Here is a 72,089-nt window from a genome sequence, read left to right as displayed (position 1 = left end):
GGAGGCAAACAACAAGAGGCATTTGATGCTTTAAAACAAAATATTAGTACAGCTCTAGTACTTGATTTTCGAGACTTGAGACATTCATTTAAGCCTTAGGTTGTTGTATGTGACTATTCCATGGGTGTAGTCTTTTTGCAATGTGGTAAGCCCGTTTCTTTTCATTCAGAAATTTTCAATCATAAATTTGTTAAGCTGCAACGACAAAGACATTTCCATTGGATGGGTTTTCTTCTGCTATTCCACTCGGTCAAAAGGTATAAGAAAGGTATAAGTGACAAGTTTTTTGATGTACTTTCTAGGCCTATAGTTTATATAACTACTTTCCTCAAGCATCATTTTGTTTTACGTGAACGTTATGTACATAAAAATACATACTTTCAAGATGTATATTCAAGCTTGAGTCAAAGGAATCAAGTGGAGGAATTTGTTTACCATTTGTATCATAATGTATTGTATCATCTTGGTAAGAAGGATGTTGCTACTGATAGTAACATGGACAAGGCCAAAGAGTTCATTGAACAACTCCAAATGGTACATCAAACAATGAAAGAATAGCTTGAAAGTGTTAAAGGCAAGTACACAGAAAGGCACAACAAGAATCGTGGAGATCACAAGTTCCAATTCAGTGATCAATGGATCGAGATTGGAAAGGTGAGGGAACTATACCCTCACCTGTTGGTCAATTGAAAGTAATCTTTTGGGGTCCAAAAGGCTTCCAGTGGGGAGGAGTGATCAGGTGATCAAAATTAGGCTCAAAAATCAAAGTGTTAGAATCTTGTTAAACTTAGATTCATATTGAAGATCTCGTCATTCTGATTCCAACGGTGCGAACAACACTCAAATCCGAGCTCATATGTAGAAGTTAGAGCAAGTCAAAGTTCCAGTTTGACTTGGACACATGGCAATATTGGATGATGTGGCAGGTTTCATCAGCGAATCAGGAAGCACCAAATGGCAAGTCTCCATTGGTCTTCGCATTTTTAAAATTTCATATTGGAGATGTGTTGGCATTAAAAATTGGCCCCAGAGCAAGCCAGGGTGCGATGCGAGAATCGAAATCGCACATCGGCGAAGGGAGGTGTTACAGAATTGGCCTCGACAGGTTCAGGTTGTGATGCGATATCGCAACTGCATATTGTAATAAGACAGGTCTTGCATATGTATAGGACCATTGTTTTCCCGCCGATTGCGATATCCCGAATGCGATAAGGTTAGGCTGCAGTTTAATGTCTTGTCGGGTCCGTCATATCGCAATCGCACATCGCTTGTCGCTTTCATAGACCATAAGACCCGCCAGACTTTGCCGATTGTGATTTGCGATGGATAGTTAGTGCCAACAAATTATGGTCTGCCACACGGAAAAATTCTCACTCGGTTAGCGGATTTTCGGAGCTAATTTGTAGGATCATGTTGGGTTTGGAGCAATTTGTGGAGCGAATAATGGGAAAACAAGGGGAAGTCATAAATTCTTCAATTTTTCACCAAATTGGATGCAAAAAGAGGCTAGATAGCCATTTTTGAACATGTTGGACTGATTGGAGTAGGTTTCAGAAGCATTTGAGCATTGTAAACACAAAGTTTTACACTTTTGAGCATAATAGAGAGGCCCAAGCCATTGGAAGTTGGACCAAGGAGACGTAGCCCAGGAGGGGTGAACTCCTTTATCATGTGCTTGTTGTAATGTTCTTTTGATGATTTTCTGTACATGTTTATGTTTTTGTTTAGTTTCTGATATATGTTAAATTTCTCATAAAATTAACATAAAAACTCTTCATTTCACTTGCAAAAATTGATGAATCCTTAAGCACAATGAAAGCATTTTGTTAATAATCTGAGGAAGATCTTAGCACTGCAAACTAATATTATAAATCAGATCATTGATGCTTATGTATTTCAATGTCATGTTGAATCGTTGATTAGAGATATTGGATTATGATATGTGGATATTGTAGTTCCCTTGCTTCTTTTAATCTTTATTGTAAGTTCCATTTATAGCGTGAGGAGCCAGAGTTGGATCTTACAAGCAAGGAGAAGAGGAGGACTTACTATAGATTCTAGGTAGGTCTCTTTTCCATATTCTAAAATCTCTAAGGAAAACATAAATATTTTTTCCCTTTGTTTTTCTAGATCAGAACTCTAGATCTAGGGAGTTCATTTTTGTCCGCAGAAGTGAATTTTCCATATAACAGTGTTAGTTGTTCAACAATGTTTGATGTGTCCAACAATGGTGGAAAGTATGGACGAAGGTGGTCCACATTGAACATTGGGTGCATGCCAAGGAATGGGGGAATGTTGAACTTGAAAGCATTGTCTCCCACAACCTTCGTGATGGTGTAAGGCCCATATCAGAGTGGTCAGAGATTTTGATGGGCTCTGGCAAGGCGTTCTTTCTGTAAATACAACCAAACTTTATCGCCCACCTAAATATTATGTGGCACTCGATGTTGATGATGTCGTTGTTTATACTTAGCATTGGATTTATCCAAGATGTCATGAACCTGCTAGTAGATGTGTTGGATGCGTTCAATAAAATTGGTTGCTTTATTAGCCTCATAGTGTACATGTGTGGATTATGCCTGTGTATTCACATGAGGCATGGCAAAACCAATCAGACACAATGGTTGAAATCCCATACCCACTTGAAAGGGGTTGCCACCAATCGAGCTATCGAGAGCTTTGTTACAACTGTGTTGCACATAGGGAAGGCTCTCATCCCATGTTTGTGGATGCTTGGATTTGTACATGCGTAGTATGTGCACAATCATCTTGTTGATGACCTATGTTTGACCATCAGTCTGAGGATGGAATATAGTCGACTTGGTGAGCTTGATGTCCAATAATGACCAGAGGCTCAACCAGAATGTGCTCATGAACCTACCACACTCATTCAAAGAAGAGTTTGGAAGTGTCCTTTTTTGTGATACTCTTCTTGCAAGCCGCCCATATAGCCATCTTAGAAAATTTGTCCATGACCACAAATACAGTCATTACCATGCTTGGTAGAAGGGAGGCTAGACATATAGTCCATGGAGATGGATTCCCAAGGCTGGCTGGGAGTAGCCATAGAAGTGTACATGCCTTGCTTCTTGATGGTTGGCTTGGGGATAGCATGGGCAGTGAAGGATCTAATATATTTTTCAACATTTTTTCAGAGTTTTGGCCAATAAAAAAAAATTGTAGTACTGCTACAGTTTTCTCCACACCAAAATGTCTTGTGACCCAACTGTAGTGCGCCTCCCAAATCAGCTTGGCACACTCACTTGAAGGAACAAAAAGGTGACCCGGGTAACATAATAATGTGTCTTGGAGTTGGAAGTTTAGAACTTGCTTGCCATCCACTAGCATATGGTATGTGATGGCGAACTCTAGATAAGTTTTGTACAGTCATGGCCATCTAGATATATCGTGGCCACAAGAGTTTAGAATAGTGGTTAGTGCTACAACTAGGGGTCAACTGATGCAATCTGCAACATGATTGGTGCTTCACTTCTTGTATTTAATGTTCAAATGGAATTTTTGCAAATATGTGGACCACTTCTGATGGAGATTGTTGTGAAACTTCCCTTGTGTTTGTATAAACTGAAGAGGTCGGTGATCTGTGTGGATGATCGTCTCCTTCCCTAGAATGTAATGTTTCCATTGTCAGCAAGTCTACATGAGGGAATACATTTCTTTATTGTAGGTGGGGTATTTCTGAATTGTATTGAAAAGTTTCTCACTATGATAGGCCACCAGATGGCCTTGTTGAGTGAGAAATGCACCAATAGCATTGTCGGAGGCGTATGTAGCAATTTCAAATGGTTGTTGCAGGTCTGGCAATGTGAGTATTGGTGCAGAGCAAAGGCGATGCTTCAACTCAACGAACATCTTCTGTTAGGACTTAGACTAGAATAACTTTGCTTTCACTCCACCCTTGATAACTTGACTAAAAGGCCAAGTGATGTGAGAGAATCCCAACATGAACCTCCAATCAAAATTGGCAAGGCCCAAAAAAGTGCGAAGCTCTGTTAGAGTGGTCAGGGCTAGCCAATCCCGAATGACTTGGATCTTAGCCCGATCCACATGCCCTCCTTGAACATCAATGATGTAACCCATATATTGGACCTGGCTCATGTCAAAGATGCATTTCTCCAAGTTGGCACATATTTTGCTACAAGGTTTGAAGGACCTATCGAATGTGTTGCGAGTGCTTTTCCCAATTCTTGTTAAAGATGAGGATGTCATCCAAATATAAAACCACAAATGAGTTGATGAAGGGTCACAAGATGTCATCCATTAGCCTCATAAAAGTTGTAGGGGAATTTGTCAACTCGAAAGGCATGACCAACCACTCAAAAAGGCCCTCCTTGGATTTGAAGGTGGTCTTCCATACATCTATGGGTTCTATTGGAACCTAGTGATATCCAGACTTCAAATTGATCTTGTTGAAGTACTTGGACCCCTTGAGTTGGTCAAGAAGGTCATAAATTTATGGGATTGGATACCTATTCTTGAAAAGGATTTTATTTAGTGCCCAATAATCAATGTAGATTTTCCAAGTCCCATCCTTCTTCTGTACAAGTATAAGCAGGCTCCCACAAGGTGAGGAACTTGGTCGGATGTGCCCTTTTTGCAACAACTCCTGGATCTGCCACTTGATTTCTTCAATTTTCAGAATAGAGCATTCACATATCGACCCATTGGCTATAGGTGCTCCGAGAGTTATATTGATTGAATGCTTAACCTGACAATACATAGGTACCCCTGTGGGAGAGGAGAAGATGTCCCTGTATTTTTCCATGACCTTATCCACCTACTTCTGTTGTGTGGTGGAACCCCTCTCAGGGGATATTGATGTGGCCATGATCTTCCCCTTACTTTGAGAGTGAATCAGAAATAAAACAAATTTCTCGGTCTAGGAAATGATCTTACTGCATTGCTTAGTAGAGATCAAAGAGATGGAGGTAGGCAAGACTACCTTAGGTATCATGTATAACTTATTACCCAAAGTAATAATAACAATGTGAGGCCTGGACTCATACATAACATGTCACTTCCACAAGTATGGTAGCCTAACAACAAATCACAAACTTCAAGAGGAGCAACATCACCCAGTACCTCATCCGTAAAGGGTTTGATGTTGTAAGGAAGGCGACACTGCTGGCTAATAGGGAGATATCGTCCTTCGTGGAGCCACCTCATAGTGTATGGTTGCAAGTGTGGCGTGGTCAATAGGCCCAAACACTTAACAACCTCTGCTAATATGAGGTTCTTTTGGCTCCCGCTGTCAACAATGAACTGCAGCAAAGACCCCTTCTCCCACATTTGTGAGTGGAAGAGACACTCCCCTTCATCTGGATCCTCGAGCTCAATCTTCTGGACCTTTGGGTGCAACAGTCGCATTGGGCTCTGCTTCGATAATATACTTCCCTTTTTCATTCCCCTTGTCATGTTCTAACCCATATTTCACAACATGCATCTGAATTTGAAGCTTTCGTCTCAAATACCAGTGACAACATGGCACAACACTCATTTATGTTGTGATTGGGATTCTTGTGGAATTCACACCACTTTCCTGTGTCTTTGTTTATCTTTGTGGTGTTGTTCTTTTCTTGCAGCTTCGAAAGTTTGTCCTAGGTCACCCCACCATGGATATTCCCTTTGTTTTGTGGTTTGTGGGTGCATTTCCCTTGCTTCGGATTCGTAGATCTAAAGTATCACTTCCTCTGTTTGAATTTTTGCTCGATATTGATAGCATATCAGTATGCGTCACCAAGCGAGGCGATGTCCAGGAACTCTATTTCATCCTATATGTATTTATGTAGATAGTTATGGTACTTGAGTACTAAATTCCACTCATAATCCTTGATACTTTAATTCATGCAAAGGGTATAAAAAATATTTATGAACTCTGGCACGTCTTGGTCCCTTCCCTACCATAGTATGGTCCATTTTATGTACTTATATTCATAGCTCTTGACAGGGTAATATTGTTCATTGACGACATTTTAGAAAGAATTCTAATTTGGTGCAACTGAAAATAGTGAGGGTTTCTTCTCATCCCTCTGCTGACAGTAGGTTTCCCACCAATCCCTGACTTGGGGGCTGACCTTGAAGAGTGAAAAAGTAATATTTTCCCTATTGGAAAAATTATGGACAAAAAAATATTCTTCCAACTGATTTAACCATTTATCTATAGGATCTGCATCTATCTGACCTTCAAATATAAGAATGTCAAAGTTAACTAGTACCTTGAAGGGGGTGGCGCCTTTGAGATGCATGCCGAATGAAGATGCTTCACCCATTGATACCCACTGACATTAGAGAAATTTTGAGGTATAAAATGGGCCTCAAAACAAAAATGTACAACCAAAATCAACTTTATAAGAACCAGTAGGATTCAAGATGATGATGTTAACCATGGGGGATGATTCGCCATTTTTGGAGTAAAAAAGTAAAAAGATTAAAATATAAAAAAATAAAACTATTTTTCAACCTATATTTTCAACTTATATCCTTACTAATTTACTCAAATTTCGATCAGGAGTACTTGTTGGATGCATAATTTAATTCCTCATCCAAGGAGTACCCATATTGCATACTTTCGATGGATGTTTCTACACGAAAAATGATAAATACAAGAAAAACATGATTACAATCACGTTTTTACATGTATTTCTCATTTTTCATGTCGCAAGGTCTGTTGAAAGTATGCAACATGGATACTCATTAGATAAGTAATTAAATTATGCATCTATCGAGTGCTCTTGCTCGAAATTTGAGTAAAACCGTAGGGAGATAAGTTGAAAATACGAGTTGAAAAAGTAGTTTTTTCTTTGTTCCCTCTAAACTTTGATGATGTAATATAATCTTATTTTATTATTTCCACTATTATTTTATAATATTCCTTAGAAGGACCATTTTTTACTTCAAAATTTCTCTAATGAGGATGCGGGAAAAGTTATCCATCAACTCATTACTTTGTCACTCAAGGGCTTCTTCGAGCAAAATTTTGAAAGGATCTCCTGCTCCCTCGTCTTTATTTTCTTGCACCATGGGAAACTCTCAAGGTTAGTGATGCCGATATTGCAAGGGTTCAACCCATTCAAGTCCTAACTCCTTATACCCCGACCTTGTTGGGGACATACATAGAAAAATAGAGAAAGAACAGATTGCTCTGATACCACTGATCCAAATTTATGCAAGAACGAAATGATATACAAATTTAAAAGAGAAACATGGAACTACAATGAAAACTAAACTTCAATTAATTAATAACAAAATCTGAAAAATTGTTTACTTGCAGAATGGAAACAATCTCGCTCTGGCGATGGTAGCTTATCTCTGAGAAGATATGTGATGGCTACATGTCTTTTGAACTTTGTTACAATGAGGCTCAAAGGCCTTTTTTATTATTGAGAAACAATGGAAAACCATAAACATCCAAAAACCTAACCCTAGGAGATGAAGCGCCAAAATTTTGTGGGCCCCATTGGGGTTAGTTGGTACATCAACTTCTCATGGTTGTAAATTTGGCATACGATATTTGTTTGATGTGTACAATACGTCATTAAAAATATCTCTCATAGAAAAATAACTTTCAACTATGGATTCGCAAAATCTGTGGGGCTGCCCATTTTCCAAAAAAATGTCGTTTAGGGCCTCAAAACAGCTCCGGAAATTTAGGACCCGAAAAAACTGCCAAAACTGGTAAATTGTGCTACAATTAAGGAAACTGAAAGAAACAATGTTTGGGGTCCAAGTGGAATAGGTGGGTCTCCACCAATATCCACCTAGATCATGAAGCGAGTGATAGGAAACAAAGATAGTAACCTATATCTATTGAGAGTATAGCTAGTGAAGGTCCTTGTATATGACAGTGACAACCAGAGTGAGCTTTGGCATAAGAGGGTTGGGCATCTAAACTATAGGGATCTACCACTATTACGAGAGATGGTCACTGGTTTTTTGGAGTTCATTGTGGAGTGGGATGGTGTGTGTAAAGCATGTGCTCTTGGAAAGTATGTCAAAGAAACATTTCATGATAGTGAGACCATTTCCAAGGGAGTGTTGGATTTAGTGCATTTCGATATTTTTTGTCCTATGTTAGTGCAATATATCTTTGGGGGTGATTATTTTGTGACCTTTATAGATGACTATGTCAGGAGGTAATGAATTTAATTCTTGAGGGTAAATATGAGGTCTTCGATCGGTTTTAGGAATTTAAAGCTCTTATGGAGAACCAAATACAAAAGAAGATCAAAGTCTTAAGATTGGACAATGGAAGAAAGTTCACCTCAAATGAGTATAAGGGTTTTTATAGGGAGGAAACAATCAATAAAGAAATTACAATGCCCTATAATATACAATAGAATGGAGTGGCAAAGAGGAAAAAGGAAATGATCCATGATCGAGACTTATTTGTTGGAAATACTGAGAGGGGGGGTGAATGAGTATCTCTTTTCAATTGTCACTTTTACCAGTTAAATCAATTATATTTAGAAAACAAAATGAACAATAGGAATAAATACTTTTATTAATATAATATTTACAATAAATTAGATACAATATATATAGGGCTCCAACCCATTGCCAAGCACCAACGTGGTATTTTGTGAGGATCCAACCTCTAGGGCACCAACCCTATCTTCTCAAGGCACCAACCTTGGATTTAGGAGCACCAACTCCAAGGACACCAATCCTTCCAATTCTGAGGAACCAACCCCAAGGGCTCTGACACTATCTTTCAAGGCACCTACCTTGTTTGTTTGAGGCTCCAACCTTTAGGGCACCAACCCTCTAGGCTCCAACCCACTGCTATATTTTGTCTAGATATGTTTGATAGTAATTCTCTACTCCCAAAATCTTCTTCACTGAATTCTGTCAATCTACAGTTTCATTGTAGTCTCCATGCTATATAATCAATGACAACCTTGTCTCATAGAAGGTGTCACCGTTGCTCTTCATTACACCCAAGCAAAATCTTCAAGTCACATCATGATGACTAACACATCATGGTCTTCAATAGTCTCTTCACGACTTCAATGTATCTTCAATGAATTGTACTAAGCTCTGCACACACACAACTTTCTGTTTCAATCCTCTGTTCTAACTGTCATGGTAACTATTTCAGGAGTACGCTTCAGGAGTAACTGCTTCAGAAGAATGATTGTCACGGCTTCAGGTTGTGCACACAATTATAAAACAACCTTGTCTTATGCAGTCTCTTTAACAGATCGCGGGTTGTGCTTCTACGGATTCATTATAAGTCTAAACTTTTAATGATTAACCCAGTCAACAAAATGCTTTGACCTTCATCTTCTGCTGGACCTTCAGCTTCTTCTTCGCTCACTCAACCTTTGGCTTTCTTTCTATTGTTCCTTCATGTTCATGAGTTGTGAATTGTTGTTCTATTCTATAATAGATGCACAAGATCAATGGTCAGAAATGAGGTGTCTTAACTTATATTTATATGGGTTTCACCAATGACCAGAAAGACACGTTTATTGGAGGGAGGCCGACTTGTATATTAAAATATATCGAAGAGTCTTTCATCCACAAACTTAATTATTCACAGAAACCATATAAGAGAGGCTATACCCACAGGGAGGTCCCACATGCCACATCACTACCTAAATCGCAATCGCAATTTTACAAGTCATGCCCATAACATAGTCGATGGTCGATTGCCCCTACTGGATGCGATATTATATTAAACTGTTTTGGTATACCTGTTGGGTCCACCACTTTATCGCAATCATAATTTCATAAGACTCTCACAATTGCCACTTTATGAAAATCCACATTAATAGAGGTCCCCACATGCCACGTCATGGCTTTAATCCCATAATTGCAACTTCACGAGAATCCCACAATCGCAACATTCAATATCACCGATATTCACATATCACCCCGTAGTGGATGCAATATTTAATAAACTAGTTTTAATAAGTCTTTCGGGTCCACGACTCTATCTTAATCGGTATTTTGACATCCCTTTAAACTTTGTGATTACTGCGGATGCAATATTTAATTAAGTCATGCTATAATGATGTAGTGGGTTCTTAATGTTATCGCAATCGAGAGTTTTGAGTGGTGGCAAGACTTTTAAAGTTCGGGACGGAATGGATGCGATATATTCCAAACAACAGTTAATAAATATGTCGAGTCCACAGCTTCAAATCGCAATCGTAGGTTTTGTGCAGTGGCATATAATAAAGTTGCCCATAAATTGTCGATATAAAGTTGTTGATGTGTTTGTGGTCTTTACTCTTAACTCCTCTGTTATGGCTCCTCTTTTGATAACTCTACTCCTTTGACGTAACATTCCTCTTTGTTCTTCTGATAGCACTTACTCTTGGGCATATACGATAACCTGCTTTGTCTTGGCTTGTCACTCCTATGGCTCCTGATAAATTTCCTCCTTGGGTCTACTGCTTTTATTCTATCTGTATATATGTATTTAATCCACTTGGATCTTCCATATCATCATATATCAAACATTCATCACCATGAGCATTATGATCAATGGGCATAAATAGGCAACATTGTTGATCTAAGGATGATTTGAGGTTGTCATTGATGTCAACCCAAGCAGCACCAAGGGCTATCCTGATCTTGAAAGGGAATTTTGACTTGAAAACTTACTCTATTTTTAGTCAAGGATCTTCTAGATAGATTCTACTCGTCGAGATGTTTCCGTTGATATATGGCATGCCAAGTAATTCTTCATGTAGTGGATTTGAGACTTCTGCGATTTGCATTCTGTGTGGTTGTATCTTCCAGATCCATCGCATTTTATTATTTTTATGCATCGACGTTTCGAACCATCCTCTGTGGTTCATCATCAGGATTTGAATTTATGAAGAAGTCATAGAGGAATGAGGATGAATAAATAAATGTTAAGATAGGTGGTGAGGTCTGACTTCTTCATTGCAATTTTTACCCTGTATCGTTCTAGTGAACGGACTTCTTGTAATTTCTCCCTTCTGTATAGGTCCAAAATAGTGGATTTGAGACTTCTGCGATTTGCATTCTGTGTGGTTGTATCTTCCGAATCCATCACATTTTATTATTTTTATGCATCGACGTTTCGAACCATCCTCTGTGGTTCATCATCAGGATTTGAATTTATGAAAAATTCATGGTTTGAGAGATATGCATGTTTAAAGTTAGTAACCCCAGTTAGTGGGCTAAAACCCTATGGGGTTGCGGCATGGCACTCATAATTGGTTTTGGTCATTAAATAGTCATTAATTAATAATTTTTTAAGCTCCTAAAATCCCTCCAACATTCTCTATAGAAGCCCCTCTCAACTCTATAAAAAGAAATCTCATATATCCTCCAAATGGAGTGATCGTGAAATTTTCGCTATAAATTCATTTATGCAAACTCTTAGATTCTGAAATTAAAAGCCATTTGATTTGCAATCCTGATTAACATCGTGACCTAATTTCAGACCTTGGTTCACTATATTTTCGGAGATATGATCTGTGGAAGTTATGGATTTTGCAGGCTGGCAAATTTCATCTCAAAGAAATGACCTTGAGAAAATCGTCATAACTATCTCTTTGAGAAGAGGATTGGAATTCTGTAAAAAGTGGTGGATAGTGCACGAACTTTAGTTTTTTGTGTATCAATTTCAAATCTGAAGGAGGAAACAATGACATGTGGCACGTCGTACAAGTTCGCTATACTGAACTAGTCCATAATTAGGTCATTGTCAAAGATTGGGCATAACTTTGTCTTGAAGAGTCCAAATCGGGTCAAACCTATGGCATTGGAAAGAAGTCTCAGAGGGATTCTACAGAACCAAATATCACATGTTGGGGATCTAAAATTGTAGAGATACATCAGATTAAATATTGTGCTCCTAGAAGGAAAGAAAAACTAGATCAAGTGTTGTCAAGGGGAGCAAAGGACCAGTCTTTCTAGGGCAACAAAGAGCAAGGTGTGGAAAAATGATGCAGCAGAGGTAAGATACAGGTAAGTATCTTCTGTATATGCATTTTCATCTCTTAAGTATCTTCTGTATATGCATGTTCATCTCTTAATTGCACTAGGTTCTTTGTATTCTAATTTGTTGTTTTTTCTTAACACTGACATATGCTCTACAGGATGAGGTAAGTTTTGTTATTATCATGTCATGGGTATTTCCTTGAATACTTTTTGCAGGTATTATATATTCATCAAGAGAAGACTCAATGCATAATATGATGTTCTAAAGAATGAGAAAGGGGTAGCATGAAAAGAGAAGCAATCAAGGTGCAAAACAAAAGCAAGAAGTTCACCACATGAAGTCTTCAAGTGGGCAACACTACATACAGACATTGTAAAAGTATCATTGTACAAAGTCATTGTAAAAGAATCTTTGTGTAAGTTGTACAAGTTTCTATCTGCCAAGAGTTGAAGAGACAGTGTCAGGAGGTCTAATATCATCATTAGGTGGTTGTGTCATAGTTGGGGTTATGGTCTAGCGTGTCTTCTTCTTCTACATCATTCTATATCATTGTAAAGTGGAGCATTTTCCCTAGTACGGGAGTCCATTCTTATTTTATTCTTCTATAGGGTGGTAGGGTGGTGCTAGGCTGGTGCATGAAGTCACCAACAGGTTCAAGCTTGTGAAAACTTCAGGGTGGTAAAGTGTTGCTAGGGTGAGTTGTAGCTCATTGGGTGTTGGGGCATCCATTCAGTTGACTACTGAAGAATATCGGGCGTTGGAGCGGCCATCCAGTGGGAGCTGGATAAGAATGCTTTTCTAGATTCTAGGAAGTTGGAGCTTTCTTTTCAATTGGAGTTGAAGATTAAAGAATTATTAGAAAAGCGTTCAGTGGTTTTTGACCCGAAGGGGGTTTTCCACCTAAAATTTTTGTGCCTCCTGTGTTCTTTTATTTACTATTGTTACTGCATAAACATTGATAATAATTGAAGACTAACTAATGCTATAAACATATTTAAAAGTGCTAATTGATAAGGAATATTGATTCACCTGCCCCTCTCTCTATATTTTCCAACAATTGGTATCAGAGCTTGGTTCCTTCAATAGCATTCTAACAACTGGAAGGAGATCATGGAGCATACCAATAATGGTGTACCTCTGCTCAATGAAAATAATTATGCACTCTAGAAAGGAAGAATGGAGGTCTATCTCTTGGCGCAAGGTTACGAAGTATGGGACACTGTTCAAAATGGATTTACACCAACCGTGGATGAGCAAGGTAAGAAGAATTTGGTAAATGATGCAAAAGCAAAGAATATTATTATCAATGGACTTATTGAATCTGCTTATCATAAGGTGTTGGGTTGTAAAACCGCTAAAAATGTATGGGACAAGCTTGAGAATATATATGAAGGTGACTCAAATGTCAAAGAAGCAAAGCTTCAAATCTACAGAGAAAAATTTGAGAAACTCAGAATGAAAGAAGATGACAACTTTGCTGCATACTTGCAACAAATTAATGAAATAACCAACACTCTGGAAGGATTGGGAGAGCTTGTTGACGAGAAGACTATTATACGAAAGATTCTTAGAATGTTACCAGGAAGATTTAACCCAAAGGTATCGGTCTTAGAATACATTTCAAATCTGGACAAACTCAGCAAAGAGGAATTACATGGAGTTCTCATAGCATATGAAATGAGACTTGATGAAGACGAGGGTACTTCGCATCTAGAAACTGCGTTCACTGCATCTAAGAAAACCAATAAGAACAAACAACCTTCAAAGGTAAGGACCTGCACCTACACCTGCAAGTGTGAAGAAAAGGAAGATGATGAAGAAGGTTTTTCAAATGGAGAATATGCTTACTTTACGAGAAAACTAAAAATTGGTAAGGGAAAATTCAAAGGTAAACTTCCATTGATATGTTTCGGTTGTGGTGAGGTTGGGCATTTCACAGCAAAATGTCCGAACAGAAGTGATGGAAACTCAAAAGGAAAGAAAGGCTTTAAGAAATTCAACAAGCAAGGCAAGAAGAAAGGATTCAAAAGGAACTTTCTCTCTAAAGAAGATAGCTCATCATCCGATGAAGACAGTGACAGTGAAGAAGAAGCCAATGAGAGAGTATTGTTTATGGCCAAGCACAATAAACAAGAGGTATCAAACAACGAAGAAGAAGGGTTGACCATAGAAGAATTTTCTAAGGAGGCAATCAAGCTTATAAAAGAGCTCAAGGCTGAGAAGATCCATTCCAATACTCTTGAAGAACAAGTTCAAGGTCTCAAAATTGAAGTTGAAGAACACAAATGTATTGAAGAGTCACTTCAAAAGAAGTTGGAAGAAAGAAACCGAGAAAGGGAAGCATTAGAAGCTGAAGTAGTCTCGCTGCGTAAGGAAGTGAAGAAGGGAAAAATTGTCCAAAACTATGCCAACAGCTCAAGGGCGTTGGAAGAACTCATCAACAATCAATGATCTTACAACGACAGAACAAGTCTCAGTTACAAAGAAGAAGAAGAAGTAGGACCTTCTACAACAAAATACAATGAACTTATGAGATTTAAAAGGCATGTAGACTTCATTGGACAAGATTCGCAAGAACAGCCTTGGAAGACAATTCCCCGATGAATATTTCCATCCAGGTACCAACATATTTTTCATGGCTATTGTTATTCATGTGGAAAATTTGGTCATAAAGCTGTAGAATGTCGCACGTACCCTAGGAACCAATACAATTCCAGGAGATCTATCAAATATGAACCTCTTAGGGCTCAACGAAACATCAAAATATTTGAACATTTAAGAAGTAATATTGAATTTTATAAATGTCGAAACTTTGGACACATAGCCAGAGACTGCAAACTTGAAAATCCTCCAGAAGAATCTTCAAAGCCACAGAATGAACGAACATGGAAGAAGAAGAACACTGATAATTGTGCTCTCGCTCTCAAGGCTCAAAACAACAAAGATGTGTGGTATGTTGATAGTGGTTTCTCAATGCATATGACTGGAGATAGAAAGAAATTTGTATCTCTGAAAGAGAAGAAGGATGGAACCGTGTCATTTGGAAATGATGGATCTTCAAATGTTATAGGATCAGCTACCGTCAGTCTCGGAAGCAAAGATACTATAGCCAAGAATGTTCTATTGGTTGAAAACATCGATCACAATCTACTCAGTGTTGGACAAATGTGTGATCAAGGACACACAATGCTATTCAACTCCACAAAATGTGAATTCAGGAAAGGCAGGAATGGTAAAATTTCGGCTACAACAAGTCGAACTCCAAACAACATATATGTTCTGAATGAAGCAACTAAAGCATGTCTACTAGCTAAAGAAGATAAAAGCTAATTATGACACAAACGAATGGGTCACTTAAACTTTGACAATCTTGTCAGGATAAGCAAAAAGGAAGCAGTACGAGAAATGTCGAAAATCTCAAAACCTTCCAACACACTATGTGAGGCCTGTCGGCACGGCAAGCAGACAAAATGCGGATTTAAAACAAAAGAACACTTTGCATCACATCCATTGGAATTGATACATACTGATCTATGTGGTCCTATGGGAACAAAAGGCTTAGATGGAGAATTATATTTCATGTTAATGATAGATGACTATACCAGGATGACAGTCGTCAGTTTCCTAAAGAAAAAATCTGAAGCATTTGAGTGCTTTAAGATCTACAAGGAGTTGGTCGAAAATGAAACTGATTTAAAAATAAAGTGTCTAAGATCAGATAATGGCGAAGAATTCACTTCCAAATTATTTCAGCAATACTATGACGAAAATGGAATAAAAAGACAATTTTCAACAGCACGAACACCTCAACAAAATGGACTTGTTGAAAGAAAGAACATAACCGTATAGGAAATGGGTAGAACAATGTTGAAGGACGCAAAATTGGATGAAAAAATCTAAGTTCAAGCAATTGATACGATGGTCTTCATTATCACCAAAAATATTCTAAGAAATAATTGCAATAAGACCCCATATGAATTATGGAAAGGAAAACCAGCTAATGTAAAATATTTCAGAATCTTCGGAAGAAAATGTTATATCAAAAGAGAAGATCAAAAGCTGGGTAAGTTTGAATCACGTGTTGATGAAGGTATCTTTGTTGGTTACTCACGCAAAAGAAAGGCCTATAAATGCTATAATCTGAGATGAAAATAGATAGTGGAGAGCATAAATGTTACATTTGACGAAGATACTGTTCTAATGAATAATGATGTGGATCTAGAATCTTTGAAACCTGAGACAGAGGCTGAAAAGGGTGCAGAGAAAATTCTATAACAAGAAGCAACTGTCAACCAGGAAGAAGTAAATAATGATCAACAAGATATACAAGAACAACAATAAGAAGCTCCTCCAAAGAGAAAAAAATAATGGATTCAAAAGAACCATCCATCAAATCAAATCATTGGTGACATAAATGAAGGAATTGGAACAAGAAAAGGTCAACAACTTCGTTCATCACAACAAGATCACATTGATTTTCTAGCAACCTTTGAGCCTAGTAGTTTTGAGGAAGCCAACCAAAATGAACATTACGTAGCAGCTATGAATGAAGAATTGGATCAAATCGAGAAGAATAACACCTGGGAATTAGTTCCATGACCAAAAGATAAAAATTTTATTATAAATGGGTGTTTAGGAACAAATTGAATGAACATAGACAGGTTACCAGAAATAAATCATGATTGCTTTGCAAAGGCTATACACAAGTGGAAGGAATTGATTTTGATGAAACATTTGTGCCAGTTGCCAGAATGGAAGCCATCCGAATGTTTCTCGCCTATGCATGTTCAAGAAAAGTAAAAGTCTACCAAATGGATGTTAAGTCAACATTTCTGAATGGAGAATTAGAAGAAGGTTTTCTACTATTAGAAAAAGAAGACTATGTTTGTAGGTTAAATAAGACTTTGTATTGTCTCAAGCAGGCTCCAAGAGCATGGTATGCTCGTCTTGATGAATATCTAAGTCAACAAGGGTTCAAGAAAAGTATTGTTGATAGTAATCTTTACGTACAAATAGATAAGGATAATTTAACAATCGTTGAGGTATATGTGGATGATATAATCTTTGGTAGCAATGATGATCAACTAAGTAAGAACTTTGCTACAAAGATGCAAAGTGAGTTCGAGATTCTTTACTTGGTGAGTTGACATACTTCCTAGGGCTTCAAATATCTCATCAAAAGAAAGGAATATTTATATGTCAAGCCAAGTACATCAAGGAAATGCTCAAGAAATTCAAAATGGAAGATTGCAAACACGTCCTTACTCTGATGGTAACAGGTTGCAAATTGAGCATAGACGACTCATCTAAGGATGTGGATGAAAGGTTGTACATATCTATGATTGGTAATCTTCTATATGTAACAGCCTCCCAACTAGATGTTATGCAAGCAATTGGACAAGTAGCAAGATTCCAAGCAGCACCAAAAGAATCACATATTATTGACGTCAAAAGAGTTCTTTGATATCTAAAGGGCAGAACAGAATATGGATTCTGGTATCCCAAGGGAAACAATCTCATTATTCAAGCCTTTACAGATGCGGATTGGGCAGGAAGCATTGATGATTGTAAGAGTACTAGTGGAGCAACATTCTATCTAGGTGGTTGTCTCGTATCATGATTGAGCAAAAAGAAAACCTCAATATCGTTATCTACAATGGAAGCAAAATACATTGCAGCGGTAGCTTTTTGTACTCAAATCCTTTGGATGAAACAAACTTTGCAAGATCTTCAAGTACAATTCAATTAGCCTATTCCCATATTCTGTGATAACATTAGTGCCATCAGCATCTCCAAGAATCATGTCATGCATTCAAAAATAAAACACATTCCGATAAAATATCATTTTGTTAGAGAACAGGTCGTTGAAAAGAATATCAAACTTGAATATGTTGGTACAAAATAACAAATTGTTTAGATCTTCACTAAACCTTTACCTCATGAAGCATTTTAATATCTTCGCCGGAAGCTTGGGATTCTCCCAAGTTCTCATTAGATTTTCCTTATTCAAAAAATAAAGGAGGAGTGGAAGTGTGTACAAGTCCGCAGGATGGTTATGTGTCAGGGGGAGTTACCCTTTTCCATTGATATCAAAGGGGGAGAGAAGGTAGTAGGAAGAGGTGCTTTGATCGCAGGGGGAGTACTTATGTTGCCATCAATGCCAAAGGGGGAGATTGTTGATCTAAAGATGATCTGAGGTTGTCATTGATGTCAACCCAAGTAGCACCAGGGGCTACCCTGATCTTGCAAGGGAATTTTGACTTGAAAACTTATCCTATTTTGATTCAAGGACCTTCTATATAGATTCTACTCATCGAGATGTTTCCGTTGATATATGGCACACCAAGTAATTCTTCACGGTTTGAGAGGTATTCATGTTTGAAGTTAGTAACCCCAGTTAGTGGGCTAAAACCCTATGGGGTTGTGTCATGGCACTCATAATTGGTTTTGGTCATTGAATAGCCGTTAATTAATAATTTTTTAAACTCCTAAAATCCCTCCAACATTCTCTATAGAAGCCCCTCTCAACTCTATAAAAAGAAATCTCATATATCCTCCAAATGGAGTGATCATGGAATTTTCGCTATAACTTCATTTCTGCGAAGTGTTAAATTCTGAAATTAAAACCCATTTGATCATAATCCTAATGAACGTCGTGACCGAATTTCAGATCTCGTTTCGCTATATTTTTGGAGATATGATCTATGGAAGTTAGGGTTTGTGCAGGCTTCCGAATTTCATCTCAAAGAAGTGACCTTGGGAAAATTGTCATAATTCTCTCTCTCTAAGAAGATGACTGGAATTATGTAAAAAGTTGCGGATAGTGCACAAACTGTAGTTTTTTGTGCATCAATTTCAGAGCCGGAGGAGGAAATAGTGACACGTGGCACATCGTACAAGTTTTCTCTACTGAAATAGTCCATAATTAGGTCAGTGTGAGAGATTGGGCATAACTTTGCCTTGAAGAGTCCAAATAGGGTCAGACCTGTGGCATTAGAAAGAAGATGCGGAGGGATTCTACAGGACCAAAGATCACATGTTTGGGATATAAAATCATAGAGATACATCAGATTAAATATCATGCTCCTAGAAGGCAAGAAAAACTAGATCAAGTGTTGTCAAGGGGTGCAAAGGACCAAACTTTCTAGGGCAGCAAAGAGAAAGGTGCAGAAAAATGATGCAGTAGAGGTAAGATACAGGTAAGTATCTTCTGTATATGCATGTTCATCTCTTAATTTCATTAGGTTCTTTGTATTCTAATTTGTTTTTTTTGTTTAGCACTGACATATGCTCTACAAGATGAGGTAAGTTTTGCTATTATCATGTCATGGGTATTTCCTTGAAGACTTTTTGCAGGTATTATATATTCATCAAGAGAAGACTCAATGCATAATCTAATGTTCTAAAGAATGAGAAAGGATATCATGACAAGAGCAACAATCAAGGTGCAGAACAGCAGCAAGAAGTTCACCACATGAAGTCTTCAAGTGGGCAGCACTGCATACAAACATTGTAAAAGTATCATTCTACAGAGTCATTGTAAAAGAATCTTTGTAAAAGTTGTACAAGTGTCTATCTGCCAAGAGTTGAAGAGGTAGTTTCGGGAGGTCTAGGATCATCATTAGGTGGTTGTGTCATAGTTGAGGTTATGGTCTAGTGTGTCTTCTTCTTCTACACCATTCTATATCATTGTAAAGTGGAGCATTTTCCGTAGTATGGGAGTCCATTCTTCTTTTATTCTTCTATAGGGTGGTAGGGTGGTGCTAGGCTAGTGCATGAAGTCACCAACAGGTTCAATCCTGTGAAAACTTTAGGGCAGTAGGGTGGCGCTAGGGTGAGTTGTATCTCATTGGGTGTTGGGGCATCCATTTAGCTGACTACTGAAGAATCTCGGGCGTTGGAGCGTCCATCTAGTGGGAGCTGGAGAAGAATGCTTTTTTAGATTCTAGGAAGTTGGAGCTTTCTTTTCAATTGAGTTGAAGATTAAAGAATTATTAGAAAAGCTTTCGGTGGTTTTTGATCAGAAGGGGGTTTTCCAGCTAAAATTTGTGTGCCTCCTGTGTTCTTTTATTTACTGTTGTTACTCCATAAACATTGATAATAATTGAAGATTAACTAATGCTCTAAAAATATTTAAAAGTGCTAATTGCTAAGGAATACTAATTCAGCTTCCCCTCTCAGTATTTTCCAACAAACATCATGTATCAAAGAATTTTCCATCACAAACACTGCTATATTGACATAAATGACAACCTAGATTAACATTGTTGATGTTCTTATGGGTGGAAGCTTATAACACAACAATGTACCTAAAAAACAAGATTCCTCAAAGGGAAGTAGAGGAAAAGACTATTGAGGAGGCATTTACAGGAGTGAGACCATAGATGATCCATCATTGCATCTTCAATAGCCCAGTGTATGTCCACATTGCATCAAAGAAGAGGACTAAGCTTAAGCCCTCATCTGAGAGAGAGAGATTTTTGTATAAATAAACATTATAGTGGCTTCTTTCATTTGGAAATATAAATAATATAGTTGAAATAGTGGTTTCAAGGAAAACACTCAACCAAACATTGTAGAGATTTGACTCCGTAGAAATAAAGGAAAGTTGAATTGTATCCCATCTTATGAAGGCATTAGAACCCCTATTTTTCTATTAAAAAACATGGACTTCTCACATGGAATGAATATACATATTTTAATCTCACAATCTTTTGAGGGTTTTTTCTTGGCATATGACTTCCCATTTGCAATGTGTGAGGTTTAATGAGATTTAGAGAAAAAATAATTTATAAAATGTAAAACTTTATAAAATTGATTCCTTTTTAACGCATGAAATGTAGGTTATATGGATCTTCGAAGGGTGTGGATCTTCAAAGGATATTTATTATAAGCATGTTTTGAAAATATATATTGAGTATGTTTGTCATTATTCAACCATCGACGTCTATGACAGTTTGGTCTTTTGATAATTTTGTATCTTTTGACAACTTTGTATCCATGAAGAGATCTTGGTTTGGTATTAAACAATGAACCCCTCTTAGTTGTATATATTTGAAAATTCTTTCATAAATTTAATTCATTCAATAAGTTTTAAAAAATGTATTGCATTTCAACCCATGGGGTAGAATAGACAATGATAGGTTGTTATGTTAAGGCATTCTGTGGTGGAAAGGTCACTAGTTCAAAGCCCTGTGGGGAAAAATTCATCCATGCTAAGGGCTAGTATGGCACAGGTCAGGTGCAATCCTCATGTGATTTTGATGACTTAGATGCCCTTGGGTCGCGGTTACTCAAACCACAAGTTAGAAATCAAAGTCATCTAAGGACTCACATTACCTAAAAGAAAATATTATATTTCAAATTGAATTTTAATAACAAAAATTATAATACATGCAATTGGGTTGTCCTATTCTCAAATGCATTCATGCAATTGGATTGACCTATTGTTGAATTATATTTTAAGGAAAAAGAAGGTAAAATGAGAACAAATCCTATTTCTCCTTTTGGGATAATTTGGTGTGACAAAAAAGATTAAGAAGATATGTACTATTAGAGGAGGATAATTAAACGAAAAGTTCCCCTTGGAGGCAAGGGGCTAGAAAATATGAAATTTGTTCTCATGTATTTTTTTCAAGCTAAATGAAAATACAAAGCTAGTGACTATTTTGAAACAAGGCACTCATTGTTTCACATATGAGAGTTTTCTCTTATATTTATTGAATGAAGTGATTTAAAATGACTTTTGCTATTCAAAATAAATTAATTTCCCTCGTTGCAAATTCAATACTATTCTTTTAAATTGGTCGCTAATTAGGTGCAAGAATGTGTTTGGTGTCCTCCAAATAATTCTTTACTTAATAATGTTACATGAATTTGTGTTTGAATTTTTGTTGAATTTACAAATTATTTCTTTTTATTTGGTAATTTATCCATGTATTTTATTTTTTTAGTTTATGCTCTGTGCTAGGATAGGTAACTTTTATTATTATTATTATTATTATTAATCTATATGAACACACATAGAAACACACTTTTTATTTATTTTTTTATGAGAAATACCTTTATATTCCATGTTAAGAATATAGATGATCCAATCCTCAAGGAACTACTAATATTCAATAATAAGGCTCGAAGCCGTTATGACAAAGCTCATTATGTCACTTGTGGGAATTGAACCTGGGTGGGGAGGATAATAATCATTCCTCCCAACCACCTGAGATAAACATAGTTGTTAAAAACACACGCACACACAACTTTCTCGAGTCAATTACTTAAAATATGTGAATATTAACTTCATCAAAACTATATTAGTACCTACTTGAGCCCACATTTTAGTTGGAGGTTGTTATACCAAATGAAAGTAGGTCTGATTGGGAGCTACGATCTAGAAATCTTCCCTATTTTTGGTAAGGGAATTTCACTGGTATCAACAATAGTCGTGTGAAAAAACTAATGTAAGAAGGATTACTAGAAGGTTCCACCTTATAGAATGTTCCTAGGAGGTAGATAGTATAATAAATAAAGCAAAATAAATGTAATAGAGGTATAGTGAAGAATATCATAATTGTATCAAACATCGTTTGAGTTCATTACTTCCTTATATATGGTGTTATCATACCTCAAATTTTTTCTCTATAGTTCTAATGTGTATTCACTTTTATCTGAATTATTTCTTGTTGAAGTTAAAAATTTATTTTAGATTATAGTTTTAAATTTATTGAGGTAAATAAAATTTGGCATGAGAGCGATTTTCTTGAATAGACAAGGAGCATTTTTTTTCTATTTTTCATTTTTTCCTAGGGACAAAAGAGAGTGGTGTGTGTTGGGAAATTTAATTGTTCTTAAATTACTTCATTAATTGTCAACCAAGATTCATGTACTTTTTTTTACATAAAAAAGTAGTATTATATTAATTTGTGGCCAGTCGCGGCAAAAAATGGGCGATTACACTTTGAAAAGAGTGTCATCCTTGGGAAAATTTATTTTCAGACTGTCAAGTTGAACCCAAATACTATGCAAAATTTCAAAATTCAACCAAGCTATTACAAAAGCATTCGGATAGGCCTTACAGAACTGACGAAGTAGCAATAAACATTTATAGTTTAGCATAAAACACTAGAGAAGATTAGTCATTTGGAATAGCCAGCCTGTTGAGATCCCGGTCGATTCCTCCTCAAAATGAAAATTCTTCTTAGCCAGTTGAATCTTCAATTCTTTGATTTGGTTGCATAGTGCAAACATCTCGTCTTCTAGTTGATGAATCTTTTGGTTCTTCTCTGTGCTTCTCTCAAACATTTCACAAACTTCTTCTTCTTTCTAGAAGAAATTTCGGAGTTTAGCCAAACTTTCCCTTAATTCGAAATTCTTTCGGTCACAAGGGGTACAAACATGAGGGGAGACAAAAGCCAAAGGGGTGTACTTCTCCCAATTCTGGTCGATGCGACTCACCACCCTGCCTGAAAATCGTTGACGATATCCCCAAGAATCCATGATATCTGGCTGAGGGATAAATTTTGAAGGGAAGACCAAGTCCCAATAGCCACAAAGAGACAAAGTTCGTGACCCTAGATTCCTCGAGGAGAAGCAGAAATTCCATAGCACCCAGGAGTCCTTAAGGAGAGAACCAGACCAAATTACCCAAATTACAAACCCAGGAGTCTCCACAACACTCCAGATTCTTCCATAAATTGAATTCCCAATAATACTCTTGAGATCTATCCAATTCTCCACACCAGACAGAAATATTCTAGGAGACAAAGGCCCTAAATCCACCGTCAAGGAATTATTACCCAGATAATCCCACAGGGACCTAAACAAAGGCTCAATTGACAAAGGTCCTACTCTCGATCTCATACTCATTATAATTTTTTTTCAACATCAAGGATCTCATGTAGAGGCTCTCCAAAGCTAAGATCGACCTAGAGGCAGAATTCAACTTCCCAAATTTACGGCAGACAACCCAAACTATGCTTATGCAACCTATCCCTCTCAGCCTTCTGGAAATAGCCCTCTCTACTGCAACGATTCTAATCATTGTTTCCAAATTTATAGAAATCCCTGAACCACGAGAATGAAAGCATACCTCTAGGGTCCCAATTACCATCCATGAATGCCTTGCAGCCTAAAACTATGTTCGCCTGGTACTTATTAATTGTCCCTCATGCGAGCAATCATATCTTACCCTAGAGAATTAAATGAGGCTCGATCTGAAAGATTTATCGCATGGCTCTAGTTTGCTAGTTAATGCGTTGGGCTTGATTATTGAGCATAGTCAACTGATTACCCAAACTTATGTCAATCCCATCACAAAGTGTCCAAGACAATAGAATAATGCAGTCACACGTCGAGGTGATTAAATTGCACGGCTTATTCCAAGTGTTGAGGACGAGAGGTTTCCACCTCATATTCCTAATGTGATGCTTAAAGCAAGGGTATATGGAGATGAGGGGGGAGGTGAGATGAGAGGGCGGGGGAGGAGGATGTCAACAAAATGGGGAGGGGGAAAGGTGAAGCGAGGAGAGGAGAGGGAGATGAAGGGGAAGCCTAGGGGATGAGGAGAGATGAGCGAGAGGGGGAGGTGGATACTAGTAAAGTGAAGAGGGGGAAGTGTGAAGAGAGGAGAGGAGGAGGAGATGAAGGGGAATTTTAGGGAAAACAAAAGGGGATATATAGACATAAACCTCAGCAGAGCAAGGATTAGTGAATGATTTTACACACTTAAGCTCCAAACTCTAAAACAAATTATTTCTATGTTTCAAATAATATAAAAGATTTGCCTCCAGATGCATTCTACTCATGGTCAGGATTAGGGGATGGGGAGGTATCCTTCAATTCCATTTACTTGACTACAACTTTCTTTCATTTGGCAAGCTATATTTGCCTGCAAGTCCACCTCATGATTTAGACTTTTCAAGATGTGAAAGAATTGAAGGTTCTCAAAGAGAGAACATAAACCCTGGGTTCTTTTCAGAACTTGTTTCAACTTGATGTTTTGGGTTGTCGTGCTTGTGTTCATATGTTTTATAATCAGGAGAGAGTCCCCCAATATGTTCATGTCCTTGATTCATTTTTTGTTTCTCTAAGGTGAGGCCATAGAATAACCCATAGGTTTTTTCTTGATTATCTGTCTTATTTCCCAAACCTCAAGCATACTGATCCACAATTATTCCATCGGGATTAATGAGAACCCCTCCCCCTCCTGCCACCCCAACTATGATTTGTGTACTTATGAAATGTATGTGCACTATATATGCTAGGATTCTTTTTATGAATTGATTTATTCTAGAAATGAAATTAATCCCAGGTATGGACAAATTTTTTAATGCAATTTAGAGAATGATTACGCATATGTTATTTCAATTTAAAGTTATATCAAATCCTAATTAACCAAATTGAAATTCACTATTTTGTAGAAATTGAAAATCTATCTAAATTGTGGAATTCAAACTTCTATTTGCATGAAAGGAAATCCTAGAAACCCAATTTCAAGAAAAACAATATAGTTTTGTTTTGCAGAATTGAAAACATTCTACACTATCTTGCAGAAAGGAAATTCTACACTTAATTGCAGTAAGTAAATTCTATACTAAATTGCAATAATTAAATTCTATACTAATTGCATGAAAGAAAAATGACAATAAAATGGATCGAATTCCTACTTGTAGAAATGGAAAACTTATAACTTTAGAGTGATTACTTGTGTGTGAATTTAACCTCTAAAGAGTGTTTCACCATTATTAAAGAAATTGAATTAAGATACGAAATATTTAAGTGCTGGAAAAAAGATGCATTCAAGAATAAAAAAAATTTAGTGTTTTCCCATTTATGAGTACTCTGCAATCAAAATGGAAAATATCAAGAATGTAATTATGATGAAAACAAATTCTTAAAAGAAATTACATGGCTATAAACAAGTCAGAAATGCAAAACAAAACTATAATCAAAACCTCACATCTCGAGAGGGGACCCTCCCGTGTGCAAGTCATCTATCAATCACAAGATCTCTCACGCACGCATTGAGAACATAGTAATTATATTAACCTAGAATAGAGTATCACCGGTCTCCACAATAAAACAATTATAAACTTAATATTCAAACTCGTGTGTCATGTTTGGACTTACAACCTTTATACAAACTTCATAAAATGATTTTTAAGACTTTTAAGCTTACACGAAATGAGCTAACTTGACATCTACGAAATAAATTCACTTTGAAACTCAATCTCTTCATGAATTTCTACTGAAAGAGAAAGTCATATGAGATTCATCTCGATCCATATTGTAACAACTGAAAAAAATCTTCAACACACTTGCTTGATGTCGCTCTATTACTTTGTTGCCTTTACTTGATTGCTACACGTTATTCTCAGAGTTTGACTCTGAATTTGACTTTTAGATTTCTCAATCCTCGTAGCTTTCCAAGTCATGCTGATAGGTGGTCATCCATATGGTGGACATTTGTCATCTCCAGGTAGTCTTCATCCTTTTATTGAAGTGCTGCAACTTGTCTAACCATGAATATTGCTGTGGAAACCAACATTAGCTGCAGAATGTTTATGATTTTGTCACTGTAAGAATGTTTTCATTATAATTCATTAAGAAACAAAGATTCTAATTATGGATGATAAATACATTTTTAAGAGTTGAACTTGACCTTGAGCATGCTGAGATTGCTATCAAATGATGAAAACTTGACTAAAATTGGGGGTGGGGGGGTGCATCCGTTTAGGATATTCATGGACATTAATTATTTTCCTTAATTTCTTTCACTGAAACATTACATGAGGAGCTTAACAAATAATGAACAACATATTGAATGTGTGAACAACAAGTGTTGGCATTATGATACAAGTGTTTTCCTTGATGGAAACTCACTCACAGGCCAGTTCAAATTTGATAAAGGACAACTCATATTGTAACAGGTCAATTCAGAGGTAACAAGGCATTGGTATAGAAGAACATGAAGTTGGAACAAAGGTCTACTGATCAGAATCAAGAATTTGAAGGAAAAGGATGTTGTAAGGTAGTTTAACAGGTCAATTCAGAGGTAACAGGGCATTGGTATAGAAGAACATGAAGTTGGAACAAAGGTCTACTGATCAGAATCAAGAAGTTGAAGGAAAATGATGTTGTAAGGTAGTTTAAGCTGTATACGCAGGTTCACCTTGTCAAAGAAGTGTATACACGTAGGTTAATAGAACAAAAAGAGCATATACGTATGCACGCACTTTCATAAGAGGAAAAGCGCTTATGGGTTGGAAAATCAAGGAAATATAAGATTAAAGAATACCAAGGGTCAATACCATGGTATTAGCCCACAATATTGAGCAGAGTAATGACTATTTGATCTCGTCCAAGAATACCATAGGTTCTAAGTGTTGTTTTGGTCTGAGGTATTGAAAAAGGTGAAAAACTATATAAGGAGGAGAAGATCAAAGGGACAAGTGTGCAAGTGAAAGGGTTTCTCTAGAATACTTCTATCTGAAGTATATTTTATGTTGTAGGGGCTATAATTATGATATAATCTGAAACATTTTGTGCACCATGAATTCAATGTTGGATTGGGATCATGAGACCTGAAATGACTTATCATTGAATGATCTAATATTGGTTGGGTAGATTTGATTGCTTACACATGTTTTATTCTTTAAATGTCATGATCTGGGTATGTCTGAAGTCTAGAATATCAATGAAGTTGCAAGTTTGTATTTACAGATCTATACGTTGGTTCACCTTGGTAAAGGCATGTATACACGTTGGTTCGAAGCATCCAAGTAGCGTATGCAAAAGAAAAGCATGTTATTCAAAAATGACTGATCTATCTGATCAGTGCTGCTGGTTTACTTTTATCTGTCAATGATGTCTTCTTAGATCTGAAAGTAGAACTGAATTCATACGGAGATTAAGTCTAATTGATTGATTGATTAAGTGAGAAGGGTGATCTTTGTTGCTGACTATCTAGATCTCTATAATTTGATAGTAGATGTTCATAATATTATTGGTTGGTACATATTTGATTCAGAAGTTTTTATGATTTAGTAGTTTTGGAGGTATATGCAGGTTTGGTTAAAGGAAGTAGCATATACATGCAGTTTGGGTTCATTAAAGTAGTGTATGCATTCTGATGTACGATTGTTAAGGTTGCAGCTGGTTATGAATGATGATGCAGTTTTTCTAGGTTCAGCACAGTGTTCTGGTGACAGTGATCTGACTGTTCAGATTGACTCATTATTGGTTGATGCAGTTATTATTATAGAGTTTGAGCTTCAAAGTTTCTAATGGGTCTAGTATGAAAAATTGATGAAACGAGGCCTTCATATTGTGTTGTTGTGCACTAGGAGAATCTAGTTTGAAAATTTATGAAACGTGGTCCCTGGAGGAAGAGAGAAGGTCATAGCCTTTTGTATGTCAGCGCCTACGTACTAGTAAACATATCGGCTAGTACAAGAGATAGGGGGTTATAGCTTCCTTTCAGTAGAAGCTGGAGAATGAGAGAAGGTTGTAGCCTTCTGCAAGTGGGTGCCTGCGTACTGGTATGAGTATGCACTAGTACAAAATTGTAAACAAATTTTCTTTATATTAAAAAGAAGAAAAAGACAACAGTAGCAAGTGGTTTTTCTCCTGCATTGGGTTTCCACCTTAAATCTTGGTTTTCATGTGTGTTTCTTATGTGTGATGGTTTATTATGTTATTAATGCACATAGTTACTGTATAATAAAATATTGATGCACTGATTAAAGATCAACACATGATGAATTAACTAAATCATAAGTTCTCTGTGTATATGTTGGTTTCTTTAATCACAGTTGCGTGCACACGCAAGTTCACTTCACTGAAGTAGCATATATAAATCTGATTGTGAAATGAAAATTTATTGAATTGTAAATACTGATTCACCCCCCTCTTAGTATTATTTCCAACAATTGGTATCAGAGCAAGTCCTTCAGAAGAAGATTGATCGCTTGAAGGGAGATCTCTCAAGATGAACAATCATGAAGGCATGGGATCTATCAGACCACCAATATTCAATGGAAACAACTTAGTATATTGGAAGATAAGAACCAAAGCCTATCTTCAGTCGCTTGGAGCTGATGTTTGGGAAATTGTGGAAGGAGGATACCAATTTCCAGCAGCAATACCTACAAATATAGCAGGTAAGAAGTTATACGAAACCAATGCCAAAGCAGTGAATACTTTATTGGGAAGTCTGTCAGAATCAGAATTTGTCAAATTCGTGCAGCTCGAGACAACCAAAGGGATATGGGACAAAATCATTCAGAGCTACGGGGGAGGCTCACAGGTAAATTGTGTTAAGCTCCAAACTCTCAAAATACAGTATGAAACTCTCAAAATTCATAGTGATGAAAGTATTGCTAGTTACTTTTTACGAGTAGATGAGATTGTAAACTGTATGAATAATTTGGGTGAAGAAATAAAGGAGGCTACTTTAGTAGAGAATAAAAGCAGGATCTTCAATCTATTATTATTGTTCAACTTCATGGAATTTTAACTGCCTTTGAAATGAGGAAAGGAGGTCCATCAGATATTAGGGAAGTCGTTTTCAAAGCTTCAACAAAGGGAAAAGAAAAGGAAGATCTATATGAATCAAGATATATTTCAGAAGAAGAAGAAGAGGTAAACTTTGTCAAGAAGCTTCAATGGGGTTCTGGAAGATTCAGAGGTAAGATACCATTCAAATGATTTGTTTGTGGTAGAGTTGGCCATTATGCTGCAAAATGTCCTCATAAAGATAATCATGAAAAAGGAAAGGAGTCTACAAAAGACAATAGGAAACAGGTTGTTAATAGAAGAAGTTATTATACTCATGAATATAGTAATGGATTATCTAAAAGTGATGAAGATGAAACTGAACAAGATTATAAACTACTCATAGCTTATGACAATGATGATTTTTTGGATGCCTTAGAAGAGGAAGACTTTCTTGAAGAAATCGCTAAACTCAAAATCTGTTTGGAAGAAAAGAATATGATCATAGACACTTTGACACATCAACTCACTGAAAGAGAAAAGCACAATGAAAAACTAGAATGTGAATTTGTGGGTCTAAGAAAAGAACTTGAGAAGACAAAATCTCTTAATCTTATATTTTCTAAAGGATCATAAACTTTAAAAGAAATCATCAAGGTTTAGCATTCTCCTCTTATAAATATCGGTCTTGGATATACTAAAGAATCATCCCAATCACAAAAGTCGTTAGCGACCACTAGAAGCTATCTTGATGTAGCAAAGACAAGTGAACAATATGTCAATCGTCAGCAAAAGCCCAAAAGTGATCATCAGGTAAATCATGCTCAATTTACTCCAAGGATGAACATCAATAGAAGCATCAACCAAAAGGTGAACAATACCAAAAGATTCTATGATCACAGAAAACTATTTAATGGACAATAATCTTCATGCCATAACTTTGCGCATAAGGTTGCTCAATGTGTTGCTTACAAAACTATCATGACTAGAGAAACACAAAATCAAAGAAGCATAACAGGAATCAAGAAAAGTTCTTATAATAACTTTTCTCCTCTTGAAGATGAAATTGAATGTTCGTTTTTGCAATACCTTTGGTCATGAAGAATCTGAATGCAGGAGAAAATCTCGGCCAATAATTCAAAAGGATAAAACACCATCAAATCCAAAGGTATGGAGAAAGAAGGAATATCAATCAGAAAGATGTGGCATAATTGTGTTTGTAGAAGGATAAGAAAATCAGTGGTACATTGACAGCAGAGGTTCTAAACACAACAGGCGATAAAGATAAACTTTATTCATATAATTCTTTAGAAAAGGAAAAGAATGTCTCATTTGGAAATGACACACCACCTGTCATTAAAGGTAAAGGTTCTGTTTATTTAAAAGAAAAGGTTAAAGCTGGAAATGTCGTGTATGTTGATGGTTTAAAACATAACTTGTTGAGTGTCAGTCAAATGTGTGATCAAGGAAATGAAGTTGTGTTTCAATCAAACGGATGTGTGGTTCGTGAGCTTCATACAGGAAATACCATAATCAAAGGTACAAGAACTCCAAAAAATCTATATATACTAAAAGGAGGACAAAAACAATGTTATCTAAGCAAAAAAGATGAAAATTTCTTATGGCGTAGAAGATTGGGGCATCTAAGCTTTTCTCAAATAAGAAAAGCATGCAGGTTCAAGGCATTTCGTGATCTTCTAGATATTAGCATCCCAGAAAATACCATTTCCAAACCATGTCAAGTCGGTAAGCAAACCAGAGTTCATTTCAATGAGAAAGAAGGATCAACAAGTAAGCCTCTTGAACTCATCCATACTGGTTTGTGTGGGACAAGAAGGAAAAAGTCACCTTGTAGAGAAGAATACTTCATTTTATCCATTGATGCTTTTTTCTATAATGTGTTGGATTTGTTTACTAAAGCATAAATATGAAGCATTTGAAAAGTTTAAAGCCTTCAAAGCTTTAGTCGAAAATGAATCAGATCAAAAAATCGTCTCAGATCTGATCGAGGGGGGAATTCATATCAGAAGTTTTTTTTTTTTTTGAACAACATGGAATAAAAAGGCAGTTCTTTGTTGTCATAACTCCTCAATAAAATGGCGTAGTGGAAAGAATGAACATAACAGTCCAACAAATGGCTCGAGATATGCTTGATGAATGTGGAACTCCTTCCACCTTCTAGGGTGAAGTTGCTTTTATTACTGTGACTCTTATCAACAAAGCTAATGTTTGGGTAAATAGTGATCAAACTCCATATGAGCTTTGGTATGGTAAGCCTCCTACTGTAAAACACTTTAGAGTTTTTGGAAGAAAATATTTCATCAAAAATACTGATGAAAAACTTGGTAAGTTTGAACCCAAAGCAGACGAAGGAATTCTCCTTGGTTATTCATCTAGAAGTAAAGGATACAAATGTTATAATAAGAGACTTCAGAAAATTGTTGAATGCATTGATGTAGTAATTGATGAAGCATGCAGAAATCTGGAATAGATGAAATCAAAAAAGAAGATTACAATGACGAAGACAGTGAATTCTTTCTCATATCAAATCAAAATGGTATAGAGGAAGAAACCAATGAAGCATCAGAAGAAGATACAACTAACAGGGAAAGAACTTCATCCAGGTATGTTCAAAAGAATCATCTAGAATCACTTCTTAGAACTGAGAGAGCAGGCTAGAGATGATTCGCACGCACAGCAGCAGCCCCTGGTACAGTACTCCCTCCAATGCCATGGCCCCGGGAGGGGGCCCTGAGGCCTCTCCTCCTCCACCAGATATCCTTGCATTCAGGAAACTGATCGTCGACAGTAGTAAACGCCCAACAAGGGAAACTCAGCAAAAGTTTGTAAAGAAACTCGACAGCGTCCCCACAATCGCCCTGCCCGTTGAAGGTTCTTGCAGATCTGCTTTGAACTTAGCTGAAAGAGGGTTCATCGGTCAATTTACAGGGCTATGGCCTTCCCCCAAGGCTGTCGAGGCGTGGGTATAGAGGAATTGGAGATCACTAGTAAAGGAAGGCATCGGAAGCTTCTTGGTTGGTAAGGGCTTTTTTGTCTTTATTTTTGATTCAGTAGAAGACAAAAATCTCATCATTAGGAATGGACCATATTTCATGGGACCTCAGGGTCTGTATCTAAACTCATGGTCACCAAACTTCGATCCGACACAAGATATGCCGTCAGCAATTCCATTGTGGGTACGCCTCCCTCATCTTCTACTGCACTGCTAGAACCCGAAGTCATTAGAAACGATTGGTAACACCTTGGTAAAATACATAGAAAGAGTAGAGAGAAGGGATCAGTATTCATGTGCAAGAATATGTGTCGAAGTTGACTTGGAAATAGGGTTACCTGAAGCCATAAAGTTAACAATAGCAGACTAGTCTTATATCCAAGAGTTACACTATGAGCAGCTACCATTCAAATGCAGAAATTGCCATGAATATGGGCATTTCATAAGATACTGCAAAAAAAAAATAAGGAGGAATATCTAGAGAAGTCGAAAGGAGAAAAATGGATCTAGGTGCAGAAATCAATCCAGGCCAAGGTGAGTAGCAGGAATAAAGGGAAAGAGATAACAACAGAGTCTGGAACTCCCTTAATAGGAATGGTTCAAACAGAAGGAAGAGGAGAATAGCCAAAGACAACGGCCTCAATAAACCCATTCGAAACCCTCAGCACTTCAATCAAAATTCCAGAAACAGAGACAGAGGAGATTGAACAACAAGTCCCCTCACTTGAAGCAGAAAAGAAGAACATAGAAGTAACCCAGCTTGACTCCCCAGCAGGAACCTCCTCCTCACCCACATATGCAGAAATGACAAGGAAAAAACCTCGAAAACCTCTAGGTCATCGGAAGATGAGACATTCAAGAGACCCTCTAAAACAGTTGGAAGGAAATATCATAAGGAAGCCAGGGAAGAAGAGGCAGAGAGGCAAAAAATGCAAGGCAGCCAATCCACCATTGAAATGTCTATCGGGAGAAACACCAAAACAAGGCCCTCTAAGGGGGGATCAACTCACTCCAATTCCGTTAAATAATGAAACTAGTCTCTTGGAATTGCAGAGGCTTGGGGAACCCTTCGAAAGTTGAAGCAGTCAAAGATCTTCTAAAAATATAAACTCCTGAGATCCTCAAGCTCCAAGAGACTAAGATTAAAGGGGAAACCCTTCTTGAGATCAACAAATTAAAATGGGGAAAAAATGTAGGAAAGGCCATTAGTGCAAGAGGTACCTCTGGTGGCCTAGCAACATTGTGGTCAGAGGACAAGTATCAACTAGAAAGCTCCTTTGAGACCCAACATTGGATATTCACCGAACTTCGACACCTCTCTAGTAAGCTCTCCATCTCACTCTTCAACCTTTATGTTCCAGTCCACCTTACAGAGAAGAAAGAATGCTGGTAGACCTTGTCTGATTTCTTAGACATTTACTCCCCTCAGAATATAATAGTGGTTGGAGATCTCAACCTCGTCATTGATCCAAAAGAAAAGAGAGGTGGAAATAGTGGCAGGGACCAAATGCTTCCATTAGTAGAGGAGCTGATACTTCATTGGGATCTTCTTGACTTCAAACCGAAGAAATCTCTTTACACTTGGACAAACAATAGAGTTGGGGAAGAACACATCTCTGCTTGCATAAATCACTTCCTAGCGCAGATCTTTTTGTTGCTAGGAAAAAGACTGATCTCCCCAAAAATTCTCCCAAAGCTGGCCTCATATCACAAACCTATTCTCTTACAGCTGGAAGAGGAAGAAAATTTGGGCCCTATCCCCTTTAGATTCAACCCTCTTTGGTCAGGGAACGAAGGGTTCATGGAAACTATTTTGGAGGCATGGTTCATACCTCTGACAGGATCTCCCAGCTTTGTGTGGGAGCAGAAACTAAAAATAACCAAGAGAGCCCTGAAAAATGGATTAAAGAACCCTCACATTCTCCTACTAGGAACAGAAAGGAGACAGATCAGTTTTTATCAGATCTACAAATGGATTTGGAAAGTAAGGAGATCTCTACTTCATATTTAGAAAAAGAACAAGCTGCCCAAGTCAAATCATTTCACGCTTTTTGCCATGAAGAAGAGACTTGGAGGCTTAAGTCTCGTAGCCTATGGCTTAAAGTTGGAGATTGAAATACCTCTTTCTTCCATAGGTAATATAGAGCTCGGCTATCTCGAAACCATATCTTTGAAATCACTTGCTCAAATGGGACTGTGCTCAAAGGACAAGAACAACTAAAAAAGGCAGCAAAAGATCATTTCCAGAATCTGTATAAAGAGGAAGGGAATGGGATTGAAGAAGTCACCTCTGAATTTCTCTCCCACATTCTGTCTTTGGTAAGCAAGGAGGACAACACTAGTCTTACGAAACCTTTCTCCGAGGAAGAAATCTGTAAAGTAATATGGTCCATGGAACCAGACAAGGCACCAAGACCTGATGGATTCTCAATTCATTTTTACAGAATCTACTGGGAAATAATAAAAACTGATCTTCTGAGGATGATTAAAGATTTTCATCAAAAAGCTAAAGTGGGAGGTAGTACTAACTCTACCTTCCTTACATTAATTCCAAAAGAAGTGAATCCAGGCACTTTTGACAGGTTTAGGCCAATCTCGCTCTGCAATGCATCATACAAAATCTTGAAAAAACTACTGGCAAACAAAATCAAGCCACTTCTTGGGAAACTCATTTCTCCCACCCAAGGTGGTTTTGTCAAAGGGAGACATATATTGGACAATGTAATACAGGTACAAGAAGTCATACATTCTAGTTATCTTTGGCAGGAGCAAGGTATGCTCATAAAGTTAGAGCAAACACATTCGACCGGGTAAATCTTTCTTTCTTATACAAATTCCTCCTTTCCTTTGGTTTCAGCTCTAACTTTTTCAATCTGATTAAAGCTTGTACTGAAAAGCCATGGATAGCTCCTTTAGTTAATGGCAGACCAACAAACTATTTCCAAGCCTCGAGGGGAATAAGGCAAGGCTACCCCCTCTCCCCTTTCTTGTTCATTCTAATGGCAGACTCGCTAAGTAGAAAACTGACAGCTGAAAAGAAAGCAGGGACAACTCCAGGAGTCAGGTTGGCGAAAGGGCTACAGCCTCTCAATCACGCACTATTTGCAGATGACACTCTTCTTTTGGGTGGAGCCTCCATCAAGATAGCCAAAGTTTACAATGGAATTCTTCGAAAATTCTGCAGCATATCAGGAGCTCTTATAAATAAAAGGAAAAGTGAAATATACAGGTGGAATGTGGATCAACAAGCAATTCATAGAATGGCCCTCTCCTTAGGATTTTTGGGATTCGCTTCTTGGGTAAAATAAAATATCTCGGGTTACCAATAACCCTGGGCCCTAACAAATTTTCGTTGTGGAAAGAGCTAATAAGAAAATTTAAGTCCAAGATTACAGCTTGGGGAGGTCAATGGCTCACCAATGCTGGAAAACTCATCCTTATAAAATTTGTACTGTCCTCCCTGCCTATTTATCAGGCTTCCTTTCTTCTAGCTCCAAAGAAGATCACAGAACAAATCTCCAGACTTATCAGGGATTTTCTGTGGAGAGGAGGAAGAGGAAACCAAAGAAAATTCCATCTACTGAATTAGGATACAGTTAAATGCCCCATCTCTGAAGGAGGCCTGCAAATAAGAGACCCAGACCTTGCCAATCTAGCTCTTGGAAGTAAAACACTTTGGACCCTCTTCTTAAACAGCAAACACCCTGTCAGTCAGGTCATAAAGAAAAAATATATAAAAGGCTCATCGCTAAGGAACATACAAATATATAACAGCATCAAAGGGACATGGGATAGAGTTCTTCCAAAAGCACTTGCATCGCATTCCTGGCAATGGAAAAAACACGATGCTCTAGAAAGACAACATAATGGGACAGTCGCCTTTGAGCAAAAATGAAGCAATCAAAGAAATCAGGAACTAGCTCATTCAGCAAGGAGTCCTCACCCTGGCAGATATCTCGACATGGGACGACTCTGGAAAATGGTGAACTTGGGAAATCCCTCGAGTTCCAAATCAAATGCGCAGTCAAAAGACCCTCCTGGAAGAAGCATTAACGAGACTGGCACTGGTTCACATGCGTTTGATGGACAAATGGGGATGGGGAAAGACTGGAATCTACAACGCAAGGCATGGATTTGTCTCTCTTCAACCACAAAAAGCTTCAAGCCATACTGCATCTGTGTGGAAACAAGTATGGGACCCTCTCAGTCTCCCCAAAATAAATTTCTTCACCTGGGTATTAATGCATGGGAAAGTGCTAACTAGCGACAATCTGACTAAAAGAGGTATTCATGGGCCACATCGGTGTTCTCTTTGCTTAAAGCCCAAGAAACCATGGAGCATGTTTTTGTGGACTGCTCTTTTGCTCAAGAAGTCTAGGACTGCATTCTTCAAGGCCTCAATGTCTCTGCCCCATCGCAAGTCAAAGTAGCTAACCTTTTTAGCACTTGGAGAATATGTTATCCCCACATGACCCAAAGAAAGACAACATGGAATAGAATCTAGAAAGCAATACCTAAATATGTCTGCAGGAAAATATGGGTCGCTAGAAATGACCAGATCTTCAACAGCATTCTGAACTCCCCTTTGAAGGTGGCAGCAAAAGAAAAATCATTACTCCTCAAGACTGTGGCCAATCGTCCCCTTAAAAATGATAACGTGCTTCTCCCAGAAGAAAAAAAATGGATGGTAACTTATATATTTTGAGACAGGATAAACAACACCACTTGCCCCAGTAAACCTCTTGTATGGAGACTACGAGAAACAGACGCAAATCTTCAATCTTGGTGGAGGAAATAGGGTAAAACAACAATCTTTTTTTATGGTGCCTCCAAAGGCAATCCAGGGGCAGCAGGAGCAGGCAAAGTGATCTACTCCACGGAGGGTATTCGTGAAGATAGCTTTAGATGGGGACTTGGACAAAGAACCAACAACCAGGCAGCAATTCTTGGGTTGCTAAAATCATGTCAGATAGCACGTGAAAAAGGCATTAAGGAAATATAAGTCTTCGGGGACTCAGAAATTTTGATAAAGATATTAAATTCGGAGGACCACTTCAGCAATCCGGTGCTCAACAAGACACTTCCAAGGCTGAGATATGTGCTCCAAGACTTATCTTCCTATCTCCTTTTCCATATTCTACGTGGCTCAAATAAGGAAGCAGAAACAAAATCAAACCTAGTGTTAGTGTCAGTGTCTTCACACTGCCACTAGTGATCAAAATCTGCTCTTTTGCATTTCATAGTAGAAGTCCCATTCTTATGAGGTTGCATTCCTTTAGGTCATGGATCTACTAATGGTAGGGTTTATTTCAGTTTTTCCCTCATGATATGTACTTTCTGACCTCCTTTCATACCTTTCAGTCATGATTCATGCTCATTTTCAGTTCATTTCATCAATTACATAGGGTTTCAGTCTCATTACGTCTTAGGGTTTCCACCATGGTCAAAATTTAGTGATTACTAATAATAATGGTCAGCAAAGACATGAGGAGGTCAATAATGATCAGAAAGTCATGATTTGTTAATTTGTAAGCTTAATGAAGTTCTCACCTCAAAACTGGTTTTGAGGTGAAAAAAGAGCATTTGTATTTTATCTTTAAATTTGATGTAATTTTAATGTTCTCATATGTAATAATGGTTCCATGCTGCTCCTGGACATCTGGTGATATGTCAAAGTACTGCCACTGCAAAAAAAGTCAAAATAATTTGAGCATCAGTCCACCTATCAAAGCAAAGAAACCAAGCAATAAAAAACAAAGTATTGGAAAAAACAGATAAACATTATAAAAGTGGGTTTTCACCAACAAAAAATCAAAAAGTGAAAGCTATTTAAATCCATCCTTCTATTTATCATTTCATTATGATAGTGTTGAAGTTCAAAGTGCCAAAAGGAGAGCTAAGGATTGATTTCAAGCATTATTGGGCAAATACAAGTGAGTCACTGCATTTTTTGGAAAAATTTGAGCGGCGCTGCGCTTTTGAGGAGGGCACTACATTTTTGAGTTGGCGTTGCGCATTTGGTAGCATTTCCCTGTGCAATTTTACACAGGTGCTGCGCTTTCAAAGTGGCATTGTGCACCTGTGTGAGGCATTGCGTTTCTGCCCAGCCAAGCCCCAAATCGCCCAAATCATTTCAAAACTGCCAATTCACCTCAAAACCTTCAATTTCTCTCTCTTACAGGTAAGTACATTTATCATATCTTATGTTTTAGGGTTTTGTTTGCCAAGTTTGGTGTTTCACATTCTTAAATCTAAAACCCTAGCTTCTTGGGTGAAACCCTAGTTTTCCTCATTTCACTAGTGTTTTATTTACCCTATCTACTTACCATTATTCACTAAACCCCATTCCCACATACCATATTTCCTAAATCCCATTCCCCTCATACATCTTCCCTAAATTCCTAACCCTACAAACCCTACCCACTCTCCCTAAAACCCTACTCATCCCTAAACCTGTTCACACATAATACTCTCACATATTACTTCATCTTCACTTTGTTCATTTCATTCCTCCACCCTATCCCATCATTGTCCATATAAAACCATAAGTGTTCACAGTCACAGAAAAACAATGGAAAGAGATAGTGAATATGACTATGAGGAAGAGACACTCAGTGATAGTTCCATGGAGAGACATAAGCAGTAGAGGAAACCTCATAAAGGAGGAAGAATTATCAGAGAAGAGCCTAATAGTTTGAGGAGTTACAAGCCTGTCCACTTGCCATTTCTTGCTTTAAACACCATTTCTTGCTTTAAACACCAGGCATGCTTTGATTTTTGTGAAATGATAGAAAGAGTCAGATTTCATCATGACTTGGCTAGGCTATTTGTAACTCATTTGCACAGTAATGAAGTAACCCTTGCTGGAATAACCTTCACCATATCACCAGCTGTCATCTCAGAGGCTACAAGAATTCTAGATGTGGGTGAAAATTGGTACAAAGGTCAGGATATTGATGAGGAGTACTATAAGCCTTACATCAAGGCTAGATACAAAGACAAAATGAAGAGAGTATTCCCCTTCAAGATTTTGGAAGACAGGTATGCCCCATTGATGAAAATCATTATCAAATACTTCACTTGTGAAGCTAGGTTCTCCCGATTGTATGCCTATCACATTAGACTTCTCATGCATTTCACTAGAGTAAAGATGATGAATCTCCCTTACTTCATGTTTAGAAACATTGAGAAGATGGCACATATTGTACAGAGAAAGCCATACCCTCAGTAGTTTAATATTATTTACCATTACTCTTTGATCAAAATCATTGTCCTTCACCACCTGAGCCTCCTTAACATGCCATGGGAGACTTTCATTTCTGATGAGATGTTCAAAGGCCCACAAATCTTTTCATCAGTACATCATGAAGAAGGTGGAAATTCAAGCCATGAAAAAGTCAAAGGGACTGAAACTGTTGGAGTGCTAGTGTTTGTGACATACAAGAGGGGTGCTAGGAAACTTTTTGCAGCTGCTAGGTAAGTATTATCTCCACAAGGTGTGGAAGGGGTCTTGCCTTCGTCATCAGGCCACAGGCAAATGCTATCTAAACAAAGTATGGAAGGGGCTTTGCTTCTTCTTCAGCAAAACAGGTACAGGTTGAGAAACAATGCAAGGGCAAGGGAAAGGTACAAGAAGAGGATCTTAGTGATGAGAAGGAAAGAGATTTCAATCTTGTTGAGCATGAAGAGCCACAACAGCACTTTACCCATCATGGAGTTGACATTATTGATTTGGAAGCTCGGGATCTGAAGACTGTCAAAGACTTTATCATAAAGGAACAAGAAGATGAAATACAATCCTTGGCAGATAAATTAGAGAGAGCTAAGTTCATCATCAAATATTTAGAGCAGGAAAACAAACAATTAAGCGACAAGCAAATCCTCATGGAGCTGCAAATGATCAAAGAAAACAGGTAAAAGGCCAAGGAGGCTCATGTAAAGTTGACTTCAATTGAGAAAGAGATTGAAAATGATAGGGAAACTTGGCTTGAGACGGTCAACATACATCTCGAAGGGCTGATTGATAAGGCAAACAAGGATAAGAAGATGCTTCGCCACATGGCCTACCATTACTTGACCCGCAACAAAATTTGTAACATAAGGATCAAGAAACTTAAAGCTAGGTTGAGGAAGGCTTTAAAGAGAAAAAAGGAGCAAGATAAGTTGAATATATTAGCTAAAGCCTCACTATCCCATCAAAGCAACTAATGGTGGTGTCCCGTGCAAAAATTGGGCAAGTTTTGATGATTTTTTTCCATTTTTCAAATTTTGCAATTTTCAAAACAGAAAACCGACCGTGTTGCGCTTTTCCCTGGAGCACTTTTTGGAGGAAAATTTTATATATTTGGATTCAGCATGATGAAAGCATTCATCCCAAAAAATTTCAGAAGTTTTGGAGCAAAACTAGGTCACCAAAAGGTCCAAAAACTACCAAAATATGACCTCTTTGCCTCTTTTTGGACACACAGAAGCAACCTTGCGAGATTTCAGTTTTGATGGAGCAAATGACCTCTAAATGCAAAAATTCAAGTTGTTCGAGAAAATAGACTGGAATACCTTTCCAATGAGTCATCTTGGGCTAAGTTTAGCTAAGTGGAAGGCCTCCAAAAGTGGGTGGAAATCGGAACTACGCTTTTGGCTAATGGCGCTGCGCTTTTGACCAGTTTGCCAGAAAATCAAATTTTCACCTGCTTTCAGTGCAAGTTGACTTTCTACCTTTTCATGGATGATTTTATGATTTTAATTAATGACTTGGCATGTAAATGTAATAGAGAAATTATCTTAAAGGGTAGATTCATCATTTTGAGGTCGTTTTGGGGTCAATGAATCATTTTCCATGCTTATAGAGGCAAGTTGTTCGACTGCCTATATTCCTGGTCCCTGTTTGGAAATGGTTGTAACAGCTTCTTTTCTCTCGGTTTCGACCCCTGATGGCTAGCATAGGTGGTTTGATGTCTATATTATGTATTATTTCTGTCATTAGCAAAGGTTGGACTCTCTTGGATGCTCTGAGCTACATTGTACACCATTATCAGTAGTTTGGCAAGGAAATAAACCAGGATTTGCAGCTATTTTTATGTGATACTTGTGGTATGGTGTTTTTTCATAGTTTCTTCTTCTGTTATCAGTTTTTTACATGTTTTATGTATGCCACAATCTAATTCATTGCTTGTAGCTGAATGATATCAAGATATATAGGTAGAATTCATTATTTATAGTGCTTTGCCTTGGGAAGCCATTCAGTTTTCTATGTTTTCTACTGTTTGAGAATGATACATGATCTTTTCATGCCCTCCTCAGCTCCTCACCAATATTAGACCTATCATCTCACTCAATTTCAAGTGCCAAAGCACCTACCTACCTCACCCCATAGAACACCCTACATCCTAACTTAATTTCCCGGACCCAAAACTGCCTGGCTCCATTTGATCTAGCAAAAAACCCAACAAAATCAATCAAAAACCCTAGATCTACTATACCTAGCCTAAAATCCATATCTGATCCAGTGATCTTGATTGAGATTCACAAGGAGAGAGCCCTCTCCCGACCTGGTAGGCTAGCTACCAGGTCAAGCTTGGTTTGTGGTTATCCTAGGATTGCCTTCCTTCAGCCTGAGGTCAGTCTAGGCTCTAACATAGTGGCGACCATACTGGGGACTATAGTTTTATGTTCCTCAGTAAAATGTATCAAATTTAGATCTGATTGTTGATGGTGGACAACGATTAGACACCGGAAGGCTTAAATCATTCACCTAGCGACTCTAAATCAGTTTCGAGATCAGATCCAAGGACTCCACTGGAGGATGAACCTAACCAACAGAAACATGAAAGGACAATATGGAAAGATCAGGTATTCAAGTTGGAATTTCATCCTAGACATTATGTTCTTTGTTATAAATCATTTCTTCTCTTTTCCCGAGAATGTCAAGAAGGCTTTATAAAGTATACTGTATTCGAGAAAAGATCCTAGACCTACATTTGATTCTTTCCCTTTGAAGATTGTGAATACCTCTAATTTTACCTCCTATATCCCATGCTTTCCCTAAAAATCATTACCTATATCTACCAAGATTTGATGGTGAATATGACAACATCACTGCTGAGAGACATGTACTGAATTTTGAGTATTTTCTTGACCTTTTTGAAGTTGATGAAGAGGATGTCAATATTAGGCTTTTTGCTCTTTCTTTACAAGGAAAAGTCAAGAGTTGGTTCAAAACCCTACCTAATGCTAGCATCTCAGATTTCCAGCAGTTCGTCAAAGTTTTCCTCGAAAAGTGGGTGGTCAGACAAAACCATTTCTTGATTTTAGAAGAGTATAACCAGCTAAAAAGATAGCCAAGGGAGACAGTACAACAGTTTTCTGCCAAGTTTAACCAAGTCTATTTTTCGATGCCTGTTAATATAAGGCCTCCTCCTGGATCCGCTCTCTTACACTACCCAGAAGCCTTTGATCCGCAAATGGAGTTTCAGCTGATGGAAAGAAACCTTGCAACACTTGAAGAGATGCAAAATAGTGCAGTAGATGTAGAGGCTAATTTGTTGATTAGAAGAGCAAAGTTGAAGGAAGAAAAGATGAAGAACATAGATCCAGAGGAATCGATATCTTTAGAGGTAAAGCTCGATATTTTGGTAAGTGCAGTGGAAGAGATGATGCAAAAGATCACCACAAGGAATGAGTATGATGTTCAAGACCATGGCTCACTGATTAAAGAAAAACAAGTGGTTGATCCAAAACATTTTCTTCCTTATCCCAGTTGTCATAGATCTGATAGTGATTGTTTTATAGATCATCTTGGAGAAGAGAGATCTGTTGATATGACATGTATTCTTGATGATGTGTTTTATACTGATGATTTGCCTCAATTTGATCAGCATGATGATTTATGTTCTCCAAATAGAAGCTAGTCTTGCAGACAAATCAGGAGCTGGTTTGTGGAAGGAGGAAGTTCACTTTCAGCAGCTCGAATACAGTGATCAGCCATTGCATATCAGCTATGGAAGTGAGGAGGAAAGTGCAGCAAATGTTGAAGTAAGTGAAGGATCTTTGCCTTTTTGTTTTACTTCGTTTTAGTTCATCAGAGACAACTTTCGTGCAATCAAAAATCAACCGTCAATAAGTTTGGATCTGGACCATCTTGAGGGAAATGAAATCCTTGTTCAAGACTTCTCATATCCAGATTTGCAGCCTCTGAATGCCATTGAATGTCAGGTTGCAGATGAAGACTTGGAAGCTGGAACATATGATCAAATGATGCAAGATGATTCCGTACCATTCTGTTTTGAATCATTTCAATTTTTGAAGGGAATTTCGCATAGTATATCTTCAAATGAGAAGCCTGTAGAAAATCATGCAATCTCATTAGAACCAATGGACAATGGGTTGCAACAGTCTTTTCAAATTTTTCACGATCCAATAGCTGGTGTGTTGGATGATGTCTACAGTCAAAGTCCTTCTCCATTAGCTAACTTTGAGCTTGAAAAAAGTATTGATACAAACTTGATCTGGCAGTCGGTTTCTTTGTCATTATCAGCAGGAGTCTCGTCACAAAGCTCAGATGAAAGTTTGCATTCATGGTACGAGGAGAAGAAAAGTAATCCATTGGATGAGTTAAGCCCCAGTGCACATGAATTTCAAGATCCTTATGCAGTATTTTTGGAGTCGGATAGAGAATCCATATTATTCAACGGATCTATTTACAAGTTTTCATAAGAGTTGCATTTCAGTGGTTCTCTCTTCTTGCTCGTAAAAAAGAACTTAAGGAGAATTCAAACAACATCCAGAATGCTTACTTGGTTGCATTGTTTGTTTCATTTCACTTGATCAGGTGATGAATGAAACAGTTAGAGTAGGCTTTATTGAGTAAGCTCCATTTTGAGTATCTTTTCCAGTTTGTCAGTTTCATTTTAGTATCGAGTTAGTTTTTAGTTGAGTAAAAGTCAGTTTGTGTCGTCAAGTCGCCAATTTTCAGTCATGTAGTTCAAATTGAGTGTTTTGACCCCATTGCCCAATGGATAAGGCTACTGGGTCTACGGTGTTCTTGGCACCTCCAAGGAGCTATCATCCCCATTGGAGCCAATGTTAGTGTCAGTGTCTTCACACTGCCATCAGTGATCAAAATCTGCTATTTTGCATTTCATAGTAGGAGTCCCATTCTTAAGTGGTTGTATTCCTTTAGGTCATGGATCTACTAATGGTAGGGTTTATTTCAGTTTTTCCATCATGATATGTACTTTCTTACCTCCTTTCATACCTTTCAGTCATGATTCATGCTTATTTTCAGTTCATTTCATCAATTATATAGGGTTTCAGTCTCATTAGATCTTAGGGTTTCCACCATGGTCAAAATTCAGTGATTATTGCTAATAATGGTCAGCAAAGACATGAGGAGGTCAATAATGATCAGAAAGTCATAATTTGTTAATTTGTAAGCTTAATGAAGTTCTCAGAGCATTTGTATTTTATCTTTAAATTTGATGTAATTTTAATGTTATCATATGTAATAATGGTTCCATGCTACTCCTGGACATCTGGTGATGTTCCCAAAGTACTGCCACTATAAAAAAAGTCAAAATAATTTGAGCATTAGTCCACCTATCAAAGCAAAGAAACCAAGCATCAAAAAACAGAGTATTGGAAAAAACAGATAGACGTTATAAAAGTGGGTTTTCACCAACAAAAATTCAAAAAGTGAAAGCTATTTAAAGCCATCCTTCTATTTATCATTTCATTATGATAGTGTTGAAGTTGAAAGTCCCAAAAGGAGAGCTAAGGATCGATTTCAAGCATTATTGGGAAAATACAAGTGAGTCGTTGCGTTTTTTGGAAAAAATTGACCGGCACTGCGCTTTTGAGGAGGGCGCTGCGTTCTTGAGTTGGCGTTGCGCACTTGGCAACATTTCCCTGTGCAATTTTACACGGGCGCTGCACTTTCAAAGTGGCACTGCGCACCTGTGTGAGGCACTGCGTTTCTGCCCAGCCAAGCCCCAAATCGCCCAAATCATTTCAAAACTGCCAATTCACCTCAAAACCTTCAATTCTCTCTCTTACAAGTAAGTACATTTATCATATGTTATGTTTTATGGTTTTGTTTGCCAAGTTTGGTGTTTCACATTCTTAAATCTAAAACCATAGCTTCTAGGGTGAAACCCTAGTTTTCCTCATTTCACTAGTGTTTTATTTACCCTATCTACTTTCCATTATTCACTAAACCCCATTCCCACATACCATATTTCGTAAATCCCATTCCCCTCATACATTTTCCCTAAATTCCTAACCCTACAGACCCTACCCACTCTCCCTAAAACCCTACTCATCCCTAAACCTGTTCACACATCATACTCTCACATATTCCTTCATCTTCACTTTGTTCATTTCATTCCTCCACCCTATCCCATCATTGTCCATATAAAACCATAAGTGTTCACAGTCACATAAAAACAATGGAAAGAGATAGTGAATATGACTATGAGGAAGAGACACTCAGTGATAGTTCCATGGAGAGACATAAGCAGCAGAGGAAACCTCATAAAGGAGGAAGAATTACAAGATGAGAGCCTAATAGTTTGAGGGAGTTACAAGCCTGTCCACTTGTCATTTCTTGCTTTAAACACCAGGCATGCTTTGATTTTTGTGAAATGATAGAAAGACTTAGATTTCATCATGAGTTGGCTAGGCTATTTGTGACTCATTTGCACAATAATGAAGTAACCCTTGCTGAAATAACCTTCACCATATCACCAGCTGTCATCTCGGAGGCTACAGAAATTCTAGATGTGGGTGAAAATTGGTACAAAGGTCAGGATATTGATGAGGAGTACTATGAGCCTTACATCAAGGCTAGATACAAAGACAAAATGAAGAGAGTATTCCCCTTCAAGATTTTGGAAGACAGGTATGCCCCATTGATGAAAATCATTATCAAATACTTCACTTGTGAAGCTAGGTTCTCCCGATTGTATGCCTATCACATTAGACTTCTCATGCATTTCACTAAAGTAAAGATGATGAATCTCCCTTACTTCATGTTTAGAAACATTGAGAAGATGGCACATATTGTACAGAGAAATCCATACTCCGAGCAGTTGAATAGCATTTACCATTACTCTTTGATCAAAATCATTGTCCTTCACCACCTGAGCCTCCTTAACATGCCATGGGAGACTTTCATTTCTGATGAGATGTTCAAAGGCCCACAAATCTTTTCATCGGTACATCATGAAGAAGGTGGACATTCAAGCCATGAAAAAGTCAAAGGGACTGAAACTATTGGAGTGCCAGTGTTTGTGACATATAAGAGGGGTGCTAGAAAATCCATATATGATCCAGTCATCTTGACTGAGATTCACAAGGAGAGAGCCCTCTCCCGACCTGGTAGGGCTAGCTACCAGGTTAAGCTTGGTTTGTGGTTATCCTAGGATTGCCTTCCTTCAGCCTGAGGTCAATCTAGGCTCTAACACCTGGCATGCCTCCTGCCACAAGGAACCTTAAGCAAGAATGATGAAGAACCTACATGGAACCCAACCCGTAATCTAGAGTAAATCTACACCTATGTAAGAAAAAGGAGCGTTGCAACTAAAAGGAATCCTGAATATTGTATTGATGGTTGTTTTGGTTTCGACCCAACCGATTTTAAATAATTAATATAACCGTTTAAAAAAAAAATCATCCAGAATCTCAAATTCTAGGAGAAAAAGGGTCTGGAGTACAAACAAGGAGAACCTTACAAGAACTTCCAGTTATCTAGCATTACTATCCTCCATAGAACCACATAATGTTAATGAAGCTAGCGAAGATGAATGTTGGGTTAAGGCCATGTTTGAAGAACTTGACCAAATTGAAAAGAATGATACTTGGGAATTAGTTCCTAGACATCATGATAAAAATGTTATAGGAACAAAATGGATATTTAAGAATAAGTTGAATGAAAATGGAGAGGTTATTAGAAACAAAGCAAGACTTTTTTGTAAAGGATATTCTCAACAAGAAGGTATAGAATTTGAAGAAACCTTTGCACCTGTTGCCAGACTTGAAGCCATAAGAATGTTTCTTGCTCTTTCAAGTTTTCGAAAATTCAAAGTATATCAAATGGATGTAAAATCAACTTTTCTTAATGGAGATTTAGAAGAAGTTTATATTGAACAACCAGAAGGATTCATTCTAGGAAATGATGCAAAACTTGTATGCAAGCTCAAAAAGGCTCTATATGGTCTGAAACAAGCTCCAAGGGCCTGGTATTATCGTCTTGACAAATATCTACAACAACAAGGTTTCACAAAAGGATCTGCAGACAACAACTTATACACAAAGATTGAGAATGATAAACTGCTAATTATTGTTGTCTATGTTGATGATATCATCTTTGGTAGCAATGAAGAATCTATGAGTCAAAACTTTGCTTCGGTTATGCAGCAAGAATTTGAAATGTCCTTACTTGGTGAACTTACTTATTTTCTTAGTCTACAAGTACAGCAAACAAAAGATGGTATTTTTCTTTCACAAACTAAATATCTCAAGCAGATTCTGAAGAAGTACAGAATGGAAGATTCTAAACCAGTATGTACTCCAATGGTAATAGGATGCAATCTCAGTTCTAACGATGAATCACCTACAGTGAATCAACCAGCATACATATCTATGATTGGAAGTCTGCTTTATCTAATAGGTACCATACCTAATACCATGCATGTAGTAGGAATTGTTGGAAGATTCCAAGCAAATCAAAAGGAATCACATCTTCAAGCTGTAAAAAGAATATTCAAATATCTTCGAAGAACTCAAGGCTTTGGTCTATGGTATCCTAAATATATAGATCTTACTCTTACTGCATATACATATGCATATTGGGTAGGAAATGTTGATGGTCAAAAAAGCACTAGTGGAGGTGCATTCTATATGGGATCACGGTTAGTATCTTGGTTCAGCAAGAAACAAAGTTCAATTGCCTTATCTACACCTAAAGCAGAATATGTGGTTGTTGCATCTTACCGCACATAACTACTCTGGATGATGCAAACATTGCAATACATTCAAATCACATGTTCTCCACCCATCTCCATTCTATGTGATAATACAGGTGCCATCAGTGTTTTGAAAAAGCCATTCATGCACTACAAGACCAATCACATACCCACTAAGTACCATTTTCTACGAGAACAAGTGCTTGTACAAAAGAACAGGAAGTTGGAACAAAAGTCTACTGATCAGAATCAAGAAGTTGAGGGAAAAGGATGTTGTCAGGTAGTTTAAGCTATATACGCAGGTTCACCTTGTCAAAGCAGCATATACATGCAGGTTAACAAAACAAAAAGAGTGTATACGTATGCACACACTTTCACAAGAGGAAAAGCGTGTATGGGTTAGAAAATCAAATAATACCAAGGGTCAATACCATGGTATTATCCCACAATATTGAGCAGAGTAACAACTATTTGATCCTGTCCAAGAATACCACAGGTTCTAAGTGTTGTTTTGGTCTGAGGTATTGAGAAAGGCCAAAAAATATATAAGAGGGAGAAGATCAAAGGGCCAAGTGTGCAAGTGAAAGGGTTTCTCTATAATACTTCTATCTGAAGTATATTTTATGTTGCAGGGGCTATGATTATGATATAATCTGAAATATTTTGTGCACCTTGAATTCAATGTTGGATCAAAATCATGAGACCTGAAATGACTTATCATTGAATAATCTGATATTGGTTGGGCTAGATCTCACTGCTTACACATGTTTTATTCTTTAAATGTCATGATTTGGGTATGTTTGAAGTCTGTAATAACAATGAAGTTGTAAGTTTGTATTTACAGATCTATACGACGGTTCGCCTTAGTAAAGGCGCATATACACGCTGGTTCGAAGAATCCAAGTAGCATATGCAAAAGAAAACCCCGTTATTCATAAATGACTGATATATCTTATCAGTCTTGCTGGTTTACTGTTCTCTGTCAATGATGTCTTCTTAGATCTGAAAGTAGAATTGAATGCATAAGGAGATTAAGTCTGATTGATTGATTGATTAAGTGAGAAGGGTGATCTTTGCTGCTGACTGTCTAGATCTCTGTAATTTGATAGTAGATGTTCAGAATATTACTAGTTGGTACATATTTGATTTAGAAGTTTTTATGATTCAGTAGTTTTGGAGGTATACACAGGTTTGGTTAAAGGAAGTAGTGTATACACGCAATTTGGGTTCATTAAAGTAGCGTATGCATTCTGATGTATGATTGTTAAGGTTGCAGCTGGTTCTGAATGATGATGCAATTTTTCTGGGTTCAGCACAGTGTTCTGGTGACAGTGATCTGACTGTTCAGATTGACTGATTATTGGTTGATGTAGTTATTATTATAGAGTTTGAGCTTCAAAGTTTCTGATGGGTCCAATATGAAAATTTGATGAAACGAGGCCTTCATATTGTGTTGTTGTGTATCAGGAGCATCTAGTCTGAAAATTTATGAAATGTGGTCCTTGGAGGAAGAGAGAAGGTCGTAGCTTTCTGTAGGTCGGTGCCTATGTACTAGTAAGCATATCGACTAGTACAAGAGCCAAGGGGTTGTGGCTTCCTTCCAGTAGAAGCTGGAGAACGAGAGAAGGTTGTAGCCTTCTGCAGGTGGGTTCCCTGTGTATTGGTATGAGTCTGCACCAGTGAAAGATTGTAAACAAATTTTATTTATATTAAAAAGAAGACAGTGACGACAGCAGCAGGTGGTTTTTCTTCCACATTGGGTTTCCACATTAAATCTTGGTGTTCATGTGTGTTGCTTATGTGTGATGGTTTATTATGTTATTACTGCATATAGTTATTGTATAATAAAGTACTGATGCACTAATTAAATATCAACACATGATGAGTTAACTAAATCATAAGTTCTCTGGGTATACGATGGTTTCTTTAATCTCAGTTGCGTGCACACGCAAGTTCACTTCACTGAAGTAGCGTATATAAATCTGATTGTGAAATGAAAATTTATTGAATTGTAAATATTGATTCACCCCCCCCTATTAGTTTATTTCCAACAAAAAGTAATAAGATAATCAAAACATCACATCACCACATAATAACAACACATATTGACACCAGATATATGTGGAAACCCATAAAGGGAGAAAACCATGATTTTATTATTGTTGTGATGAAAAGGCAAGCTCCTACTCCTTATTACATCTAATTTTCCATAGACTCCAAACTACAAGAAGTTGCTGCCTCAATTTTTTACAAGTTGCAACTGCAAGGAAGCTCTAACTCCCATATGTTTTCAAAGGCTCTTACCTCAATAGGCCCCAACCTGATGTTTATCAAGCCACTACTTGAAAGGAGACTACCATCTCCTGATGTAAACAAGAAATATCAATGTGTTGGATTACCTGGTCATAAATTCTGCATATCTCCATCTTCATTTTTGCATCTTCTTTCCTTAAAATCTGCTTCACATAAGCTTCATATGTGTCGGATAACTAATGCATAACAGCTCAATCAGCTCTCACACATTCTCCCACTCTCTAACTCTTCAATGCCTTCTGAAATCACATATTTTATAAAGATAGTTTGATGGTTGTTTGTATCCCACATAGGAATATGAAGTGAATAAGCTTGACCCTTTTCCTTCCACTCATTCGTTTCCAAACTCTTCACAAAAATAAATAATCCATCCAATAATAATTTCAGCGACATGTAATGATTAAATGCATCAACCTAATGCCAACATAAAATAACAATATTTATCATTAATGTATCACAACAATATTTACAACATCTTTGTCTTTACCTTGGAGTCTTTCCTTTGCATCACAACAATTCAGCTCAATCAACAATTTCACATCACATCAAACTCTTCAATATAGAAATCTCTGCAACATTATCAAAACATTTCAATTTATCACAACTTCCCCTCCTTCTTCTGCTCCGTTGCGTTGCTGATCTTGTACATTAGTGTATACATTTCCTTGTTGTTTCTCCTTCATTGTTCCTTGTTGTTGCTCCTTTGCATCTCATTTTTTGTTGCTTCCTTCTCCTTTGTCTTCTATTGTTGTTTTTTACTCCTTTCCTTTCTACCTCTTCGTTGCTCCTTTTCCATCATATCTTTGCTTATTTGTTGCCTCTTCACTGTACTTTTTCCTTCTTTGCTTTGTTTTTGCTCTTACATACCTTGTTGTTCTTATTGCTCCTTTGCCATTAATGACAATAATTCCAGCAATCTCCCCCTTTGGCATTGATGGAAACACATTTATCCTCCCCCTTTCATTCTGAGAAGTGTCTTCCTTCCTTTGATTACCTCCCCCTTTGACATCGATGTCAAGGGGTTATGATAAAAGAATATACAGATATCCAATAATTGAATTCAATATTTTGTTCTGAAAAAAATCTTTCAAGTGTTTTTCACAATCCTCTAAAACTCTAATTTCAACATTATTTTTTACCAAAACATTACTTGATATGAATGTTAGAATCATTCAATATCTTGATCATACATCCAATGTGAAAGAAGTAGTAGTTGTTGTGATATTACTTATGCAACAACTAATGCATCAACTATGAAACATGAGGCCAAAATGTTGCTACACCCTCACACTCCTGATAAAAAAATATGACTATGAAAGGCATAAGTATTGGTGTGACCACTTCATACACAAGTCCAAGTAGAAATTATAGTTGCAGTTGAGGAAGTGCTTCTGGAAACCGACACTGCTAGGATCCATGGCATCCTCCATATTCTTCTCAATCTTCACCAAAATGATTAATGGCTTCAATAAGATAATTTCACTAGCAATGCCAACCCATTCATCAACCAAAAAAATAAAGGTCGCTTTCATTGGAATTGGAGCTCCAATAGTCTTTGGTATCCTTCTCAATTTCATCAAAATTGTCTAATGACTGCACTGCTACGATTGGGATCTTGGAGAAAAATACAAGGAAAAAGAGTGAAACACCCATGACTAGTTTCTGAAATGCGATTGCAACAAATGGAATGGGTAACCCATGATTTCACAATGAGTTTTGAAGTCCATGACTCTGATAAATAAATAAATAAATATAGACCTTTAATAATCTTTTCCAAATATATATATATATATAGACCTTTAATTAATCTTTTCCAAATATATATATATATATAGACCTTTAATTAATCTTTTTCACCATCGTTGGGTAAAAAAACCCTAAAAGCATATCTGCAAAATTTATTTGGGATTCCAATGCAACTACATCATTGACTTTCTCATTAAATGAATCCCTCATAATTTAACTGAATGTGTAAAGGTTGCTTTACATTCAAACTTTTGTTGCAAAAACAACAAGGAATAAATCAACCCTTTTGCCTCGGATTCCCTTGAGTTGAGCAATGATAACATTAGTTGTTGTTTGATGGTCATGACCCGCTTAAGACACTACAACAAATAATTCATCATGCACTTTATACATATATGTAAACATATAACAATAGTCTAGTACAGGACCAAAACTAGAACACCCCAATGCTTGTTGAAAGGCGTGAGTGAAATGGATCCTTTGTACTGCACCTCCGTCCACTAGTGATACATATATTATGAGCTACTGTAATTCTAGCAACATGTTCTTTTCTTTTATTTATCTCATTGATCTTCATAGGACCTTGAGACACTACAAAATGTTGATAAACTAGCCTATGTAAAGGCGACAAAATTTCTGATAAATGATCTTTCAGTCCATGAAATAACAACATTGATATCCTTCTAAATATTCATTATGCGCAGTGATGTCTTTTGGAATCCACCTCAACACAATAACAACAAATTCTACATGTATAGAGCCAAGAGTTGGGGCCAAGAGTTTACCGTTCCTCCCTTCATTTCATCGAGCACCCGTCCATCCTACCTATCACTAACGTCTGTCGAACCCTCAACAAGTGTTTCTCATAAGTCTCAAATTCTGATGTAAGTAGTTTAGGCTCTGGAAGGCATCATAGAAAATCAGGTTGTCATTGATATTGTTGTAACATGCTCCACATAATCAAAGATTCTACTTGCCAACTCACATTGAACGCAATATAATACCTGAATACGATATAGAACTTGGAACAATGAATATATAACTTGGGACATAACACCATATAATGCCATGTGATGCCATGATGGAAACGTCCTCAATGCATTGCATGTCAATAATACCAACGACATATACACCATTGTAATATAACATTTTCACTGGCACCATGAGATCCTCTGAAATAATAATGCTGCTCCAGAAACACGAGAATAACCCTGCTCCAAGGATGCATGCTTCAAAAGGACTATACGATAGGTGCCAATGTATTGCCACTGTTGTTTAGTCAAGGCTGTAGTGTCTTCCTCTCTCTCTATATCCTTTAGTTCTAATCGTGTTCATATTAATAATACCCATGCGACTAAGTGTTTTTCATTATCAGGTAAGAACCCGAGGCAAGTATTCTTTCAATAGTGGTTGTTTCAATAAGAAATCCAACCAATCAATTTATTCATAAGGTAAGCTCATTCAATGTTGGATACCGAATCAATTTAGTCATAAGGTATGCTCATTCAATGTTGGATACCTTCCCTAGGAAATTCTTATTTCTTACCCTATAGGAATTTTAATGCGGCCTGACATGGGGCCGCATTAAGGCGATACAACACGTCGCTAAGTGATGAGAGAGAAAAATCACTTAACGGCGTGTTGTATCGCCTTAATGGGGCCATGTCAGACCGCATTAAAATTCCTATAGGGTAACAAATAGGAATCGCCCCTTCCCTACCCCACCATCTGCTCATAGTAAGGGGTAAGCACACGTATTTGTTCCTTCTCTGCCAATAATCAATCTTGGCCTCGCCGCACAATAAATTCTCTCTACTTCGAAAGGGCAGTAAGCATACCATCAAGGTCTTAGGTGCATGCATGCCTAACAGAACAACTCTATAATATTTTTCCTTTGCTGGTCTCGTGGGGTTAGGATTTGTAGCAATATTGGGGCATATTCCTAATATATTCCATTCTAATGGCATTAAACTGTAGCATTACACATATTTTTTTTCCATTCGCCCTATGTCATTCTCTGCCTTGATTTTCTCCTTCCATTTCTTTTCTTTCTAAATCGCTGCAAATATAACGTCTCACCTGCACTGATCTTGTTTCTTTATTTCTTTTGAAATGGAACAGACCCAATGTAAGGAAGAGGTCAGACTAGGCAGATTAGTGATTTTTTCCACCACATATTTCCAAGAAATGATCCAATACCTCTATGTGGGAGAGGTCGCTTACAATATCAAATTTCACAAGCACATAGGATCCCATATCACGGGTAGTGGATTTCCGCTCTTCTATAGGTTTCGTACCCACCGAGGAGGGGCTCATAGTCGCTATGATAGAAATTACCAGCTGATAGTAGACCAGAAATAGACGTGGTCGGAGAATAGAATTTTGTTGATACGAAAAACATGAATAAATGGAGACGAGGGAAGAAGGGTTATTTCTAATACCATAACAACTCTCCATGATGTATGATATAATATTGAATGCCAAATAATAAATTTATGGTCCATTGTAAAATCAACGCCCAATATATAACGCTGCCACCACTGTGATACCAATGCCACATAAAAAAAATTGTCACCATTATAATATCATTGTTTTGTTGTTATATAGGCATGTGTTTCTTATTCCAATCTAGGTAATGGCTCCACTCTTATGTCCTCAAATTTATGAAAGTCGCATTAAAATTGTAAGATCTGTAGTTTTCAACTGACTGCAAATATCAGCCTGCAAATATGAATCACTCTATTGATGTCAAAGCGCGATAAAATAAACTGTATGGACTGTCATAAACTTTGACATGGGCTAAATTAGGGCATAACACCCTAAAATCCGTAACACATGCTGCAATGTAATAAATATTGTCTTGAATCAATACTTCCACCACTGCATTATTCATCTATCTGTTTCATTTATCATTACCTATGCAGACAAATACAACGTTTGTAACGCAACTCTTTCATCTGAATCTGTTTTACCTGCAAATGTCTGAAATATCATTGTAACGCATCCCAATCCAACGCACCTCTTTCATCTGAATTTGCTTCACCTGCAAACGTCTGAAATATCATTGTAACGCATCTCAATCCAACACATAATGTGAAATATTATCAAGGAATTCAATGTAATATCTTGTCGTACACGCCACAACATTTGTTTATTCAGGTCCATTGGTCGCTTCCCCTTGGCATTGTTTTGATGTCTATCTATCCAAAATCATAGTTGAGGTTTCTACGTTGGGATTACAGTCTATGTGTATGAACACCATTTTCCTCATTGACATTTACATAAAATAGCCCGTGTTGCTTTATTCAGCTCGTTGTCATGATTTTGCGGCATCTATCTCCTCATAGTTAACAATTCCAACTAGGATAGCCATTTCAACGATAATCCTTGGAATTCTAGCGTTTTAATTTCATTGTTTTATGAGATTTTTTTTCAAGTAATCCCAACTAGCATGCCTTGTGACGAGATGATCCAACCTACCTATAAATGTTGTTTTTATCTTGTTGACACCTAATCCTCAGCGGTTGGGTGAACCCGGAATGTGAACAGTCATCAAGAAGATGAACTGATCAGTCACATTCATGTATATAAATAATAGCTACCTAATGAAATGTATGAATCAGTTTTTCTGTCAAGTCTGGAGTTACTCCTGGCCTGACATGGTATCAGAGCCAAATTCTAAAATAGTCGTAACTCCCTGCCACTGCCTCTGTCCTTAAATATCATTACTCTGTCCTGAGCACCACTCCTGAGCGCTGCCTCTGTCCTGCGTCTCTGCCATGCCTGTGTTGCCCTAACGCTCTCTCACCTAACATTCTCTCACCTAACGCTCTCACCGTTCTGAGAGACTCCATGCGCAGCGAAAACACCATCGACAAGATTGTTGAACGCTGCCTGATCCAGGGTTTTCATCCTTTTACCAGTTGGGAAGGTTTTTGAGACGTGAATCCAGATTTTGGTGCCATTCCGGTGATGCAAATCTCCATTGTGGAGGACGCAGCTGGACTGTTGAACGCTGCCTGACAAAGAATGTGGTATCATCGTTCTGAATGCGCAGTGCATTAAAACTGGTAACGGGTTTGTATATGCATTGTTTACACGCTGTTTGTATATGCCTTGGACGTTGTCGGTTCAGTTATTGGATATACAATGTATACAACGCTGCTTATATTGAATTCATAATGTATACAATGCTGAGAATTGTTGCGGTGTTTTATGTCTGCCACCCGTTGCCATGAAAACAAAAATTTAATCCATTCTGCTGAGAATTGTTGCGGTGTTTTATGTCTGCCACCCGTTGCCATGAAAACAAAAATTTAATCCATTCTGCTGAGAATTGTTGCGCCACCCGTTGCCATGAAAACAAAAATTTTCTGCTGAGTATTGTTGCGGATTTCTAGTCTCCGGTTGGAACCGTCCGTGGCAAGAAGATCTCTCACTTATATCATTTGAACTCCAACGTGATACGTGAATACATCCGTCCTCTTTTTAGAGATTTCAAATAAGTCGTTCAATGCTCTGTAGTGCTCTCTAGCTCAGTTGGTAGAGCGCAAGGCTCTTAACCTTTTGGTCGTGGGTTCGTGCCCCACGGTGGGCGTTTAAGTTGATTTTGATATTTTCGTAAAAACATATTCAGCTATCGCATGAATTTCGGTGTTTTGAGTAAAACTGGTAGCGAACTCCCCAAGTCTCTTCAGTAATTACATGTGGACCAGTCATGTGGCTTCTTGTGTTGGCAATCTGAGTTTAATCAACCAGAGCGACGGTAATAGCACAGCATATTGTTTGCGATCTAATTGTTCCATTACCATGTCCCGCGGACGTTTGGGCAGCGTTTAACACAAGCACTTAAATTGTTTATGCAGTGATATATATGTGGTGATATATGTTACAGTGGTAGTATGTTATCAGCATTCGTTTCAATGGTCAATAACATATAAATGGCATAGCAGAATCAGAATCATTCTTTTAGCAGCAAAAGTTTTTTTTCCTCAAAAGCACATTTTTTTTGTCAGCAGAAGTAATTTTCTACAGAATGCATTCAATCATCTCTATGGTAGGAATAGTTCTCACTGGCAAGGAGAACTATCCTGAATGGTCCCGGATGGTAAAACACACCCTCATCTACAATGAGTTGTGGAAAGGAGTGTGTGTCGGAGAAGAAGACAAAGACCCAGTGCAGCCTACATCAGATAAAGAGCTTGTCATTTGGGAAAACAAGAACAGCAAAGCCTATGCATTGATCGCAGCATCTGTAAATGAAGAAGTAAGTCGTCATATTTCATCTTATTCAACTACCTTTGAAGCTTTACAAAAGCTGAAAGAACTCTATGACTCACATTCTGCACTTGAAGTTGTTCAGCTCATGATTAAACTCTTCACTCTTGAACTGAAAAATAATGATCCTCTTGCTCTTGCATCTGAAGTAAAGTCTATAATGCATGATATTAAATCCACTAAGGTTGAGCTGGATATCCTTCTTATTGCTTTTCTCAAGGCACTCTATCCTACCTACTCCAATTATCTTGAGTCTTTACAAGCAAATGAAAATCTTAAAAATATAACCTTTGACTCTCTTGTGAAAAAGTTTGTTGAAAGAGAGAAAGCCTTTGGAAAGAAGGCAGTGCCTGAATCTTCTGAAGAGACTGTGTGTCTTGCTCATAAAGAAAAGCATCATGCTCAAGACTCTACAAGAGGAAGAGGTGGACGAAGAGGAAGAGGAAGATATTTCAGAGGCAGGGGGGCAGACATTCTCAAGGAGAAAAGGCAGATCTGCATTGCATTCGCTGCAAACGAAATGGATCACATGATGCTTCTACATGCAAGCTACCATGGGATAAAATTGAGCAGAAAAGAAACCAGCAAAAAAGTAAAACTGATGATACAGACAAAGGTAAAGCACCTGAATCCGCTCACTATATTGAGGCACAATGTAACATTGGAGTAAATGAAGATTTGTTTAATGCTTCACTTGCTTCTTCGAAAAATGATTGGTTGCTTGATTTAGGAGCAACTTGTCATATGACTCATAGGAAAGATTTTTTTGAAGATTTCACTGACAATGTTGATGGAGCAGTATACTTTGCAGATCAGTCAAAAATCAAGCCATCAGGGCTTGGCACAATCAGGCTTAAACTGCCTGGTCTTCCAGACTTTCTTCTGGATCATGTTCTATATCTCCCACAGCTCAAGAGAAACTTGTTGTCCTTGGTCCACATCCGCCAGCAAGATCATTCCATTCATATGTTTGATGGCAAGCTTGAGATAAGAAAAGCTTCTGACCACTCACTTGTCATGAGGGGAATAGAAGAAGAAAGGCTTCTCAAAGTGCAAGGAACCTCTGCTCATGCACAACATTTCTCATATATTTCTCATCATGAAGAAGGTACACTTCCATCAAGTTTATTATGGCATGCTAGGTTTGGACATTTAAACTATAACAGTCTCCGCTTATTGAAAAAAAATGGTGTTGTTGGTTTGCCTACAATTCCTAGAAAACATAAGCAATGTGATGCTTGCATTCTAGGAAAGCATAGCAAACAGTCTTTTCATGATTCACATTCAAGAGCACATAGGAAGCTTGAACTCATTCATTCAGATTTATGTGGTCCAATTCCTGTTCCTTTTGCAAATGGAAATAAATATATCATGACATTTATTGATGATTACACCAGAATGTGTTGGGTTTATTTATTGAAGAACAAATCTGATGCTTTTCAAACATTCAAGAATTTTCATAAATGGATTGAAAATGATGCACAATCTCATATTGGGTCTATTCGCACTGATAATGGAAAAGAATATACATCAAATGAATTTGACAACTATCTTCGCCAACATGGCATCAAACATCAAACAATTGTACCTTATAATCCCCAACAGAATGGTGTAGCAGAAAGAATGAATAGAACAATCTTGAATATCGTACGATCCATGCTTTTCTTCAAAAATGTAAAGATAATGTTTTGGGCTGACGCTGTTCTATGTGCTGCATATATAAAGAATAGATGTCCATCAAATGCTATAAGAAACAAGACTCCTTATGAATTGTGGTATGGACATGTTCCTTCGGTAAAACATCTCAGGATCTTTGGTTCCACCTGTTATGCTTTGATACCAAAGGTGTTGGAAATAATACTGAGAGGGGGGGTGAATCAGTATTATCAGATTAATCAAACTTTTAAATGCCCAAAAACATATACGCTACTTCAGTTAAGTGAACCAGCGTGTACACGCTACTGTGACGAAGTAAAACAGCGTATAAGCAGAAAACTCACAATTTAGATGGCTTATTCTTCAATTAAGTGCATCAGGACATTATTCATCATATTAACAGTAAACATGTGCAGTATAACAGAACAGATAAAAAGCCACACACATGAACACCAAGATATAAGGTGGAAACCCAATGTGGGTGAAAACCACCTGCTGCAAGTTGTCTCTATCTTTCTTAATATGAAACTTCAGTTTACAATCTTTTGTACTGGTGCAGCCTTATACCAGTACGCAGGCTACAACCTGCAGAAGGCTTCAACCTTCTCTCGTTCTCCAAACTTCATTGGAAGGGAGCTCCAACCCCCTTTGCTTTTGTACTAGCCAAGATACTAGTACGTAGGTGCTGACCTACAATCTTCCTTCTTCCAGGTATCACTTTTCATACATTTTCAGACTTGGATATTCCTGAAGCACAACATTACAATCTGAAGACCACAATTCATTCAATTTTCACAACAGATCATTGAAGCATAAAACAACCCAACTTTGAATCACTGAACCACTGAACCCTGTCAATCACCAGTTACCAGAACACAGAGCAGACTACAGAACTCTGTAATAACAGTCAGACCCCACTGTAAACCAAAATCAAGCTTCAAAAGATATACGCTACTTTAATGAGCAGAAACCGCGTATACACGCCCTTTTACCGAAGCCAACCTACGTACAGATCTAAAAATAAACTTTCTCAACTTGCAGCTGTACCAGATATTAGTTAGACTCAGAACGTAACATTGCGACAATATGCAGATCTAGAAATACGCATAATCAACCATATCATGATAGTGCATTTCAAACCATTAGATCCCGATCTATCCTTAGATCTAGTCTTCCATTAACCGATGTGATCTCTCCTTGGCTTAGATCAACCAACTCAGAACCTGCATATCAGATCTCTTTCTCTCTTAGATATTCATGCCTTGTCGAAAGATGATCTTTGCCTAATGATCTTCTTCTCCTTATATAGCCTTAGGCCTTTCTCAATACCAAGAGCCAAAACCATAGTAACACAATACCATCAACTTTAAAACTAGGGATCGACACGCCCGTCGAGACATAATGGTCCGAAATCATAGGCACAACTTCCAAGGTCTAACCACCATGAACCAAAGGAACCTTTCCACATACACGCGCTTTTTCTGAATCGAACTTGCGTGTACACGCGACTTGGGCTTAACGAAACAGCGTGTATGAGTTTCCTTGGCATGCTGTACTGAGATCTGTCTTCTGATTAAGTTGCCATCACCTGTACCAACTTCTGAGCACCTGTACCATCCACTGAGTGAGTTGCCATCAAGGACAACACTTGAACCATAATGCCAACAATCTCCCCCTTTGGACTTGATGGCAACCACCACACCAAGTCACTCTCCCCCTTTGACATCAAGGGCAAAGGGTGGACCAAAATATTCACTTCCTTGGTATTCCTTCTGCTGTCCATACTGCTGTCCATACTCCCCCTGAGTACATGCTGAAATCTCCAAGTGTGCTCCCCCTTTGTGTATGCCAAAGTGTACCAATCTATCCGTCCTGCTTACCAAGTGCTGTTCATGCTCCCCTTGACTGTAGGCAAGATCTGCAAAAGATGTTCTTCAAGAAGAACAAAGACTTATACATTAAAGAAGACCTTCCTATCATCAAAAGACTCAACATACATTCATCACCCAATCTAGTGGGGATATACCAATATTGACTCATCCACCTAACCATGTGAAGACACATGATAATACATGAACATTTCATCATTCATCCCAGGCATAGTGGGGAAACCAACAAAGGCCGTTACATGACCTTGACACCATAAAAGAGACAAGAAAGACATAGAGACAACAGATCTAGACCAAGATTTAGAAAAGACACCAGCAGCATCGATAAACATCTTGTTAGATCAGCAACTAGAATTGCTTTCTGAGCTCCTTCTTCTTAAACCAACAACCAAAACATCTGAATGCCAACAATGCTTTATGAGACTTTTGAGCTGCTCCCCCTGAACCTGTGCCTGTTGCACTCCCTGAAACTGTGCCTGAATACTTCTGACATTCCTATTGCTGTTCAGAACTTCAGAGTTTTCCTTTGCTGTTCAGAACTTCATATACGCGTTTTATCCTGTATAAAACAGCGTATGTACGCGGATATTCTTTCTGCAACAAGCGTCCAGCATACACGCGACTTACTCACCATAAATCCGCGTGTATACGCTCATATCCCTTCCGTAACCTGCGTATACCAACTTTTCTGTAGAACAAAACAAATTTCAACAACAGGATGAAGCATCAACTACTCCCAGCTTTTGTCTGAGATATTCAAAAGTTTCCCTGGGCAGTGGTTTTGTGAGAATATCAGCAACTTGCTCCTTAGAAGGAACATACTCCAATTTGACCTTCTGCTCAAGCACTTGTTCCCGAAGAAAATGGTACTTGATTGGTATGTGCTTGGTCTTTGAGTGCATGACTGGATTCTTTGAAATGCTGATTGCACTTGTATTATCACATAAGATAGAGACAGGTGGAGTGCAAGTGATTTGAAAGTCCTGCAAGGTCTGCATCATCCAAAGAAGTTGTGTGCAACAAGATGCTGCAGCCACATATTCTGCTTCAGCTGTAGATAAGGCAATCGAACTTTGCTTCTTGCTGAACCAAGACACTAATCTGGAACCCATGAAGAAAGCACCTCCACTTGTGCTTTTCCTATCATCCACACTTCCAGCCCAATCTGCATCTGTGTAAGCATGAAGAGTGAGATCTGTATTTCTAGGATACCATAAGCCATAGTTTTGGGTCCCTTGAAGATATTTGAAGATTCTTTTGACTGCCTGAAGATGGGTTTCCTTTGGGTTGGCTTGAAATCTTCCAACCATCCCTACTGCATGAGTAATATCTGGTCGAGTACCTGCCAAATAAAGCAAACTCCCAATCATGGATCTATAAGTGGGTTGGTGAACTGCTGCTGATTCATCATTTGCACTGAGGCTGCATCCTGTAACCATGGGTGTACATACTGGTTTTGATTCTTCCATGCCATACTTCTTCAAGATCTGCTTGAGGTATTTGGTTTGAGACAAGAAGATACCTCCTTCATTTTGTTGGATTTGCAATCCAAGAAAATATGTCAATTCTCCAAGAAGTGACATTTCGAACTCTTTCTGCATAACCAAGGCAAAGTTTTGACTCATAGTTTCTTCATTGCTGCCAAAAATAATATCATCTACATAAACAACAAGAATTAGCAATTTGTTATTTTCAACTTTTATATAGAGATTGCTATCTGCTGATCCTTTTGAAAAGCCTTGTTGGTGAAGATATTTGTCCAACCGATAGTACCAAGCCCTTGGGGCTTGTTTGAGCCCATAGAGAGCCTTTTTCAATCTGCATACAAGGTTTGGATCATTCCCAAGAATGAACCCATCTGGCTGCTCAATATATACTTCTTCTTCTAAGTCTCCATTCAGGAAGGCTGATTTCACGTCCATTTGAAATACCTTGAAGTTTTGAAAGCTTGAGAGAGCAAGGAACATTCGGATGGCCTCTAGTCTTGCCACAGGAGCAAAGGTCTCTTCAAAATCTATTCCTTCTTGCTGTGCATACCCTTTACAAACAAGTCTGGCCTTGTTTCTAATTACTTCTCCATTTTCATTTAACTTATTCTTGAAGACCCATTTTGTTCCTATTACATTCTTATCTTTTGGTCTAGGAACCAATTCCCAAGTGTTGTTCCTTTCGATTTGCTCAAGTTCTTCATCCATTGCTTTGACCCAACATTCATCTTTGCATGCTTCTTTCACATTTTGTGGTTCAATGGAGGAGAGTAGAGCCAAGTAGCTTGAAGCTTCTGCAAGTGTCCTTCTTGTTTGTACTCCTGCTTCTTTCTGCCCCACAATCTGAGTTTCTGGATGATTCTTTTGGACATATCTGGATGGAGTCTTCTCTTCTATTCTTGTCTGCTCCTCTGGTTCTTCTTGAGATTCTTCTTCTTCTTGAGGTTCTTCTTCTTCATCATTTCGCCTTTGAGAGTAACCTTCATCTTCTTCATGATGAACTTGCCTAGGAATATATCCCTTCTCATCAACCACTATATCAATACTGTCAACAATTCTGCCAAGTCTTTTATTGTAGCACTTGTATGCTTTGCTATGTGGAGAATAACCAAGAAGAATGCCCTCATCTGCTCTAGGTTCAAGTTTGCCAAGTTGCTCATCAGTGTTCTTAATATAACATTTGCTCCCAAAGATTTTGAAATGCTTCACGGAAGGAGTTTTACCACTCCAAAGCTCATGAGGTGTTTGAGTGCTGTTTACTCGGACATTTGTTTTGTTAAGAATGATAACAGCAGCATGTGCGGCTTCTCCCCAGAAGGTTGCAGGAGTACCTGATTCATCGAGCATAGCACGAGCCATTTGTTGGATAGTTCTGTTCATTCTTTCCACAACCCCATTTTGCTGAGGAGTTCTAGCTGTAGAGAATTCTCTTCTTATCCCATGTTCATCGCAGAAATCAAAAAATTCATTTGATGTGAACTCCCCACCTCTGTCAGATCTGAGGCACTTGATTTTGTGTCCTGATTCATTTTCGGCCAATGCTTTGAAGGATTTGAATTTTTCGAATGCTTCATCTTTGTGCTTCATAAGCCCTAACCAAACAAACCTTGAGAAATCATCAATGAATAATATCAGATATTCTTCTCCTCGAGGTGACCTTTTCCTAAATGGACCACATACATCTGTATGGACTAGCTCAAGAGGCAAGCTAGCTGATCCTTCCTTCTCTGGAAAGTTAGTTCTGGTCTGCTTTCCAAACTGACAAGATTTGCATATGGTGTTGTCTGGAATTTTGATATCTGGAAGATCGCGAACTGCCTGATATTTGCATGCTTTCCTTATTTGTGAGAAGCTTAGATGTCCCAACCTTCGATGCCATAACCAGTGCTCTTCATCCTTGCTAAGATAGCATTGTTGTTGTTCTTCTTCAAATATGTACAGATTATTTGGAGTTCTTTTGCCTTTGAGAACTGTTTTACCTGTATCAAGATCACGAACAAGACATCCATTCGATCTGAAAATAACCTCTGTTTTTTGATCACACATCTGGCTGACACTTAGAAGATTATGTTTCAATCCATCAACATACAAAACATTTCCAGCCTTGACCTTTTCTTTTAAAGGAGCAATACCTTTTCCTTTTATAGTAGCAGGAGTATCATTTCCAAAAGAGACTTTCTTTCCCTTTTCTAAAGTAGAATAAGATTCAAGTTTTTCTTTATCACCTGTCATATGTTTCGAACATCCACTGTCAATGTACCATAGATTTTCCTGTCCTTCTGCATAAAATGCTATCCCACATCTTTCTGTTTGAGGTTCCTTTATTCTCCATGTTTTGGTGCTTGTGGCTTGTTCCTTTTTCTCCTGAAACCTGCTCCTGCATTCAGAGTCTTTATGACCAAAATTATTGCAAATAGAACATTCAACTTCATTTTCAAGTACCGAAAAGTTGTTATAGGTCCTTTTTGTAATCCCTGTCATACTTCTTTGTTTTTGAGCTTCCCTAGTCATGATTGTTTTATATGCAACACATTGAGCTGCTCTGTGACCAAAGTTGTGGCAAGAAAAGCATTGTCCATTGAAGAAGCTTCTGCGGTTATTGAATCTACCAGCCAACTGATTGTAATTTCTATTTTCATCTATTCTTGAGCCAAACTGAGAAGATTTTACCTGTGGTTGGTTGTAGCTTTTGTTCATCCTTAAGGAGGATTGTCCCTGATAGTTTCTGTTTGTAACTCGTCCCTGCTTTACCTGATTATCTTCATTGTTCTTCCGCTCATTTCCTCTTGCTGCATCAAGATAACTTTTTGAGGTGGATGCTTGAGAGGTTTCTCCATTATAGCCCAAACCTGTTTTGTTTAGAGGAGACCGCTGCACACTAATAATCTCATCCAAGGTTTCAGATCCTTTGACAAATTTAAGATTAATAGTTTTTGTTTTCTCAATTTCTTTTCTGAGACCAACAATTTCACCTTCTAGTTTTTCAAGATGTTTTTCCTTTTCATCAATCTGAAATTGCAAAGTATCAATAATCACATTCCTTTCTTCTATGCTTCTCTTGAGTCTAGTGATTTCATTATAGAGATTATCCACATCTATAGCATCCTCATAATCATCATCTTCAAATGCCATTAACAGCTTATATTTATTACCTTGTTCATCTTCATCACTGTTTGATAAGCCATCACTATCTTCATGGGTGTAGTAGCTTTTCCTATTTGCACTTTGTTTCTTGTTCCATCTAGCAGGTTCTTTTCCTTTATCCTTATAAGGACATTTTGCAGCATAATGACCTACTTTCCCACAAGCAAAACATTTGAAAGGTAGCTTACCTCTGAACCTTCCAGAACCCCTTTGAAGATTTCTGACAAAATTTGATTCTTCTTCCTCTTCTTCTGGAACATGGCTTGCTTCATAGTAATCTTCTTTTCCTGATGCCTTAAAAGCAGCTTCCCTTCTGTCAGATGGACCTCCCTTTCTCATTTCATAAGCGGTTAGAATTCCATGTAGCTGAGACATAGTGAGAAAACGGAGATTTTCTTTTTCTCCTATTGCAGATACTTTAAATTCAAACTTGGGGGATAAAGATCTTAGAACCTTTTGAACTACTATAGTTTCTCTTATTTCTTCACCCAAGTTTTTCATACAATTAACAATCTCATCTACCCGGAGAAAATAATTAGCCACACTTTCATCATTATACATCCTGAGAGTCTCATATTGAATCCTGAGTGTTTGAAGTTTAGCTTCCTTTACCTGTTCATCTCCTTCATAGCTAGTGATCATTTTGTCCCATATTTCTTTTGCTGATTTGAAGTGCATGACCTTCATGAATTCTGTTTGAGATATACTTCCTAATAGGGTAGCGACTGCTTTTGCATTTGTTTCATATGCCTTTTTTTCATCTGGATCTGTAGGAGTAGCTGAAGGAAAAGCATAGCCTTTTTCTACAATGTCCCAAACTTCTGTACCAAGAGATTGAAGATATGCAGTAACTCTTACCTTCCAATAATTGAAATTTGTTCCATCAAAAACCGGTGGCCTGATTGATGCTTCTTTCTCGTAGTTGCTCATGATGAATGATCTTCCTTCAAGCGATCAAGCTTCTCTGAAGGACCTGCTCTGATACCAATTGTTGGAAATAATACTGAGAGGGGGGGTGAATCAGTATTATCAGATTAATCAAACTTTTAAATGCCCAAAAACATATACGCTACTTCAGTTAAGTGAACCAGCGTGTACACGCTACTGTGACGAAGTAAAACAGCGTATAAGCAGAAAACTCACAATTTAGATGGCTTATTCTTCAATTAAGTGCATCAGGACATTATTCATCATATTAACAGTAAACATGTGCAGTATAACAGAACAGATAAAAAGCCACACACATGAACACCAAGATATAAGGTGGAAACCCAATGTGGGTGAAAACCACCTGCTGCAAGTTGTCTCTATCTTTCTTAATATGAAACTTCAGTTTACAATCTTTTGTACTGGTGCAGCCTTATACCAGTACGCAGGCTACAACCTGCAGAAGGCTTCAACCTTCTCTCGTTCTCCAAACTTCCTTGGAAGGGAGCTCCAACCCCCTTTGCTTTTGTACTAGCCAAGATACTAGTACGTAGGTGCTGACCTACAATCTTCCTTCTTCCAGGTATCACTTTTCATACATTTTCAGACTTGGATATTCCTGAAGCACAACATTACAATCTGAAGACCACAATTCATTCAATTTTCACAATAGATCATTGAAGCATAAAACAACCCAACTTTGAATCACTGAACCACTGAACCCTGTCAATCACCAGTTACCAGAACACAGAGCAGACTACAGAACTCTGTAATAACAGTCAGACCCCACTGTAAACCAAAATCAAGCTTCAAAAGATATACGCTACTTTAATGAGCAGAAACCGCGTATACACGCCCTTTTACCGAAGCCAACCTGCGTACAGATCTAAAAATAAACTTTCTCAACTTGCAGCTGTACCAGATATTAGTTAGACTCAGAACGTAACATTGCGACAATATGCAGATCTAGAAATACGCATAATCAACCATATCATGATAGTGCATTTCAAACCATTAGATCCCGATCTATCCTTAGATCTAGTCTTCCATTAACCGATGTGATCTCTCCTTGGCTTAGATCAACCAACTCAGAACCTGCATATCAGATCTCTTTCTCTCTTAGATATTCATGCCTTGTCGAAAGATGATCTTTGCCTAATGATCTTCTTCTCCTTATATAGCCTTAGGCCTTTCTCAATACCAAGAGCCAAAACCATAGTAACACAATACCATCAACTTTAAAACTAGGGATCGACACGCCCGTCGAGACATAATGGTCCGAAATCATAGGCACAACTTCCAAGGTCTAACCACCATGAACCAAAGGAACCTTTCCACATACACGCGCTTTTTCTGAATCGAACTTGCGTGTACACGCGACTTGGGCTTAACGAAACAGCGTGTATGAGTTTCCTTGGCATGCTGTACTGAGATCTGTCTTCTGATTAAGTTGCCATCACCTGTACCAACTTCTGAGCACCTGTACCATCCACTGAGTGAGTTGCCATCAAGGACAACACTTGAACCATAATGCCAACAAAAGGTACATAGAAACAAACTTGGTGCTAGAAGTCGTAAGTGTATCTTCCTGGGGTATTCAAACACCTCTAAAGCATACCATCTCTATGATGAAGTAAATAAAAAGTTTGTTGTATCTAGAGATGTCATTTTTCTTGAATCATCCAAATCTGACACTGTTGTTGAGCGGCAACTTGATCGCTTGGATAGATTCACAAAAACGAAATCATTTCAAGAGTTTGATAATCAGATTCCACATCTTGAAGGGGGGATTCCTATACTAGATCAACATGTGGAATCTTCTTCTGAAGAACAATCTCCCCTGCATGAAACTCCAACACCGGATGATCCTTTAAGTGATGTAATTGATAGAATTGGGAGACTCAATCTTGATTCAGTCCCAACTCAATCAACAGAGCAGCCTGGACCATCTCAGAAAGGTCCCCCAAAGTGGCTGACAAAGACACTTGAAAGTGTTCATCCTGATGAATTTGGAAAAACAGGAACCAGAAATACAAACCGACAAGATGGAGGTGATGTAGATGACTCTAATTCACCTGTTGATATGGATGTTACTTATGATTGTGAATTGAACTTGTCTACAGATTTTGAACCAACTTCCTTCAAAGAAGTTGCTTCTCATGATGAATGGAAAGAAGCGATGCAAAAGGAGTATGATGCCCTCATAAATAATGGCACTTGGAAGCTGGTTGATCCTCCATTTGGAACCAAACCAATTGGCTGCAAGTGGGTCTACAAGAACAAATACAAAGCTGATGGCTCACTTGACAAGCACAAAGCTAGGCTTGTGGCAAAAGGTTTTGCACAGAAGGAAGGAGTCGATTATGAGGAAACTTTTTCCCCCACAGCAAAATGGGCCACCATCCGGACACTCTTTGCACTAGCTGCTCAGAACGGTTGGAAAGTCCATCAAATGGATGTAAAAACTACATTCTTGAATGGAGATCTAAAAGAGAATGTTTTTATGTCCCAGCCTGAAGGATTTGTTGTGAAAGGACATGAACATAAAGTATGCAAACTTGTGAAGTCCTTGTATGGCCTCAAACAAGCACCACGAGCCTGGTATGAAAAACTAACTGAGCATCTTCTGAAACTCAACTTCAATCATTTTGATCTTGATGATGCAACTTTATTTGTCAAGAAAGTTGGAAAAACAGTTGTATATCTTGTGGTATATGTAGATGATCTTTTAATGACAGGGAACAATGAAAGCTATATTGCATCCATAAAGAAAGAATTAGGAAAAAGTTTTGAAATGACTGATTTGGGCTATGTTCATTACTATCTTGGCATTGAAGTAACCCAACATCCAAAATCCATATTTCTTTCTCAAAATAAATACATTGGAGATTTGTTAAACAGATTTGGCATGACAGAGTGCAATCCTCTTTCTACTCCAATGGAACAAAACTTAAAGCTCACATCTATTGAAGGAAAGGAATTTGAGGATGCAACAAAGTATAGACAGCTTGTAGGAAGTCTCATCTACCTCACTACTACCAGACCAGACATTTCATTTGCTGTTGGAATCCTCTCCAGGTTTATGCAAAAACCTTGTGAGGGACATTGGTCTGCTGCAAAAAGAGTTCTAAGGTACTTGAAGGGAACTCAAGACCTTGGAATCAAGTATACACAGGTGGACGACTTCAGCTTGATTGGATACTCTGATTCAGACTTCGATGAAGAAAAAGAAACTGGGGTATCTACTTCAGGATATGCTATGAGTCTTGGATCAGGAGCTGTCTCCTGGAGATCACGCAAACAATCAATTCCAGCAGATTCCACAACAGAAGCAGAATACGTGGCAGCAGCTGAAGCAACAAAAGAAATTATGTGGCTCAGGAAAATTCTTGAATATTTGCAGGTAAAACAAGTACAATCAACTCCACTCATGATTGATAACACCTATGCAATAAAGTTGGCCAAGAACCCAAAGTTCCATGATCGTACTAAGCACATCAATACTAAATATCATCTGATCCGACATCATGTTGAGGCCAAAACAATCCATCTCCGTCATTGTTCCACAAATGAGCAAATTGCAGACATCTTCACCAAAGCGCTTGGAAGAGAAAAGCTTGAAAGATTCAGAACGATGCTTGGACTCACCAACATCCCTTCAGATTAAGGGGGGGAATGTTGACACCTAATCCTCAGCGGTTGGGTGAACCCGGAATGTGAACAATCATCAAGAAGATGAACTGATCAGTCACATTCATGTATATAAACAATAGCTACCTAATGAAATATACGAATCAGTTTTTCTGTCAAGTCTGGAGTTACTCCTGGCCTGACATATCTCAATTTTCTTTCCGATCCAAAGAATATTTTCACTATCGATGTCAATATATTCATTCATATGAACACCATATGCCTTGGTTTCAAATAATAGAGCAGGCGTACATTCAAATGAGAACATCAACTTTGTGCTAAATGCAGAAGCCACTCGATACAACTCATTTTTTTTCAAAAAAAGGAATCGCATCTTCTTTATGTAACCACTTAATGGCCCCTTTTATAGCTTTAGTTCTTTCATTTGGTATATTTAACTGATGATATAGAGTGATATATCCACTTGTGCAGGTTCCATTGGTAAACAACCAATGTTGAGGTCAAAGTTGTTTACTAATGTAAGAATATTTTGAAATTGTTTCAGGTGTGCTACACATTCATACTTTGTCAACAAATTTATCCAAGACCAAGTCCTGGGAGGCTTGTTTCTCATCCTAAGCCATTCCATTAACGAGCATCTTCTCTATGCTCAATCCACCATCTCTAGTACTACAAACCAATATGATTTTGTGTAATGGAAACTTGTTGAAGTGTGTCATGAATGAAGTACATCTTCTGCTACTCAATACAATGTGGGTTAGCATGGAATGCTTCACAACATAGTGGTGCCAATGTATTTTAAAAGTGATGGATTTGGAAACCGTGATGTCCACTTAAAACCATGAGTCAAATATGCAAAAAAAATATTGGATGTCTAGTAGCTCCTTCCAATTTTATACTCTCAAAATAACTGATGTTTATATGATTTTCCTTTCTTTTGTATTTTCCTACTTCTTTGCATAAAAATCTCATGACATCCTACACACAACCCATAGAGCCTTTGAATCGCATTTATTGGCCAATCATGTCTTTAAGGAACATTGTCTTCCCATGATGTACCACTGCTCTAACATGGATGTTGAAAACACTATTCATTGCTTCATGAGAAATTCCCCTTGAGATCACCATGAATTCATTATGTTATTGAAATCATAGGCTGCTCCTTTTTCATCCTCTTCCATACTTTGGTAGGTTGCTTTCGACTGTCTGCATTTTTCTTTTATTCATAGTTTGGTTTACTTTGATTTGATTCCATCATCTATTTAGGATTATTTAGGGTATATGGCAGCCTGCAATCATTGGTTGTGTCCAAGGTTGTGACATAGATAGCATCTTATTTGACCAAGGTATGGTTGAGTTAGTGTGTGGATTTTTGTGCCCCTTTTTGCATATAGTTTACATTCAACAAGTTTATGTCCAAATTCATTGCACAAATAACAGTAACCGTGGAAATGATTTGTGTACCTGGTGAATGAATGTCTTTTTTGTTTGCTTTCTTGAGGGATTCTTCTCATTTTCTGCATATTTTGCAAATTAAACTTGATTTTCTTGGTCTTACATTCTGCGGCAACATGTCCTCATTCATGATAAGAAAAA

General features: G+C 37.8%; 1 non-coding gene across 1 annotated transcript; it reads left to right on the top strand.

Moving 5' to 3' along the window:
- The first annotated feature begins 56,987 nt into the window (after window positions 1-56,987).
- Window positions 56,988-57,059, top strand: TRNAK-CUU (transfer RNA lysine (anticodon CUU)). The gene has a single exon. It is a non-coding gene; the product is annotated as a tRNA-Lys (tRNA).
- The last annotated feature ends 15,030 nt before the right edge of the window (window positions 57,060-72,089 follow it).

Source organism: Pinus tabuliformis, chromosome 9 (genome assembly GCF_031772625.1).
Source record: "Pinus tabuliformis cultivar Carrire ecotype Pingquan chromosome 9, CPIR1, whole genome shotgun sequence".
Classification (NCBI taxonomy): Eukaryota; Viridiplantae; Streptophyta; class Pinopsida; order Pinales; family Pinaceae; genus Pinus; species Pinus tabuliformis.
Note: the sequence above shows the minus strand (reverse complement) of the source record. Positions and strands in the feature narration are given on the sequence as shown.